Genomic DNA, 72,089 nt, shown 5'->3' with positions numbered 1-72,089 from the left:
TTTAGGGCATTGTAGTCTTCTACCTCCTGTATGTCCTTTTAAAAAAACTGAACTGTGTAATGGGAACAGGTGCCAGTAATAAAGCCTAGAAACTCTATTTGTCCTGGTAAGAAATTGTCATCTCACTACATAAGCACAGCCTGGTACTGTCGATAAATATAAACAGCATTTTGATAAAGATAAATCATAAAGCAGTTCTTTGGTCTTCTAAAGAGACCGGGTATTGTGGACAGCTGTTTGGCTGCTGGAGCTACATTTAATGAGATTTATGCACAAAACTGCTTGCACGTTTGAGTGATATATTTCACAATGGCACTGAAAACAATTGGGTGTTGTGGGATAAGTACCTTTTACAGTATATCAAGGTCAAACCTTTTACTTGATGTACTTAACTAACCATGTAAAATATTACATCAGCAAGCCTATGAGGCACTTAGAGATATATTCATATTTGCATAATGTCCTCTGTAAGTTAGTCTGCGGTCCTTAAGGGTGTTTAGAATAACTGCATGCAAGAATATACTTAATCCAATCTCATTTTAGCTTTTGCTCTTTTAAGATTTCAAAATTAATAAATCCTCCTGATACTCCAAATTACCATGAGCTTTTATAAGCATAACTTTGTAACTTTAACCCATTTATGAACATACCCTACAGGCATATGTACTAATGAATAAGAAATAACATTAGAAGTTTAAAGATGGTCTCTTTATGAAGTAATGTAAGAAAATCCTGTTAGCTGGATCAAGTACAAAAGTGTGATTTCTTAAAAATAGAAAATCCTTCACAAAATTACTTGTAATTACAATAACCAAAGGATAAAAAGTAAGAATAGTTTAAGTATTGTGCATTATTTAACTTGGTACATGAAATATGTTTTATGTATATGTATGAAGCATGCAAATAGAAATCTGATCTAAAGTGTGCTTCCATGGCTACGGGATTTAAAATTATTTATTTATTTTTCTATTGTGTTTGATTGCCGTCAAGAATACTGACAGATAAAGGATTTCAAATTACCTTAAACACTTGGTGGCTCTTCAAATGAAATAAGCTCTTCTTTCTTTTGCCTGGAAGACAGTTGGGAGAGATGGGGAAATCTTCCTGGTCAGAGGTTCTCCCAACACCCTGCCAGTTCTCCAGGATCCACAACCTAAACAGCTTCTTTAAGGAGAATTAAGGAGATGATAAAAGCTCATCACAATAAATGGGTTCATAACCAAAATTTCTCTGTCTGCTTGCCATGGTGTTAAAACAGAAACTGCTGTCTAGCCACTATCAGGAGTCTTTAGAAGCAATTGAGTGCAATAAATGTCCCAGTGGCCAAACCCTGCAGAAGTAGGGGAAGAGAAGAAGACTGAGTCCTTGACATTGATGCTGGTGGCTCAGAGGGGAAGTTAAAAAAAAAAAAAAAAAATGTCCATGTGGAAAACACATGGAAGTTGGAAATAAAGATTAATTTGGCCCATTTAATACATGCAGAGAAAAAATATATAGAGCATCTCCTGCTTTATTTTCCTCTTCCTGCTTCAAATTAAAAATTAAATGTCCCCAAATTATAGGGACCTCCCCTTTTCCAGTTATTACTTATTATGATAATCCATTTTGTTCTGTCCCCAGATCAGCCTTAATCACTATTCTCCTTGCACAAAATAACTAAAAAAGGGGATTTTATCTGGTATGAGCAGTCGGTGTGTATCATCAGAGCTGCTTTAGATCAATGGAGCTATGATACTAAGAAAAGCTGAACAGCTGGCCCTGAGACCTTAGTGTTCCCAATAGATTAACTCTGTTGATTTCCTAAGAGTGGCATTTCAGCATATCGAGAATGTATTGCTTTCAGAAGGAGGACAGGTGCAAGTCCCAGACGTCAAAGGAGTCACCCTTTTATTGTAAGGAAGCTGAAGTGTATTGACAGGTCTTACAACGAAAGCCATTTCATTCATCACATGTTGACTTTGGCAAGTTTTTGCCCTGCTCAGTGGAGCAAGAATAAAATAAATTTAAAGCAATGACAACCGAGGTTTTGCCAGGTGGGTGTGCTATAGAGATGCTCTACAGCTCTTCCACTGGATGTCACTCTGACATTGAGCCGAATTCGAGACTTTCTGCAGACCAAAGTGGCTTTGTTCGGGGAATAATGCAAGAGCTGGTGGAGAGAAAAGCTAAGTGACTTCTTATTAAAGCAGCTTCAGATATCCAGTAACTCCTTAAGAAGTGGGATCGTCCTTTGTCACAGGGATTGAGGGGGCAAGACAGCACATAAAGAATAATTCTTCAGCCCCAGCAAAAACAAGGCTGGAAGGGGATAGATCTGCTCTCTGTAAATAAATCTGAATGCTTAATGCCTAGAGGGAGAAAGTACTGAAGCTAAAGGACAGCAGTGCACATGAGCATAAGAGAGTCGTGATCTTATTTAGACTGGAAATTGGAGGACAGCCTCAGCCTATACGATCAGAGGGGCACGGGGCTGGCTGGCTGAGTGGCCTAGCAGGACAGCTCTCCCCCTCCACCCAAGCAAACAAACCCCAGCTAGGACTAAAAAGGACCTTGTTCTGTTTATGAATGGCACTGTAGCATGTCACTGCATGGGCTGGGGGCTGACCTAGCTCAGTGACCCAGGAGGTCTCCTCTTTCTTAGGTATCAGCAGCACCTTAGCTACTGCTCACCTCGGTGGCGTACTAAGGCGAAGGATTTCAAATGAGCCCAGCCCACAGCACAGAATAGCCAGGGATATTTCTGCCTCCTGGCATCCTCCTGCCTCCCTGCGCTTGGCTCTGTCACACTCATGGGGAGGGACAGTCACACAGGACTGAAAAGCAAACCCAAACTGGATGGGTTTTAAAGCACTGTAGAAGAAATCAGCAGGAACTATATTCACATCAAGCCATTAATATTTAGTCTAGACACAGGACTGGAAGTGAAGCAATCCGTCATGTACTGCTACATCCGCTGGAAATCTTACTGCAGTATCCCAGGAAATCCTTTAGCAGAGACAAACTCATTTTTCTTTCAAAACCAGAAGCGGCGTCACACCACCCTGACCACCGGTAGGTTCCTGCTGACCCCTGTCAGCTGCAGGGGCGCAGGTAAATGGGGCCTGGGCAGAGGGTGTTGCCGTGGGATGCTCAGCACCTCGGGCACCTTTTACCTGAGTTTCCATCTGACCACCAGGAGCACACCAGGACCTGGGCAGCGACGCTCGCTGCCAGCTGGCACTGGTACCTGAGAGCCCTTCACCGCGTGGTGAAGCCGGCAGCAGGTGACACACGGAGGCCACCCAGGCAGAGGAAAGCCTCAGCCTGCTCTGACAGCATCTGTCACAACAAGCTGTGCAGTGCCCAGCCTTTGGGGCAGGTCACAGGCCTGCAAAAACACCCCCCTCGCTGCACAATAGAGCCGCACAGCCAGCAATGCAGCAAATAGCTCGGTAACACTCCGCCACCAAATCCTAAAGAGCTAGGGAAGAAAATGACTGCCTGCTACGTAAAGCATTTTGTGTGATAGGCACGGACAACTTACAGAGGTAATCTCAGATCACTTCCCTTGGGAAGCCTCAGAGGTTCTCACAGGTGATGTTTCGGGTGCTCTCCACACTTCTCATTTGCTTTTCTCCCCATATATCCAGCAGGTGGGATAAGGCAATATCACATGCAGCAGAAACATCTGGATTCCCAAATCTTCGGCCTCTGGGAGGTGCTGCACTGCTTGCCTACAGGTGGACCCAGCAGCTCTTACAGCTGCTGCCCTGCACCCTTTTTGCAGGAGGGGTCCCCAGCGAGTCTTTCTTACCCATTCACCTTCCCTATTGGAAATGCAGCCAATTAAATTGCTAACCTAGTAATGAAGAGAAACCCCTTCACAAAGGAATTCACACCTCATTTAATCAACAGTTAACAGTCTAGGCACCTAGATCATCCCTCTGCTGCTGTAGTCTACACCATCACCACCAAAAGCCTTCTCCTGCCCTTCAGACCCAGCCTCCACCAGAACATGACAACAGCTGAACAATGGCAAGAGTCTGGATAAGCCTAAGTATCTAACCAAAGGTAGTTTATATTCCCATGCCAACATTATTTGTGCAAGGGAATCATTTAAAGGATCGCTGGTAGACTCCTAACAACCAAGGAAACGAACCATCAAACAGACAAACTCCCCCTCCTGTCTGTGATCGTGGGTTCTCATCCAAGCATTAAGCAGGTCTTGCAAATGCCAGCCAAGATCAGGCATCTTCAGACTGCCACCACTAATATTAGAAAAAGACCAAACTGCAACACAGCAGGGCTTCTTGTTCTCATATGGATGGTTACTAAGCCAAAAGGAAAAACAAAAAAAAATAATAATAAAAAAATAATAAAAAATCTACATTTCAAAATACAACATTGATACAAATCCTGAGTTCAGACTGTACCTAATCAGAAAATCTAATAGAAAATAATAGAAAAGTATGGAAGGTGTAGGAACAACTAAATGTAGTGAGCATAGTGAAACCCGAATTACAGCAATAAATTGCAAATGCTGAGAGCGACTGAAGACAGGCCAGCTAAGCATCTCTGGGAAGGCCACAGCACAGGCATTCATCCTAGCAGACAACCAGAAGAAGAAATGAAATCGAGCACTTACAAAAATATTTCCAGCTATACTCATTTTTTACAAAGAACAACCAGCATGTCCTTGGCAGGGGGAAAGAGGGGAAGCTTTAACAGCAAGCAATGATTTCTGGTGTCTGCAAAGCCAGGAATAAAAATACTTTGTGATATAAAAGTCATTCTTTATTTCCAACTATATGAATTACTGTCCACAGAATACACTTATTTGTGTTTAATAATTTTATGTAAACATTCAAGTGTCGAATGTACAGAGAGAGAAAAGATGTCACTGAACCTTAGCCATGTGACAAGTCTGAAGTGACTACCACCGTATTACTGAAATAACCAAGGAAAGAAGAGTCTGACATTCCTAATTTCTTAAAGGATGAATAATTTAATTTAATTCCCACACTGAATAACAGATTTACTTGTAAATGCTCAGACTCATTCTGCACTCAGGGTAAGTACTGTGGCTTTGGGGAAGAAACACTGTATTTTCTTTTGTATACAACAGTAAGTTTGCGACAAGCCTTCAACTGCAAATCTCAATTCCCCTCATTTATTGGGCCATCATTGATGTGTCTGTAACAACAGAAGGCAGAGATTTGAGAGTCTTGTAAAGGGTTTAGATACACAAGGCCCATTAGACTCACAGGAACTGTTCCTGTAAATCTTTCAGGCAGCTCTAAAAAATCTCAGCCTGAATTCCTTCTCTATTTGCATGTTTTAAGGAAGCTAGACAAAGCCCAGGAAAAGAGAAGCATGCAGAGGGGAGACTACATTATCAGAGGTACTGCTGTTAGCAAGGTAAAATAAGAGAATTAGCTTTGCAAGGTAGCAAAACTTTAAAAAGTGCACTTAGAAGTGCCATCACGTTTGTCCTGCATATGTTCTTGTCACACGTGGTATCAAAATGTTTCAATGCCACGTGTGACATGGGACAGTTAGCTGCATGCAGTGGTTGGCCAGAGATGAACGTGCTTCTGAAAGACTGCAAGTAACCGAACACAACAAGAAAGATAAGTTTAAGTAGCTGAAGAAAGGAAAGAAATTCATCCCATTTCAATTAACTGGAAAGGCTGAATGGAAATATTTACTCCAAAATAGCACTATCAGCTTCAAGTCTGATTCTCCTTTAGGGGACAGAAAGTTTGATAAAAATGTAGCACCCTGGTGCTGATTATGATAAATGCTCATTGAGGACGTACTTTGGTGGTGATAAGGAGCTGCATGACCTTGTGGAGACCCAGCGCTCAAAGGCACATGCTTGCAGTGGCAACAGCTGCACCTTCGTGCAGGAGCATTTCTTCTGCAGAGAAAGCAAATAAAGAAATAAGCCCAGCTCTGACACAAAACATCTTTTAACTCAATTACTGTTTACAAACAGAGCCGTGCTCCTGTCTGGGGAAGCGGAGCCCAGATACTGTCAAAGTGGATAAAAGAAAAAGGGAGGGAAAAAAAAAAAAAGAGAGAGAGAGAAAAGAAAAGAAAATAATAATAAACTTTGCCCCAGTATCCCTCCTATTTCTCTCCCAGGTCACTCAGAGAACTGCCTTCAGTCCCACCAGGAGAAGCAGCGAGGATTGGCCTCCCTAGAGGAGCGGGCAACATGAAAGTCTGGAATGCACTCCGCTCTGCACCCATCACGGCGAGGCATTTGAATATTGGATTTAGTGTTGTGCTTCCACAGATATAAAATTAGGCCGACAGAAGTCTGGATTCAGGCCCTTGCTCCATACTGCTAACTTGTAGAGAGCTGGTAGCCAAAAGCATTTGGAACGGTTGTCTCTCTCCAGATGCTGCCATTCATTTCTGTGGGAACAAGACCACTTACATCTAATTACAGTTTCTGCTCAAATTAACAGGACAGAAATGACAGCAAAAAAAACTTCTCTGGACTAACTGGGAGACCTTTCGTCGGCATGGCTTGTGAAATGGTTGACTTTCAAACACACCGACTTTTAAATAATTTAAAGTTCATGTTTCAGCTGCAGAGTTTGTCTCATCAGCATATTAAAGCATCAGCAAAAGGGGGGCATAGGGAGGGGAAGGGACAGTTTTAATAAAGAGAGATCTCATTTGTGAAATATTTCTTGAACAACCATGCAGACAACTATAGAACTCAGATCATCATGGCATAAAACATGACTTTTTTCTATCAAAATAAATGCCAATTGTGCATTGCATTATGTAATGCAGACACAAGTTACACACACTTTTTCACCAAATATTGCATATGAACTGAAGCATACTCATGCAGACTTACACATGTACATGTAACTACATCTCACTTAGTTGTGGAAATCCACCACAGGGTAAGGAAGTTACATGGTCTGCAGTTTTCAGATGAGAATCAAGCCACCCATGTACACCTCCCTTCCTTGCATAACACGTACCACCTGGATCACATCCATAGCTGATCGTATACAGAATATTTCTGTCCTGAGTCCTTGGGAGTTTTGTTATTGCTTTCAGCTGGACTATGTTACCACCATAGGTGTTGACTGACATTGCTTAGAGTGGTCCAGTCATTAAAAGGATGGAAAAAAAGGAAGGTGTAAAGCTATGAAATACCTTCCCGCTGCCTCATCAGGCAGTAGCAATGGAGTGGCTATAGGCTCATAAGGGGTCTCCACGTCCTGCTGGTGAATCAACATCCTATTCAGGTCTCCTCCCAGCTGAACAGAAAATCTGCACATGAAAATCATTCTGTGGTACTACTCATTACTGATGTATTATTCTGGTCCAACCTTGGATAAAAAAGGGGGTTACATCAACATAGTTTATAGCTTAATAGATTGAATGGAAATTGCTGTCTTTTTTATATATATATATTTTTAACACAAATTCATTGGCAAATAGGTACTTTTGCAGCTCCACATATTTGGATATTACATGGATATACAGGCACAGCCCTGGTCTAAATAAGAAAGAGGGAGAGAGCACAAGTGCTGTACAGTGCAGAGACACACAGTCCTACTTAGTGTTTAATCATTTCTAGGCTGTGAGTGAATCTATACCTGATACATGCAGATATATACAAGCAAACACTTACCAGCTCAGAATGAGCAAACTACAACCCTGAAAAGAAAATGAATAGACAAATAACCATGCACAGAAGTTGCTGCTAGATACGGGCCTTCTGTCTGATGTCGCAGGTAAGCAAGGGCCAAACACAAGCGATGACTTGACACTTCACAGCATACTGAAAACCCATCTCAAGACTTATACTACAACCAAAAACATTAAAATGAGCTCGTAGCTGGCTTCCCACACACCAGCTCCTAGATTCTGAAATCAATTTCTCCTCCAGATTTCACAGCTGGGCAGTGTTAAAGAACCTGGATCTAGGTCCAGCTTCTGACTTGTCACAAGGGGCAAAGTGAAATTGCAGCAACTCTCAGGCATCTGTTTTGTGTGTGCCAGTTGTAAAGGCAGCAATAATTTACAGACTGCAAGGCACAAAATTTGACTCTTCCTTCTGTTTTAGCAGCAGAGCCCTCAAGACACAGCAATCCAAGTAAAAATCCTTCATGAGAAATACTGGACTTTCCCTCGCACTGGGCAGACTTGAGAAACAATTTCAAATCTGAAACGAAATGAAGAGGAGAAAATATATACAATATGAATCTAGACCAAATTCATAGGAAAAGCATGAATTCATTTTAACTCTTACTTGTCCCACCTTTCTTTAGGATAATTTAAGGCTCTCCATTTGTTTTTACTTAATTATTCCAAACAGAGGTGACATGGCATGGTTTCAGCACATTACACCTGTTTAAAAGTGATTTTCAAACAAACACTGTAAAATCTATGAGACACACATAGAATTCCTTGCTCAGAGTCCAGTGCAGTTTCCATTGAGGTACTTGGAGCTGAATGGCAGTTGCACTGGACCTTTAAGCTGAGATTCTCAGAAGCTTCCCAGTGACTCACAGCACGTCTACACAGCTAGTTAGGCTTGTGTCTGCGCCCATCTTTAACTCACTAGTCATCCCCACAGTTAACCCTAGATGCTCCTCTAGACTGATGCTTGAAGACCTTCAAGAAGAGTAGGGTAAAGAGAAGAATTGGTGCTTTTTTTGAACTACGAGGGAAGATGCAAGCTGCAGCACATGAGAGCATGAATATTCCAACGAGAACTAATAGGTCATTCATACACTTAAAACTAAGACATGTTCATCTGTTCTGCTGAATCTAATCTCTAAAATCTTCCATATTTACTACTTTTCACAGAATACATATCCCAGTTGATTTTCCAGGTAAATTCAACGGAATAGGGAAACACAGAAGTATATTATTATTATTATTATTATTTCAGGCACATTAACATATTTGTAGTTTCCTGAAATTAAGCTTGCACTGGTAGCTGTAAGAAGAAACCAGTATCTATGAACCAGGTAAAAGAGAAATAAAGCCGCTAAAAAAAAGTTCTTTGTAAGAGACTAGATAAAAGTTGACTTTTTTTTTTTTTTTTTTTTTTTTTCCTAGCAGAAAGTCATAGGACATTGGAATTTGTATAACACAGAAATGGACAGCTATAAATTTGTTATCACCTTGCACTATTTTAATCTTTCCCAGAAGAGATCTTCTTTCTAGCCAAATATTAGGGATATTGTCACTTGGTTCCAAGGATAAATTCCTGGAACAACAGCCACGAAGTTGACAGGTTTAAAGCTTTATCTAGAGGGAACATGGTAGGGAACGTGCTGCAAAACAGATTTTTCATTTGAGAATCATTCCAAGAGCTGCAAAACTACAGCAGTTTCCAAAATATAGGACAGACCTCCTCAGGTTATTGCCTTACTAACAACATGTCTGCACAGCCAACAATGAAAAATTCACAAGAACAGCTTGTCACATGGCTCAGTGTTCAACTTGCTTTCCAGCCTCTGAATCTAATCTTACCTTGAGCGTTCCTTATCGCAGGAGGAAGGTAGTCTCGCAGTTAAGACGGGGCTAGGCTGCAAAGCCACAAGAGTTCACGTCCCAGTCCTGATTCTGAGTTTTGAAGAGCTTGCTTAATACTTCCAACATGCAGTTTTCCATCTGTAAAATGGGGATAACAGCACTTATGGTTTTCTTTTCAGTCCTTCTAGACCTTGGAATTATTAGGAAACAGTCTTGTAGCACGTATTTACTTTCTGTTTTGTGGAACAGGACATGAAATGCCATTTGAACCCATAAGCAATTTAGCAATATTAATGAAAGCTAATGAAGCAATGAAATAAATTGCCAAGAGATCTTGTGGTCTATCCAGCTATTAAGGCCAGGTTAGACCAAAAACTTCCCACAATTATTTAAACAAAATTGATACCATCTTGGAATAAGCAGTCCAGCTACACTATTACTTCTCAATATTGTTCACCACTTAAGAATCCTTTCTTGCCTGGCTCTGGTATGACAGTTCTGGGTCTGAAGAGATTTCATCTCTAACTTAATTGCTTATTAGCAACACCAAGGAAGGAAAGTCTGAAGGAAAATATTTTGTGACTCCTACCCCCACAAAAGCTAAACTGTAATTCAACCTGAAGATGCTGGGCCTGATGGAGTAACTTCAGGATGAAATTATCTGGGTAATGTAGGCCAGACGCCGGGACAGATGATCACAGTAGATCCTGCAAGTCTTGCAAAAAAATGGCTAATCCACTGTGACCAACTGTTAGCCAGGGCTCATGGGCAATTAGTGATTTCTTATCCTAACAACACACAAGTCATGCAAAGGGCAGATATAGGGAAGCCTTCACAAATTTTGGAGGAGCAAATATTGTCCTGGATATTACAGATCATTTGGTGATTTTCCGCACATCAGATGAAGGCACACATTTTGAAGAATACAGTCTGCAAATTGTTCACCCCATTCCACTAAGCCTACTAAATCATCTGGAGGTGTCCCAGTTAAGCAGAACAACAATCCCTATTAAGTGGCACTCATTGCCACTAAGCACCATTGGACTTACATGATTTCCCTTGTAGATGTCTGGATTAAGTGGTTTTGCCAACTAAGCACCTCCTTTTTCTGATTCAGCGGAGCATACTGAATCATACGTATTTTACTGCTTTATGTATTTCAAACAGCATGAAAAACTGGCTGGTTTTGTGGAAATTAAAATACAGTTTATCTGTTGCACAAGTTTTCAATACACGTGAGCTCCCAATGCATGTGGAATACATTTCATCCCATCTATATATACAGTCCCGCATTATGTATATAGAGGTTTTCAGAGAGCAGCGAACAGCCTTCCCGTGCACTTACCCTGGTCTGATAACATTCTTAGGAAACAGAAATCATATGCTGAATGTTGGAATAATGTCAGCGCATAAAGGAAAGGGAAATAAATAAATAAAGCAAGCCCAAATCCCAGCACCTTGAAGCAAAGCTCTGAGAAACTGCCTGCCTCAATGGAAAATCCTAAGGCTGGTGAATTTGGCCGCTTTCAGAGCGCGGTTCAGCGAGTAATGCCTCTTTCATTGGGCACTCAAAGCTCTAGAGTCACATCTGTTTGTGCTGGCGCAAGATTGGCACGCTGCTCCCGCTGATGAAAGCCGAAGCGATGGTGCCAATCTACAGGGAAAAGCATGGCTTTCAGGATTTTCCTTTCTTTCCTTTTGCTGCAAGTAGTCTAACACAGTGCCAAGGCAGCAGAAGAGGTGAGCGCGCACAAGTTTCCTTTGGAGGACAAGGAAGGAGGGGGTGAGGAGGAGGGGGGGGGAAAGGTTCGGCTTTCAGACAAGATGCCTTGTTATAGATTTCTTTCTTTTTTGGTGATAACAGAGCAGGTCAACAATGATCTGGAGCTACTGAAGGCAACAGAAGGGTTGCCATTAACTTCCACAGAAGCAGCTTTATTCCCTACGCCTCTGCACGGCAAGCACACATGTCCCCTAGCTTTGAATGTGAATGTGCCTGATTTTCAGAAGACATGCTTCAAAAACTCCTTCCTTTTCAGAAGAGGTGGAACAAGCCCTCATAGGTTTGCAGACTCTCACATTTGCCCCAGAGAAGCACTTAGGCACTGACGAGCTATGGGCTGCAAAGCCTAGTGTTCAGGCAGCTGGTCCCAAGAGCCCAAACAGCTTTGTGGTGCATGCCTAGGTTCCTTCCCCAAGGGATGGGGAGAGCTAGAGGCCTCTGAATCTGGCTGCCAAGCATCTTTTGTAGCTCATGCTTACAACAGTAACCCTGTCAACTTTATTCAGCATGGTTCAAATAACTCGCACTTCCTTTTTTCGCCATCCTTTCCTCAGGGCAGTCAGGGAACAATATCCAGAACTATAGCTGGAGAGATGCAGACTAGGTCCAAGCTGCTACCTCCACCCAAGACATCGAGGAAGGGCTAAGGACATGCACTTCATTTCTAGGCTCAAATGAACAGGAAAAAATGCTACATCCCACAGACAATCTCAAAACAGGGCTCAGCCAGGAAGAAATTTGAGACCCAAGGCTCTACTCGTCTGACAGAGCAAAGACTGCAAATTGTTTGATACCCAGGTTTCTGATATGGTTCCCTAAGCATCACATGGAAAACAGGGCCAGGAAATTAATGCACACTATACCTCTTAAAACACTGTCACCAGGAGGAAAATAATACAGATACATGAGGCAAGAACTCGAAGGTTTTCAGCGCCTTAGAGATAGAGACAGAATCTGGGGTTAGAGCAGGACTGGTATTTCAACTAGCCTCTTTCTCGTGCCTTGTAAAACATCTGAGAATAATTAAATGTGTTCCTTTTCTTTAATTAGCCTTGTTTCTCATTAGACTAGTTCACTGCCATGTCTTTATATGATTATATCTCATCCACACCTTTGCTTCCCTTGTTCAACTAATCTTAACATCTCTCTTTTCCTTCCCTTAAAGCTCTTTATTTTAGTGCTTTGATGTTGTACTGACTTCCCCCACAACCTCTTCATTTAAAAGAAAAACAAAGAAAGAAAATCTATACACAAAACAGAAGAGTCAACTGCATCTTGACAAATCAAGCTTTTAAAAAGTCAGAAAAAGCAGATTTAAAGATGAAAGCTCATCCTTAACCCAGCTTCCTTTTTCAGAGACCTTAATATGATCTCTTTATGTAACTGTTTGCCAATTAATTCAAAATACAATGCAAGCTGCAATTTCTCAGAGACATGCATTCATTAGGTTTCTGGAGAGTATATAGTTTTTAGGTATTGATTGATTTTTAAATGTTATTGAGAAGTACAGAGAATGACTTTTTTTAAAGACATCAATTATCCAAACAATCACTGTTTAAATCTACAAATTCACAAGGAGCAGATATTTTTTTAAGTGAGTGGAAAACAGAGTTTCCCTAGAAGGCCAAATAACAACATTTAAGCTTAGAGCAGTGACAAGCCATGACCTACATTTGAAGAAAACAACAGTTCATCATCACAGAGTATGCCTTTCTCAATGCATTACCAAATCTTATAAGCAAAGGCTAATTATCAGGCTATGTGAAATCAGATTCTTGAGCATGCAATATTATATAATTTACAAAAGTCATTCCAAGCACTTCCTGAATTTTGTTGTCACTTCCATCCTCTTGAAGATGCCCTTGCATTGTACCCGTGGTACTAGGATACATGGTTTTACAGGGTGGCACATGTCTAAAACCAGTCCCAATAAAAATAAGTATATGAAAGTTCTTTCCCACCAATTTTGTTTGAGAAATACAGTTTAAATTGAACAGACATAATTTCAGGGACAGATTTCACAGATGCTTTTTGAAAGGCCTTTCATATTTCATATCCACATAGTGCTACCACCCCAGAGTTGTTCAGCTGATCCTTCGTACCATAGCTCACTGGCATATTCTGACATACAAAGAAAGATAAGTAAGCCATAGGAATATGACCTTAGAGTTTACTGGTATGTGTTTCAGGTACCCAGAGTATTCATTAAAAAGGAACAGGGTTAATTGAGCTCAACAAATTTAATTTTCAAGGTGGAAATCAGTGGAATCAGAGGTCCAAACCCTGTTGCTTTTCAGATCTTTCCACCTCTGACTTACTAGAAGTGCTCTGAGAAGCCCCTGCCCTGCTTTGCCTCCAGCTGCAGTATTGCTATTAGACAATGATACAGCAACAATATGCTGCAGAGGCAGGCTGCTGGAGATCCCATCTAAAATGGGGTGACTGCCTGAAACATGACAGATATCTAAATCCCGATGTGAACCAAAGTATTCCCTGCATTTTTCACATGTAAATGGCCTGAGGCACCAGCCATGATCCTACGGTGTCACACTTAACATGACCAAGTAGGATGATGGCCAGAATCTCCCAGAGATGTATTGCAGTAGACACTGATTAGCTTCTAGGTGAGCTCTCCTCGGCAAGCTGTGTGTTCATTGCCCTGATCTGTTTTGTTTTTTTTTGTTTGTTTTTTTAAAAATTCCTGCCCAGATATTTTTTGTTACATCAATTAAATGTTTTAGTGCCACTTAGCTGCCATGCACGTATGAAATAACAAAGCTGAAATAAACTGCTAGCTGAGCGTTAACACTCATAGGATGTGGTTGGAAACCATACCAGCTGTGCACGAAAGAAGGCAATCTTCATCCCCTAGTACGTTCTTCAAATACAACATAACACAGGCCTTATGCTAGAAAGGGTACAAAAATATGTATGCAGAGAGAGCACTTTGAGTATGGTAGGACTCAAAGTTCTTCTGCTGCTAGTTCTTAGGTGAAATAGGCCAGGTAGAAGATGAAAAATTAGCTGGGATTGACAGTGAGAGAGAGGGGCACAATACAAACAAAAAGCAGAAGAAGTAAAGCATTTTGCTATTGGGGGAAGTGGTCAACTTCTGGACAACCAAATGAAGACAGAAGCAGAAGAGAGAAAGTCCATTACCAGATGCATGGAAGCCAGGCACAAGACAGAAGCCCCAGTCTGTGGTGCAGGCACCCTTGAGCCTGGAGAGGTCCAGAGGTCCACAATACATCCTATTTGTGCTACCTTACATATATATAAATATATATATAAATATATATAAATATATATAAATATATATAAATATATTTATATACTTATATATATATATACATATATATATATACATATATATATAAACTATAGCTGAGTATGATCTGCCCAAGTCTCCTTGCTCCTTTGGCCACCCTGTTCTTACCCCAGAGCCTCAGTGGGAATGGCAAGCAGCTATCCCACCAGCACCCACAACTTGGATCTGATTTCCTAGTGAGACCACTCAGTATTTTTCTCTCCCGACATGTAACATCTCACCAGCTGCCTCAGAAGACCAGGAAAGGCCGAGTGCTCAGCTGCAACCCCACAATATGAGTGCAAGATGCTGTGGGGGCACAGGATCGAGCTGCAGCACAGCACCATGCCTTTTCTCATGCTCCAAGACCCTTCCCTCAGAACAGCTGTAGCTGGCAGTCAGGGTGGGAGAGCAGGATGGGGTGGCTGCACTGCTCTGAAAGTGCACAAGATTTTCAATTTATGAGAGCAGGAGCCTCATATTCAATGCACGAGGCCAGAAATTTTGAAAGGAGGTGCTCTTAGCAGAACAAACAGAGGCCAGAACACTGCCTTAAGCCTGGTTCAGAGAGAGACTAATGCTGTTCCAAAATCTGATGCCATTAGAAGTTAGGGAAAAAAGATGTAACAAGATGACAACATAGTCGGGTTCCTCAAGAGTCCCAGATAATCAGGATCCTGGTCCTGTCTTCTTTGCTTAGACAAAACTACAGAAGAAAGGAATTTCCTCTCTGACAGAGCATGCTGGAAGCATGCCCAGGCCCACCACGGCTCCATCCCAGTAGTTCAGCGTGGAGCCCCCAGTGCTTTTCACGACCAGGAGTGAATTCTATAGCCCCCTGCCTTCTCCTGCCCTGCTGGCAGCCAAATTCCAGCGCTGGCATTATGCAAATCGAGCTCAGTCCCCCCAGTCCCCACTCCTTAGCCCCGTGCAATATTTGATTGAGCTATTGTTTCTGTAAGACACTACAGAAAACATCACATTGTCCCCCTCCACTGACAGTCTCAAGCCACAAAGGACAATATTCCTGCCTTTAGAGATGAGTTTTGCAAGCATGCAGCGCGTGCTTACACCCCATTCATGGTAGCACACCCTCCCATGCACTGAACTGCAATCGAGTGCAGCCTGTTTTCTCAGCTCCTGCCACCCTAGCCACCGTCCCAGCAGTGGGCTCCCCCCTCAGCCAGCTGACAATCAGCTTCTGCAGCATCCGAGGTGCACAACTATGCACCCAACATCATCCACTAATTGGCCTATTGCAGTTTACAGGCAGCTGTATTCCCTGTACAGGAATAGGAAGCAGACCAGGTTGTGTAGCCGGGGTTTGCAGGCGTATATCCTACATCACTCTGCTGAGCTCCTCCACTGACCCAAGAAGCCAGCGGGCACATCCAGAGGCACGCCTCGTTGAGGCGGTTCACCGGTGTAGTAACGTTTTATTTCTCCCACCTGACAAAATAAAAAGCAGGAGAGAATTATTTGTCAGCTCAATCCCTGTGTTAATCTAGTTGCAAGTGTAATGTGATTTCCCTCCTGCCCCAGTAGTAGGTATTGCAACACCTTACATATGGATCATTTTAATCTAATATAATCTGGCTAGAAAGAAGGTTCCCCTCCACCACAGCTGCTTGTGATTAATGCTAAATATACATGCCAAGCTTTAATCAGCAAGAGTGTGCATCTTAGCTGGGCTGTATTTGGGAAATCAACAGTAAAAGCTATAAAATGCAGAAGATATTGCAAAGCTTTACATGCTTAAGTCACACCAGCTTTTTTTGAAGGCATCTTCTATTTGCCATTTCAAATGTATCATCATCTTTTGCTTTTTTTTTCTTTAAGCAAAATGGATTTAAAAGCTGCTGATCACAGAAGATAAGTGTCACCTCACCTTCACAAATAAGAAACCACGGGCAAATGCTCTTTAACTATTTTGTCCTCTTCGTTTTACATTCACTTACTGAAAACTTCAGCAAGGAGAAAGACATTTTTGTTGAAACTAAGGTCGAGCACATATGTTGTAATGTAAAAATAAAAAATAAAAAAATCAGAAAAACCAAACAACCACAAAGCCAATAAATGACAGCTTTTTTCATCGTTATTAAATACAAACATGTATTCTTATTTTACTATAATTATCAAACTAGGATTAATATAATCTTGTATATTGCTTCCCTTCACGGTGAATTAAATTATGTAAAAAGTCTCCCACTAGTATTCTTACCCAGCAAGAAACATTTTAATTGTAAATTCGCCTTTTGGAGTCTTTAAATTACACACACGGGCACATTAAAAAAAGGAGAGTACTATGGATACTGTGTATCCACTAATCTGTAAATAGACTCCCAGTCCAGGACTCATCTCTGAAATGTGGCATCAATTGCACAGGCTCCCATTTAGTTTTAGTTGAATAAAGCCATACTAGATACGCAAATAACATCAAACTTGCCGGATTAGAAAGGGGCACCTCATACTCTAAATCATGATTGTCAATCATCACCCAGGATTAAGGGATATAGTTTAAAAACCTAAAAGCAAGCACTTCCTTTTAACTTCTGCCTACTGTGCATTTTGGATTATCGCCCAGAAATAGCATTACTTGAAGCAAGACTGCCTCCCTTCCACCATCTCAGGGAAGTGCATCCTTACCATCTGCTAACCTCTGTCTAGGGGGAAAAAAAAAGTCTCAGCAAAGCATACAATTTAGATTTGAGATCTACTGCTGACTGTGATTATATTTATAACTCGCTTTTCACAGAAAAATGGGGGGTTATTTTTGGCTTAATAAGTGCTTTCTGAACACAGTCACCATTCTTATCACAAAGATGTAAGGCAGTTAAAAACCAAAGCAGCTACCCTATTCTTATACAAAACTGGCAGCCTTCCTGAATCGCTGCCTCTCACTCGAAGGGTTTTGAGAGAATTACTCAGAACGTATTTCATTGTACTCCTAAAAACTGAGCAGCATCCCATGGATAACTCCACCTGCTCTTCTGCACACATGACAGCAAACTCTCAGCCTTTCTATTTTGTCCCCTGCCCATTTTTGTATGTTCTCTGGTCAAACTACAAGATAATTCTGCAGAGCTACTTTCAAAGTCTCTCCTCCACTGTCAAGAAAGGCCACGGAAGGGGGAGATCAGTGAGACAAATGCTAGTGCTGGACGTGTATGACAGCTCAGTGAACTGAGCTCACGGTTGGATCATAAACAGGGAGCCGTGGCTGGCTGCTTTGTTTGGTCCTTAAATCACCACCTAATACCACATTTTCCAGGCAATCAGGTACGTGGTTATCCACATTTCATGTAAATTTAGGTCTTCCTTGAGCATTTGGTTAATTGCACTTAACAACTGTCATGACAAATTATGTACCTGCACACTCAAGTTATATGGAGTGATGGACACAGATAAATATTACTGAGACTCATATGTGGCTAAATCCATGCAGAAAAGAAGGCACAGAAGGAAGTGGGCAGAGAAGGTAGCTGTCTACACAACTGAGGACCTGTCTACTTTGGAGGTGTTTCCACCTGTGGCTCTGTGCGGCACCAGTCGGCAACATACATCCCACCACCCGCATCATCCTCATGGACCCAGCTAATGCTTGCAGGGCACTACGGTATGCCGCATTAAGGCACAAACTCATTAAAGTTCTTCAGGCATGTGAAGCCCCTTAAAACAATGGGATTTGAACATCCAGACACTTTGGAGGATATAAGTTTCTGAAATGGAGGCTGCAGTGTTGAGCCTACTTGTTCTGGTTACTCCAGTGTCCTAGGAAATGATCCTTCATAAGCAAAGGATCCTGCATCTGTTCATGACTGTTTCTTCCTCTCTCTGTGTATATGTATATTTATACGCACACACATCTGTAACATTCCTAAACACCTGGGATGTGAAGTAGTCAAGTTATAAGGAAGAAAAGGACGAACTAAAATAAAATCAAGTATGACCACTGCTATGTTATTCTATAAAAAAGTAGGATTAAATCAACTTCCACAGCTAATCAAAATCTAAGTTTTTGGTATATCTTTAAGAAGCTCACCAGAAACTGTGGACAAGGGTCATATTCTCAGTTGGTGTAAACTGACTTCATCTGCACTTGCACAATCTAAATGAGGCAGTGATCTCGCCCCTAAGGTACAGTTTATGACTGCATACTGATTAAAGAAAATACACTCTGGTTCTTTAAGCAAGAAAGGGGAAAAAACTCAGCTAAGGCTAATCTTATCAACATATAACCTTTTAATCAGATTATTGAAACAACATGTTAATTTATGAAAAGTTCAGCATTCTATTAAATTGCAAACAACATAGTGAATTGCAACCCAACAGGCTGCTTCATTGAATTCATGCAGCCACTCCTGGCAAAGGCATTCCAAATTTGAACTTAATTAATATTCCTACTCCTGGTTTCCATAGTTTCTTTTTAAACATGAGTACCAGCAGAAACTGGCAGTAACTTTACCCATATTCTCAATAATAACCCCCCTCTGGCTGTCAATATGTATGAAAGGAAAAATTTTTTGCATACCCCAAACAGCCTGTCATTTTCCTGTCTTTTGTCAAAAATATGTTGGCAACTTTTCCCTCTTTTTTTTTTTTTTTTTTTGCTTACACAGCTTAAGATACTTAACTATTTCTCTGCTTGGGTTACAAGTAAGGCACCTTCCCTATTTCACATACTGTAAAGTGAGATTAGTAACCATGCTCCTACAGCCTCAGATGAAGGCCACAGTATGAAATTTGCTATAGGACCAAATAAGAATAAAGATCTGAAGGAAAAAAAAAAAAAAAAAAAAGCTTCCTGTTAAGAATCAGGAACTTACAAGGATAAAATACTTGAGGAAGTGTTTCATAATTTCCTCCTAGTCTAAGAACTTCAAAAATGGCTAGTTTCCTTCTTGAACCAAGGATCTATTTCTCTAAATATGCCTTAAACCAGTGTTTCAATTAATATATAAAAATGGACTGCCTTTCACAAAAAACATACCCGAGATATCCTGAATATCAGTAACACAGACCAGTAAAGTCTCTCTCACTCACCACCTGGACAGAAAGCTGGAGCAGCAATGGATTGCACTTGGGCAGACAGAAGGAAAAGAGGTATTGCACTTTATTGCCTGAATTCAATACTGACCCTGCTTTTAAAGTAGGACCAGATGACTCTCTGAGTTCCCTATCAATCTGAATCATTCCACATCTACAATATACCTAGGAATATAAACTGTAAGACCTACACCTGCCATGCAGCTAAGTACAGCCATAGCCAAAGTGGCCATTTTAAGGTTTAGACTACAGAAAAACCAAACCAAACCAAACCAAAACAAGCTAATAAAGATTAATCTCACTTGTAATAAACTGGCACAGTAAGCCTATGGCATACTCTCATGGGTCCAGAAAAGAGATAGGTATTCAATGAACCAACTATCAAACATTAAAACATGAAGCACAAGGGTTGGGCTGGACAGGAGCTGTATTTCATTTCATCAGTGCTGATATCAACCACAATTTCCAAGATTTTGCAGAATAAGAGGCCTGCCTTCGGGGTACCACAGCACAAAGAGGTGCTCTTTCATCTTGTCATTCCAAATTCTTTGGTTTTGTTGAGTTGAATCAACTAGGCTGTGTTAGCAGTTGCCTCTTGTGTTGCCAGACGGGGAAGCTCAAAGCCACCTGTGCATCGGGAGGGGACAAGATGACAAGCAACTGCTTGACTGATGAAGATCCTGTTCTTGGACTAGTTCCTGTCTATTCTGCCAAATATGTCTTGGCTCAAGAGTACGTGGTGGCTTGGGAGGAGGAATGAAGAGAGGGAAGGGAGCGCTGAGGATCAACACTGTCTCCAGGTAAAGTAGGCCCAAGGCAGAGTTGAAAGAGAATGGCAAGTCAGATGGAAGCACCCTAGGAGAGACTGGACATCTGAGAGGATGTCCAGCCAAACCCAGGGTTTTCCTCAGAGGGAGATAAATAATTTCTCCTTGATGTGGGTGGTATCCTTCATTTTTATGAACTCTCAAAGCCTTTCAAAAAAAAAAAAAAAAAAAAAAGTTTTGTAATTCATAGTTCATACCATAGAAAAGAGCAAGTATGATGGTTAGAAATCCCCTTTTCTGCATTGAGACATTGGGAATCACAGCATCATTTTTACTCCTATTACAACCTGACAAACATTTGCCAAAATACAGCTCCAGGAAAGCAAGAGGGTAATAGTAGTGAGGACATACAAGGGCAGCTCATAAACAGAGCCCTGCAGGAAGCAGACAGACATGAGGTGCACCCCAACAGACTGCCAGAATAGCTCTAAAATACGCAAAAGCCTGAGAAGTCAGACAGGACCAGCACTGCAGAACTCCACCTGTGAAGGAAAGTTAACTGTGTTCAGTGTGGAAGAAGAGATCCAGAAAACAAACTTCCAAGGACAATGGAAGAAAGTCAGCTTCCAAGAGGAGATGGTGATGGAACAGACGGATGGCATCTGTAGATTGTCTAACTTGCATCGTCCCTCATTGCACAGCCTTAGACAAATGCACAATCACCAGTCGACCAAATGGTCAGACAGCAGCTGTCACTCTTGCAGGCAGAGATGGGATCCAAGGGGGAGCGAAACCAGAGGGCCTGTTCCTCTCTGCCAAGGACCAGCAGGTGTGGGAGCGGAGAGATGCCAAGCAGAAGGGAACCAAGCTAGAAGAAAACTCATTCTGTTTGAAGTTAGCCAGTGTCAGATTAAACAAATCAAAGACTTGTTTAGAGTAAAGCAAAGAGGAATAAAGGAAGCGTCTCTCAGATTTCAGTCCAAGCCTTTTGTCCAGTTTAACCTCTTTTCTCTTGTTCCTCCATTTGCTCGTTTTCTTCATCAGTCTCAACAGAACAGCCACTCCAGAAAAAACTCATCCTTTGGCTTTCAGATCACCAAAGAGACCAAGATCAAAGCAACCTGGGAAGCACAGTTTTCATGCCTGCATCACCATGTACACTAATGTGTATTTTCACACAGCATTGTCACTGGGAGATAAATCCATAAGAAACGTCATGCCATAGCAGCCAGAGCTACTGTTCAGCCTTCGTAAAGACAACTATTCAGCACTGAAAGGCGATGTTTGCCTGCTATTATTTTCTCTGTTTTCTATCAGCAGACTGAGGCAAAAGGAAACCACCTCTAGATTCTTCCATTTTCAAGAGAAAAAGGAAACCCAATGGGTCAGGCAATCTGAAAGGGCTGAATTCATGACAGACAGTCTTCAGGGGTAAAGACAACAAGTATCAGTAGGCTTTCTTGGCCTCTCCAAGTAGTTGAAGCAACCTTACCCCTTCGGCATATAACTTAAGCTGCTCTAAATAAGTTTATTGCTATCTGTATAACTGATGAAGCAGCTGAGACTCCTAGGAAGCAAATTAGCTGTCCTACTGGAGTTAAATGCCAGGATGAAGCAGACTTTGAAATAGCTCTCTTCTCTTAGTCCATTTTGTATCAAGCCTATACAACTAACATATTACTTATTTAACTTCACAGAGAGGGAATTCAATGATACCCATTCCTGATGGTGTTTCTGTGCCATAAGAACTGCTCCACTTTTGCCTCCTTTGGCTCTATTCTAGTAGTGCTCTCTCCATAATCTTGTTTTATTGCAGTATTGGCTTCATTCCATTTTCCCCTTGGAATCCACATAGTTTTGCATCCCAAAACAACTTTTATTATTATTATTTTAAATTTAGTGCAATGTTATGCCACTGTCTCCTTGTTTCCTCAGGATATCTAGACCTTTCTACATCTATTTTATAAAAAGTGAGCTCTTTCTCATCTTTCTGGCATGAAGCAATTTGTTGGCACTAAAAAATTAACAGGAAGTGCACTCCAATTCAAAGTTCTAGAGAAGTGTAAGAGTGCATCTGACACAGCACAACATATCACTCGCACAGTTTTATAAACCAAGTTGTCAGACTCTCACAAGTTTCTCAAAGTAAAGGGCAGGCATTTCCTGAGCCTGATTAGGACCTTATTCAGTCCTGGAAATAGAGAATCAAGATGAACTCTCTCCCCTGGCTGATAGTGCTGTTGATTTCTACCCTCGCAACACGACTGAACAGTTGAGCACCAAGGACTCCCGTTGAACCATTTTCTGCCTTCCTTTTTTTAAGCTAGGTCCTTAACGTTTCTAAATGTGCCGTTTTTACATGAAACAAAACACAGAGCTGCTCACCTTCCTGTTCATTACCTCATACAGTGGGTCTGAATTGAAAACACCAACATGGATAGAATTACAAGTTGCACAAAGAGGGTTTTCTCTACCCGCACGGTGTCTTAAATGGGAAACAAACTACATTTAGGATCATAGCACTACTGTACAAGGCATTCTCCCTCTGGTGGTCTGATCCAAGGGTACATTCGGAAACAATGTCCTAGAGGGAAACTGACAGCTCTTTCCCATCCTTCTCGCCATGCACACAACTCTTGCAATACTACTCTTACAGGACTGTTATATATCAAAACCTTATAATTTCTTTTAAAGCAGAACACCTCTGTGGAGCAAAGACTTGAAAAGGATCTTTGCCCATCTCTGTAGAGACTACCACCTGCTGAACCTGGGATTTGACTTTTCGTCCCCCAGAAGGCAATTTCACCTACTTTTCCTTTTTCAGAAAAAAAAAAAAAAAAAAAAAAAAGGCTTTTGTTGTTGTGAACAAAAGCAGCACCTCAGCACCTAACCCACCAACAAATTAAGTGCTATCAGCTAAACATGCTCCACTGTCTTCTCCGAGTTACACACCAGTCATGGTAGGTTTTAATTCGATTAGTCATTGGGCTAAAAGCAGCTAAATAAAAATTATAATGCCCAAGAGCCACTTAGACTTGTTCAGACACTTTAAATACCAAATCCCTTCAGCAATATAACATTATCTTTACAGACAAAACTGAGTTTAAAAGTACAAATCTAATTGATCTCAAGTGCATTGGAATTACTATATTTAGGCATTGGATTATGTACTACAGAAAGCCTTGTGCTATGTAAGCAACAAAACTAATTGTGAAGAGACAAAGGTATGTGTCTAACATGCTTATGGACTTGTAAAAATTCATATTTTCGTTGAAGCTGGCAAAGTTACAGCTGCTCACACCAGCAGAGAATTTGGCACGGCGCCCTATATTTTGAACATAAGCCGGCTATTTCTGGTCTCCTTCAGAAGGCCTGGACTTCAAGCCCTGCCTCAAAATTACTACTTAAGGCTTCACCATTACAGGGGGAAAAATAAAAATAAAAATTGTGTATTAAAAAAAAAAAAAAAAGAGAGAGAGAGAGCAAGTTATTGCAGGCAATAACAGCTCTTTCTTTGGTCTCAACTGGGGGTTCAGTTCATGCAGGTATTTATGGCAGATGCTTAGACACCACAGAAGGATCCCCTGTCCCTTTTAAAGAAGAACAAACAAGTTACCTAGACAATGGGATGGAGCAATCCACCCCCAAAGCCACTTCTGAAATAAATGTATATATCAGCACGTACTTAACAAAAAAACACAACACAAAAATAGAGATTAACTGGTCTTGTTGAAAATCAACTTGTGTTAGGCTGGACAGGGAACACATTTTAGTGTCTTGAGATGGATGCGTGGATTGTGGCTGCTTTGAACCCTGCTGTTGCATTCACCTCCCAGCTGCCTGCCTGCAGACAGACATCCCTGGGAGGGAAAAGTAACTAAGTCCATTTTTTCTTGAACGGGACACCTGCCCCAGGCCTGCACGCCACCAGAGCATGTCTCAGATCAAAGCAACTGTCAAGAAACACTTGCAGACATCATGACTCAAGACATCCCTTTATAACTTAGTGGCTCAACCCACATCATGCTTTCTGCTTAACACGCGGTTTGCCAGTGCTAACAAGGGCCGGAGAGACCTCTCCTCTCGCTCCTCCTTCATAAAAAGAGACACGTTCACTGGCTAAACAAGCTATCTTTGCCTTCAGAGGCTTCCAGAAAAAAATACGTTAGGAGCTAAAAACAACAGTTTACAATGGTAGAAGACAAAAACAGGTCCTAAAAAATAAGAAAAAGATAATTCAGGAAAATCTCCACTGGGAACCCACCTATCAAGCACCAAAAATGTTATGTCAGTATTAATACTGGCATAAAATTTAAAATAAAATTAATTGAGGCTTCGAAGTCTTATTTCAAGATGTTTCCTACCAGGCTGGGGAGAGCAGAGTGAAAGTAATTTGGATCAAAAATTCTACACAGGAGCAAAAATCTTTCTAGCTTTAAGTATTTTTTTTAATTATTTTTTTTTCTTTAATGAGAAATTAAAAACACACACACAGGGAAACAAAGTTAAGTTAAATCTAGCCCAGCTTTGCACATTTTAACAATTCACTCTGCTGTCTGTAGAACACAGCAATATAAATATTGCTATCTCTGTTAAAATGAATTATTGACAATTTTAATACATGTTGCACAGTACATATTAATATAGAAAAATACATGTTATCAGCAGTGTAATGTTGACCGTGTACTAATCCATTCCACCTGCTCAAATATTAGTGCAAATAATTATATATTTGTAATGCATCATTGCTGTCTAGCTCGAATCTCTGCCTCCAGAATAAATGTCTCTTCTCTGAAGTTGTTTGTTATTATGAGTAAAATGTTATATATTCATACTCAAATTGACTTTGGGTGGATAAGTGAAATGAGCAACCTTCAAAAATCCACTTGCCTACGACTTAGCAAGTTATTTTAATGAATTGTTTACAGTGAAATGAACATTACAAAAATGCTTCAAGCACAAGTTCACCCCGGCTGGCCTCTCTGCAACACCCAAACACCACAAAATGACTCGGTTCATGCTGCCAGGTGAACTGTAACCACGTCTTTCACCAGGAGTTAGTGACCTTGCTTTGGCTCTGCTACCTGCATTTATCCAGCGAGGAATCAAGCTGGGGGTCACCTCTCCCCACCTTCACCTCTCCTTTCAAACAGGGAGGTGGCCTCGAGGAGGCCAGGCACTTGGTGGCGGAGCAGCTCCCATCCCCAGCAGGCCAATGGTGGGAAAAGCAGATGTGCAACAGAGAGAGGAAAGAACAGACTGTGAGCAGAAAGAGCCTGGATTTAGAGTCCCATTTCACACCCTAAAAGCCCTGTGCCTTTTAGTCCATCCTCTCCTCCAGCCCTGCTTAAATCCAGGTTAGGGAAAAACAAACCTGCACACTGAAGCTTTCAGCAGCAGTCAGTGCTGCCATGATTCCTGTTGGCCTTCAAGCACCAGGATCCCAAAATAACATTTGTTTTTCTTCACACTCTGGCTCCAGCAGCCTTGTGAGAGCATTTTGGTTTTCAGTGAAAGAAAACAACGGTTTTCAAAGAATGTCATGTACTGTAAGATGAACTGAACAACACCACTACGAGCTTAGCGTCTCATGAGACAGCTACACCAACTATTCTCTTAAATTACAATACTGAGAGAACAATTCTGGCCCTGCAAGGATGACAGAACGTGGTTTGGAGCTACTGGACCCTTTGGACAGCCTAGAAAGGACAAACCAAAGTCTCTCCTTCAACACAAAGGTGACACAAAGGCCTCATGTCGCTCTGTACCAAGGCTACACAACACGGGGAGGACGAGGGCAGGCAGGGAGTGCATGTGCTGACCCTTCCCGCAGGGGTGAGTTGTCGGCAGGACAGGGACAGGCTTGAGCATGGTGAGGGCAGGAACTGCCTCGGCTTGCCACTGGGACGTTTTTGCAGCCTCCGTTCCAAGGTCTTCTCCAATCTTAGAGGGGAAATCACATGTACAGATAAACAGGATTTAGGACCGCTCAAAGGAAGTCCCAAATAGATTTTTATCTCAAATCACTATGAAGAATTTATTAAAAACAAGACATTTGGACCCTCAAGCATTATTTTTTTTTAAATTAAGCCGTTCTTAAAGACACTATTCAGACAGGGCTCAGCTTGAAATCTCACATTATTTTTCCAGACATTACCTAGCACTGGAGATGCAAGACACCTTTCCTCATGGCTGGTCCCTTACATGAAATACCTCATATAATGCACTGCACAGCCAGGTAGTAGGGGAGAGCATACTGAAAACACCGACTCGCAGTGGTGATGGGATATGGGGAAGGTAGCAAGATGAAAGGGAAGGGAGACAAACTCCTCCAAACTGACCGGGCTACAAGTAGCTGAAGAACCACTGCAGTGTGTGTGTAGGGGGTCTTTAGAAGCCATGCTGCAAAGTTAAAGGGTTTGCTGTCTGGTAATGTTGTGACACTGGGGAAGGGACTGCAGTCCTGAGAGATCTGGACAGGAAAATAGGACACAGAGAAGTAAAGCTACTAAAATAAAAGTAGAAAGCAGGGCTTCCACTTAGACTAAAGGCTGTATTGACACAGGATAAGCAGTGCCCCATACAAGTGAAAAGAAGACAGGCAAACACAGCTGCTTCTCCACTCAAAGATAAGCAGAAGACATAGTAAAGAAATCTCCTGCCACCAAAAGAAATTAGGAGAGAGCAGGAAAAAAGGAAAGACAAGCTAAGTAGCGAACATGACTGGGCAGGCAATCTCCCTCCCTCCGCTCCTTTGAACAGGTGTAGAAACAACTGAGAAAGAAAAGCCAAACAATGTGCCAGCCTGTCCACTCGATGTCCAGAGAGAAAATACTCCAAGACAGATAGCAAGACACAAATCTGCCTCTGCTTACAAGTGGGGGTTGGGGAAATGTTGCCTTGAAGCCAGTATCTAGCAGAACAAGAGGGCAGGGGAGATGCTCCTACCTTTGAGATGTCCTCTAGGAGAGCAGCTTTTGGCGTGGAAGGCTGGTTTATCCTCCCTGCTGCTCTGGAGCCAGGAAGTATAAAGCAGACCCGCTAAACTCCATCTGAAATTAGATGAGCAACTACCGTGATCTGCTTCCTTCATTGAGAAGGAACAAGCAGCTCAGCCTGAACTGGTTGTTCTGTCTGTGACCAGTTTAAATCCAGTGCCAATCCAAAATGGGATAGTTACCGCAACAACAACAAAATAACCCAAAGAGCACCGCTCCTTTTTGTGACATCTGAGTACGCTAGATTTACTGCCATGCATGCACTGCCTTAAGAAATATGGAACTAAGGGTTTCTGAAGAGCAGGCCAATGCACACCTGGACCCACAAAGGAACCCAAAAGCCTCTCCCTTTTCAGGGCACCTCATTTCCTACAGAAATGGAGCAATTGTTTCAGACAACACTCAGTCACAGTGCTCCAGCACTAGCTAGCTAATGGAAGATTCCTCCTTGGGCTGTGTGTTATCTGTGGCGGTCACACACTGAAGAAACCACTCATTTAAAGTGTCTTAGTGAAAGCTGAGAGGAAAAAAAAAGAAAAAAAAAAAAAGAAAAAGAAAACAAAATCCAAAACAAGTTCTCTTATTGATTGTGAGATTAAAGAGACCTGCCCCCATCAATACTGTGCAGCTCTCAAGTCAGTCACTTACCGTTATCCAGATCGCTGCAGTCTTGAAAGAAATAAAAATAAAAAAAGCAGCTCAACTCTGGCAATTTTTCCTCCCATTCAATCAGACTGCACATTGCTGAAGCATTCCTACTCATGGCAGGAATACGCAGAGCTCACGTTTACAGCATTATTACCTGTCCTTCAGCAGATTGATAAAGTATGGAAAGCCTTTTGCTGTTGAATCCAATGGTTTCAAGATGAACAAGCAGCTCCAAGGCAAAGTATTTTAGCCAGTCCCCCTCCTCTGGAGGCTCACTTCATTTCAGGATGGGGATGCAGCTGAAAAACAGACTTTAATTCCAATCCTGCTTATTCTCACAGGTTGATGTGTACGCCAGGTTTCTATTAATCACACTTTAACCTCATTCTTCCACGCGTCATGCTACTTCATTTAAAAATGCTTGTTCTCCATATCCTTTTAGTTAATGTCTCCACTTCTTACTCTAAATATCTAGATATTCTCCTTTTCCAAGCACTTCCATTTCCCGATTTCATTTTCATTTGCACTGAGAAATACTCTTACAGAGCACCAACTCCTCCTTGCGCTCTGTGTGCACGCGAACATTATACAACACCAAATAATGTTACGAAATTATAGGACTTCTAAAAACACAGCTTATTTTCCAGCCTACAACAGTTTACTGCAAAGCCCTTTTCACCCATTGTAGACAACATAATTACACACACATTCACGCACCTCCTCTCAGGCATCCATTTGGCTGCCAGCCTGTTAAATGCCAATGTTCTAGGAGCGAGCATTAGGAAGGCAATACTTTACTTCATTACATCAACGTTAAAATGCATATTTGTATTTTGGATAGTACTTTATTGTATTCAGAAACCAGCGGAAATATTTTCCCAAATTACATGCTATAATAGCTCTAAACTTAAAAATGTGTGAAAATTATAGTTCCCTGCCCCACCCCCATCCCAGTTGTATTGCAAAGTGAACTTACTGACAACAGTCTTCTCTCGAAATAGAAACTCTCTCAGTGTGTGCCTGGGAAGGTTTTTCAAGAAAAGGGGAAAGGGAAAGCTCACACCAGTGATAAATTTGGTCAGTAAACTTACTTTTATTCTTTTTTTATTTTATTTTTAAATAGAAGGGTTTTTTACAATTGAGTATAAAGATATTTGTAGAACATGGAAATGAAATGAAAAAAGTATCTGGAGGAAATTCTCTTTATTGAGGAAGAGTTTACATATCTACGTTTTTAAGTATTCACCTACTTTATGCCGCCTCCTGTTAACAGGCATAATGAAAATATTGCACTGAGCATATGCATGGGAAACACAGCTAATAAAGCAAGAAATATGGTAAATACATTTCATACAACCTTAAAATAACTCAAAACAATCATACAACAGATTCTGAAGCACTTCTGTGATCTGCAATCTTACAATGATGTTCGTTGTTCTTAAGTCTTTATTACAAATTGACACTTTGTAGAAAGATTTTGTATTGGTTAATAAAACCACAGCCTTAAAATTGTTGGCTTTCAGTTACAGAGGTAAGAGAGGTATCATCTGAATTCACATCAGAGCTTTTGAAAAAAAAATGGCAGCAGTGCAAGCATGTGCCTCCTCCAGTGTCCAAACCTCTTTGTGGCTCTGCCATGGCCAAAGAACAGAGCTATGCAGCTCAACAAAGCAGCCAGTCTCACAGAATACTTTGAGAAAGTCTGGCACCCATTCTCTTGCTTACCGATATAATGCTCTGCTAAATATAAAATGTAGCAGAAGGAACTCAGCTAACCAAGAGAAGTTCCGCACAAGTCTGTCAATATTGACTACACCTTGGAAGTCATTAACAAAAGAGGAAAATAATTTTATTTGACTGACCAATAAAGTAAATTTATAGAAATGCTGCTCTAACAATGGGAGAGAAATAAGTTTTCATAATATATGCTGAGCCCACTGTAGAAATAAAATGAACTGTTACATCTGTTCAAGGATGGTGCATGTCAGGCTGAAGACACAAACCACAGCGGTTCCAGCCTGTTTTCCACATGAGCTTATTCTGAACAAAGGTCTATTCACAACAACTTTCAGCTGTTTGTGGAAAAGCTACCCCAAATATTTCAAACATCGCCATTGTTTCTATTTACTATATGCGCACTACGGGTCCATCTCAGAAGCATCTTCAACAAGTGCTGGAGCATAACTGGCGTAAAAGTAGTCTATCTCCAACACTGAAATTAAGAGCAGTAGAAGAGAAGCTTTTGCACACTTCACCATTTCATATTGCTCAGGCACTGAGGATCAATTATCTTCAGCACAAGAAATTTAGTTTTTTTTGCTAGAGCTGCTGTCCGTTCCTCCTACATACAAATGAACAATTGGGCTACATTTTATCCTTTCACTTGTTATAATCTGAATTTATTTACATACAAAACAAGAGACAGGAAAAAGTTGTATTAACCCAACCATGTGCACCTTCGCCTTGTAGCAAGAACGACTTTGACAAGGCAGCTGTGTTTACTTTAGAAGCATATATAAAATTCAGTGTGCCAATATCAGACAAACAGAAACAAGAATGTCATACAACCCCAATATATTCCAGCGGGCCCTTGACTATTAGACAAAAAAAAAATAATAATAATCTTTTCACCACTTTAGTTCTGTTTAGGATGCTACACAATGAATAAATTACATCTTTCTGGGATACCATTCCTTTCACTTCTACATCTCAAAGAAATTCCAAACTAATTAATTAGAGCTAGAAATTACATTGAGCAGGATAACATTTTAAATGAAAGAAATGACTTAGAAACACCAATCAAAGATAATTTGATTACGATTAGCTGTGCTGAAGTCTAAGTCATTAAAATTGATGAAGAATGTTTTTACAGTGGTCTATTCTATGGAATCCATTACCTACGCTATGCTCTGTAGTTCAAGTCTAACAAATGGTATCTGGTAATTCAATATTGAAGACTAAAATACTTTCAGTGTACCACTTGCTTTCCCACAACATTTCCAATGAGAAAAAAACAGTAGCAAGTAGTTTTGCAAAAAAAAAATCATCAGTGGGAGAACTTTAGGTTACATGAGATATCGTTCTGATTTTTACCTGCTCGCATTCTACATAGTCATGTCTAAATATGGCTGCTGATTTATTCTGAACAGTCATTATCCCACAAAAGTTACAACCATGGTTTGGTAAGAAATCATTCCCTGTGCTTTCTAACTGAGGACTGCCCAAAGGTATAATGTTTCATTCCATGCTCTCAGCTGAAGTGACGAGCAAGACGAGCAGACCTATAATCAACACGCAGCTGGACAAAGGAGTGAAGGATGTTCTTGTCCAGATTAGCAAGCTGTTCTCCTGAGCAAACTTGCTTTAAGTTATCCGGGGCTACAACCAGAAGGTTGCAAAGTGCATGCAAAGTATCAAAGAGCTGTAACACCAGCGCAATCTGTGGTTAAGAGAGAGAAAAAAAAAAAGAAGAAAGAGATGGGTATTAAGAATAAAAGCTACTTTAAGTCTTACAACACAACATCCATCTAGATTCCCAAAACACTTCTTCCCTACAGAAGATGCAATTCAGTCATTCTTTCTTCATGTGTGCGTAAGTATATACATAGGCACAAGTTTTTCTGAGTTTGTGGCTTTTTGTTTTCTTTAGGACATGATAAAGAACTACCATTACAGGAACAGAATGTATAACATCAGCATGTGAAATGCTGATGTTCAAACAGAAACAGACTATTTTATGAAGACTTCCTATGAAAACTTCTGGTGAAAAATAGTATCTAACTCAGAAACACGGCTGTACGTCACACATAGCTTACCTTGAAGTCTTTGGCACACTTCCTATACTCAGCCACATCACAAATAGCCAACATGCCTCCCATGCAACTGTAGGAATATTGCTGTAGGTGTTCATAGATGAGTCGATGAAAACGAACTCCAAGCTCCATCAAAACTGTGTCCACGTTCTTACCATCCATAGAATTCCTAATCTTTTCCACCTGCTTTCTGACATAGCTGCAGACTTTAACGCATGCCTTTAAAAAAATAAATAAATTCTAGAAACAGGTCTCATAAAGTGGCTACTAGATCATAAGTTAAGCATCAGTTACTAAGTTCTTTAAAATTCCTGAAGCACAACATCATTAGTTATTTTCTAATTAGCAATTCAAACAGTTTTTCATTTGCCACAGAGGCAAAAACACAAGTAGAAAGACAGATGCAAGACAATATTCCACTAAGTTATACTTCATATCAGTTCAGAAGAAAGCACTTCTCTTTGTGCTTTTAATTTAAGCAATGCTTGACCAAGGGGGGAAACAAGGTGATTACAAGCCTCAGCAGCAGTAATTATAAGCCCAAATTAACGTCTATCTTCACTCTTCCCACAAAGTACCAATCTTACTGCTCCACTTTTCCCATTTCCATCTGGCTTCAGGTATTCGGGCAGTCCTCCTACTTCTTTCCATTAATAATAATTTGTTCTCTACACCTCTCTGCATTTCCCTAACAACAGACTAATGTAACCCAGCCCTACAGCTCTATTTCTGCAGCCTGGAGTCTGGGATTTCAACAGATACGGTGGTAAAGAACATTTTACAGGAAAAATTGGTCTTGCCATACCCATCATGTTTTCTTATGCTTCTGACATCCTAAGGGTAAAAAGCACCCAGCAACTAGAGCATCTGATAATTAGCTTTAAGCTATGAGTTTGAGAAACTAGTTATCAGCTAAAAACCCTGTTTCAAATCTGGGTCTCTTGGGAAGGGAAAGAATGTGACACCTTGTCCAGCACCTACTGATCCATGTCTGACATTAGATACAAAACTCCTAATGTTCCTCTTCAGCTTGGGGAAGAGAGTCCAGAACAGCTCACAATTACTTACTACAAAATGGAATTGCTAAGTAATCAAATACAAATGTTGTCAAATGCATATTTGTTAAACATCAACCTGTACCTGATATCACTCAAGTGCATTTGAAGCTATATGGATGAGTTGGAACTTAGTTTACTTACATTAGTATATTGAATCAAAACATTGTTTTCATCTTCTGGTTTAAAATCTGTCTTCTTTTGCTCTGCAGCCAAGATGTGCTTCATCTGTCCAATCATACAATTCAGCGTCCTTTAAAGTTACAAATAAATTTGGGGTTTTAAAGAGAACACTTTCATTTCCTTGATTTTTATATGTACATATATTGAAATGATTCTATGCAAAGGCATGCAGCATAAAACGATGACGAAAAAACCTCACTACCCAACACTTCTGTAATCTATAGATACATACTCAAAGCAAATGTATTATAAGAAGCAAGGGATTGAAGTTGCAATGCAATTCTCTAGAGAAGACAAAGTTGATTTTAAATAAGCAGTTAAGAAAAGGAGAACGAGGGGGAAAAAAACTAACACCTCTTTGCTCTAAGTTAGGTGTCCTCAAGACCAACACACAGCATCCTGACCAGCTGGTTTTACAGGGGACACATGAAGAGGGAAGTAAGCCATTCAAATCCAGCTCTTCGGAGAAACTGGATAGCTTTCCTCATTGCTGAGGGAACTGGAAAACTGAAGGAAGCGTTCCAAACACTTAACTTAGTAGAATCAGTCCACATTGCATCAGAAAACACTTGCAAAAATAAAAGGAGGCTGAGGGCAACACCTCTTAATGTGCTACAGCATGGTATTTCTCTTGTTCTCAAAATTCTAGTAGAGTTTTATAGTGTCATTTATTCCTCCCCTTCCAAAAAGATCTTTTCAGAACATTATCTAAGGCCAACGCACTGGTTTGCTTTTAAGCACAACCCAAAAGTCAAACATCAAAGCAGCTGAGAGAGGCTGCACACCTGTCCCAGCACCTACCATTGTCACGAATCTCCTCCTGTCTCTCCTCATGCTTTTTCCCCACCTCACCCTCCACCCAAACTTCCCTCCTTTCCCCTGCTCCCCTCCAAAAAACACAATCAAGGCTGTTATGAGACTTGAAGGATTCAAGTTCTATGGGTGAAGAGGAGAACACCACATATGTCCAAAGAGGGACTAAACTGATCCTTAAAAACTCATTCTTTTTTCTATGCATAGAGTAAATCACTTTTATAGAGGTAGACAATAGTTGGAAATGCTATTCCAGAATGTGCTGTAGGACTTGTACAGATTGAAATTTACCTTTTCTTTTTTTTTTTTTTAAAAAAAAAAAAAAAATAGATAATTTCTTTAAGCGAGATAATCAGTTCTTAACAGCATCAGTGGTACTACAAAGCAGAATGTAAGCAGGCACATAAAACACATTTTACACGTAACATTCATCTGAAAACTAATCTTGTTTTTATGTGCCAAAGCTTAAATGTTTTTGAAGACTCCATCCACAAACCTTTGAATGCACTTTTTCAACAGGGACTTGTTCTCCAAAGCCTTACTGCCACTTCTAAGAGATTAGTTATTTTACACAAACAGCTACAAACTATTCTAATGCTGATGACTGACCCATGCCTGCTGGACCCAATCGTACAGCCTCAATTATACTTCAAGTATTTCAAGCTTTGAATTTAAGCCTCTAGGTAAAGTTCTAGCAGGAGCAGCTCAAACCTCGATTGTTACTTGTACATGTTGCACCTCCACACTTCTTCTTGCAAATGCAGAAAATAACTCTTTGAGCTCTCTGCAAATATATCAACTCTCTTCCTTATCTCTGCAGAAAGTATAGACACAAATGCAATGCCTGCTTTTCCTAGGCAATGCTGTTCTCATCCCTCTCCAGTATGGGGTGATTCTTACAAAAAATTCAATGATAATTTCCAGAGTAGCCCTCACTTCCCACAAGAAGCCGTATTTCCATCACTGCAGAGAGAAAACAGCGATGTAAATTTAGGTAACTTGTTCTAGGCCGAATACCATCCTTGAAATATTGGAACACTACATGCTTCCTGGAGCAAAGTAGGGCAGTCAGTCACACAAGTTTGGTTTCCTAACATTAAGCTTGTTACTTTCCCCTGCTGCAGAACAGCTATGATTTTCATTTACAATTTTTATGGCTATCCCCTCATTTTTGTATGAATAAATGGGAAAAGATTTAAATGAGTCACAACCTCAAAGCAAGTCAATGTCAGAAACCAAATTATTCCAGGTCTGCAGACTTCTATGACTAGGTCTAATCCATAGCACTGCACGGATTCAAACAAGTCATCTAACCTATTTTTGTCAAACTTTGCTCCTTATGGAAATTCTGCAATCCTTTAACCTATTTCAATCATCACTCCTTCTGCCTTTAAAGGGGAGAAAAAAAAACTAGTGTGAGACAATAAGATAAAACTGAATGTTAGAAAATAAAAAGCACTCTCTCAGCATAACCAAATACGTCAGTAATATCTTTCCAGAGGTCAGAAAGCTGCCATGGAAAATATACCCTCTAAACAAACGAAATCTGAACTGCCTATGCAGAATAAAGGTAGAAGAATCAATGTTGTGTTCAGAAATAATTCACCCTTAAAAAAAAGGAAAACTAGTAATACATCACAAAGGAGTTTTACAGGAATCAGCGATTAACAGAAAGCTTAAATGTCTACTTGCCTATCAATGCCCATATCCAGCTTCACTTCCATTTGTTCTATGATGTCCTTTTTCTTCTGAAGGCATTCAGACAATTTAGGAGAAGAACTGCAACAGCATAAAGGGTTGCGTATGTGAGGTTAAAATACTAAAACGAATTTGTTTGCTGGGGCTGTTAATTACAACAGAAACGTGTGAAGATTTACCATCCCATCAAAAAAAAGACCAGTTTAGATGGAGTTAGCTGTCTTTAGAACAGCAAATCAACAGCCTTAAAAGCCATCTGACCCTACACACAGGACTTGTGGAGTGCTGACGGGCAGTACTGCAGGATACCTCAGGCAGCATTGTGCCTACTGAGCATGGTGCTCCTCTGCTGCTGCCAGCTCCAGCCACACTTAGCATGCAAAGCCAGCTTTTCACAGAACATCTGTAAGCTCTACCTTGAGCATATCCAACCATGGGGCCTAACAACATACAGCTTTCATGTAGCTCATGGCGTGGTGAGCTTCTTCCTCTGCAGAAACTGATATCTCCAACAATCTCCGCAGCCCTGACATTGCCAGCTCAGCCCAGAATGCAAATAAAAACCCCTTTAGTCCTGGTCTGCAATATGGCAGTGAGGTCTCTGCAGAGCAACTTGTCTCTTTTTCACGTCAATACTCTTGGAGCTCCCTCTCTCCCCCCGGTTATCCGAGATACAGATCAGTTTAACTTCCCTTCCTCCCCCTCTCATTACAGTATTTTATCTTCCCGCAACATCAAGCGGAACCACTCCAAGAATAAACTCCTCTTAACCAAGATGAAGAATAAAAAAATTGCTTTGTTCACCACAAATGACCATTTACAAAAAGAAAAGGACAATCAAAATGAAGGTACCTGATTAATGGCATTAGATGATCATTGAACTGCTTATCAAATAAATGGAAAATAGTATTGGCCTGGTGGACAACATCCAAGAAATAAAGATTTGCGTTCTTTGAATCAGAAGAGGGAATGCCTAAAGCAAAGAAGGTTTCGTTAGGATTGTAATGATATGCAGTTCTTTAATTAGCATGATGATATTTTAAGTATGCAGAATTTTTCCATTGAGTTATTAAATCACAGGCTTAGAGTTTGAAAAATTTACCATGGTGCCATATATAGAATACTTCTCATAGCTATATCAGGTAAGCATAGAAATATCTTGCTTTTAAAGTTTCTAAAAGCAAAATGAAACAATTTAAATATTTCTTCAGAACAGTTTTTATGCTTTCACTCAGGAAAGACTGGTTCTCATTGTCAAGATTTTAACTTCTTAATACAAGCAGTTTTCTTATCTAGTGTCACTTTTTAAAATGCACAACTATAAAAACATGTTTGGAGCTCATAAAATGTGAAACACTAAGGCTTTCATATAAAAATGTTATTCTGCTAGGGCACAGAGAACAATTAATAGAGGTAGCGTTCATGTTCAGATTTCTGATACAAATGTTTTTGAAGACAGTAGCACGTTTCCATCTGTGCATGAATTCTTCAGGTAGAAGTAACACTGCAGAAGACATTAAACGCTGACTCCCAGACACGCAAACCAAATTTCATTTAGCCAATATATTTTGAACAAAGCCAATCAATAAGGCAAGGCAACGATCTGTAAAGTTGGTCTGCACGAAAAGGTCAATGAGATGAAGCGTTCAAAAGATATTATACTCACCAGCAAGGCCTGTTTCTAATGCATAATCGATGTGCTCAGTACATAAGAATTCTACAAGCATAGAAAAAATTCTGAAAGCATTCTTCGGTAAGTCAGACGGATCAGAGAGCTTTAAAGAAAAAGAAAAAAATTATCTTAAAGGTCAGTTCTACATACATTTGAAAGTTTATCTGATATTGATAAGCTTAAAATATAATAAATACTTCAAAATAACTGAAATTTTATTCTAAATTAAAAGTATCCATACAGAGAACTACTCAGGAGCAGCGTTTAGTATCAACAAATTCTTTAGCATTAACAGTTAAAACAAAGATAATATGCCACAGGATGCTATAGAAAGCAAAAATAAACAGATTCTAATAGTAATAATAATAAATTCCCTGCTTTTTTTCTCTTTCACTAAGCTTCTGCTATTAACCACTGCTAGAGGACAGGACGCTGGGTTAGATGGACCTTCAGTGTCAGCCAGCGCAGCTGTTCTTCCATCACTGTCACCATACCTCAAAAAATAATCCAGACCGAACCTCAGCTCCATTTATCACAGTTCAGCTGGAGTCAGAGCATGAAAATTTTTATTAAGTAGAGTAATGCTCACATATATACCTTCATGAACTGTAAGCAACACAGGATTTTGGACAGCAACCTGTCAGTAAATCCAGTTTCTAAAGAAAAATGTGACAGGGCTTTAGCATGTAAGAAACAGGGCTTTGGTTTCTATGGAATTAAGTGAAGATTTATGAAGCTAGGAATAAAATTACTATTGCAATTCAAGTTAATTTACATAACAGCACTCCCAAAGATTTCCTCTGTATGCCTAAAAGCCAACTACGCAAAACCCCACCTTGTTACAGAAATTTCCAAGCACAGGAATATGTCAGTATACGGTTACGTTCAGAACTGTTGAGTTACTTTTCCTAAAGCAGTCAGGACACACAGTGTACCTGTATGCATCTGTCTCAGAATATAAATATTGCAATAAGCTAGCCAGGGACTTTTTTAACTTTTTCTTTGCATAGTGACTTGCCCCCATAACAATCTTAGCAGCATGTATGATGACAAAGAAGTTTTTATGTACCCGTAGTTCTAAAAATTCTCCTCATTTGCCAAGATCCATTTTGCACTGCTTCCCTGCCCCCTGCCCCCCCCAAAAAAAAATACAATTGGTTTTAGAACAAGTATGAAAAAAATCTGATCCTAATAGGAAGGGAAAAAAAAGACTGAACAATTACAAAAAGCTGGTATCATGAATTTAACAAGTTTGTAGCAACTACCATACTGTGAAAAAAGATGTTCTACCTGTGTGTTTTGCAGTCACTGACTTCCACCACCTAGGAATGTGTCATGCCTGTGCCATACTTGTACTTTATTACATCTTTACCCCCTCTTAGAATCTAAAATATTAAAGCTTCTGAGTATCTAAAATTATAAAAGCTTTTAACCACTGAACTAATTTAGAATGTTAGAAGCATAAAATATTGTTAGAATTAAGTGTGTTTAGCTAATAGAAATCCCAATTATTGATTTAAGTCTGCAATTAAATTACAGGCGGTTTCATTTAAACTAAATACCAAATAGTAAGTGACAGGCAGTAAAACAAGTGATTTAATTTAAAGTTGTTTTCTTTTTAATCTTAAGTATTTTTAAAGAACAGTAGAAAGCTACCAAGGCAAGCAATATCAAAGATTATTTCTACTCATATAATAAATAATTTTACTGGTCATACGGATGATTGGACTCTTAAGCTAGAACAAATGGCATTTGACACAAAAGAACAACTGCTGAACTAGTCTCTGTATTCTTAAAAAAGGAAAAAAAATACCCAAAATGCTTCCCAGTTCTTAGGTCTAGTTTATTTAAAGAAAGGGAAAAAAAAGGCAATTTAGACAAATAGGTTTAGCCCTCCCCACTTCTTCCAAACATAGACAGTATTAAAGAACACATGTAAAAGGAAACCTATAGCCCCATCATGACTCTGAATCAGTGAAAATTATAAAAAGAGAACTTGTTTAATACACTTCCCTTCCTATCAAACCGAAAACTGAACTTGAAGATTTAATTTCATACACACAATTATATCACTAATGGAGATTACAGGAAGCAAACTTACCCTGTGACATCTTTCAAAGGCTTGTTTAGTTTCTTGCAAAAGGTTAACCACCACTTCTTGTGAGAGAAAAGTTTCTCCATGGGTATCAATACTCGGCCCCAACGGCAAGTTTGTACGTTGCCTTATTCTCTCTTTGAGGTCTTGAATACTAGGACAAAGAAATACCAAAAGATTTCACTGGATGGAAATTTTGACGTTCACATTCAACAGTGATTTAGGATGTTTTAGTTGTTAACTCACAAAAACAGAACCCAAGACACAGTTTAGGATTTGCAAGCATTAAGACAGTCTTGCAAGCTTAAAAGAATTGCTAGTAAATGCAAAACAACCACCTCTGATCCCAGAGTTAACTGTATTCTACCATGGCACATTTGCACCATGGGAGCACCTATTCCCCCGCTGGGGAATAAAAATACTTTCAGTTAAATCCTCTGGGCTGTATGCTCTGTGGACAAAGTTTAGCTTCCATACATTGACACATTTTACTTTCAAAACACAAATGAGAGCTTTCTATCTCATCCACACCCATGAGTCCTCTCATCCTCATTCCTATCTAGAGAGTCCTGACTTAGTCGAGCATGCTCCAACACATTTCCATGCATAAAGCAACCCATAAAGTCTGTCATTATAATCAATTTAATTTTCCCCACGAAAATTAAATTTTCATCTTCGCTTTTTAATTCATTCAATTATTTTGTTATTGTTGTCGTTCTCTCCAAATCACTTTTCATGCCTGACACACTGACCCCGACAACTCTTTGAAAGGTGCAGTAGTCTCATCACTTCTTTCTTATAAATTTTAATTCTTCCTTTCCCACGTCTCACTACTCCTTTATTAGTTTCTCTACCTTGAGGATAATGAAGTCTTGTTTTTACCTTTCTCTAAGTCCATTGCATCTTCTGGGCTCATTAAGAGCTTTCTCACTGACATTGCTATGGTCTTTTCCCCTTCCTAGGTCTTGGGAGGGGACCACAAGACCTGGGCAGGTGAAAAAAAATGTATGCTTTTAGATACACACATACACATGCGTTAGGTACCTTAATTTTGCTTCAGTCCTTTTGTGGATCTGGATCCTAAGTTGAAACATAGGTTTAACTGGTATTTTTCATTTTCCATGAGTATATAAATACCATGCATCACCTTTCACATGTATCAATACGCTTTTTAAGGGAAGTTAACATAAAATGATAGCAAATAATAAAAAGCTGTAGGTCACTTTAGAAGCTTGCCCTTTTGCAGTTGATCACTGCACATCTGGCATGATAAATACTATGTTTCTCCCCTCACCACCTCCCTTCCACTTTAGAAGTAGGGAACTTCACAGAACAAACTTACCCTCCAGTGCCAATAGACCTCTTCTGGTGGTTTTTGGAATCATAATAGCGTTGCAGAATCATAGCGCTCCTGCTTTTCAGATAGCCAATTTCCACCTCGATGTAATTCTCCAAGTAGGAAATGAAAATGGATTTGATAAGCTTAGACAAGAAAGTCTGCTTATCAGTACCCAAGTTAAATTCCATCAATTTGCTCGAAAGATTAGTAGTTCTTTATGCAAAAGAAACAAAGAAGGGGAGAGGGGGAGAAAGCTGAATTTGTATGAATTACAGCATTAAATGTTTGTAAAGTACATAGTACAACAGAATCCTGATCGTGATTAGGACTTCTAGCAGCTTTATATTTAAGTAAAGAACTTTGCATAATTCATGTTTGATTACATACAGCACAATTGCAATCACAGTGAGATATAGAGGGCTGGCTTTTGCCCAGATTTAAAATACCACTCGAAGACCACTATACTATATATTTCTCATTAGAAATAACAATGGCTATTCAAAGTTTTCTTTAGGAATGTGATCACTGGAAAGGTTAACAGCTTTTTTTTTTTCTTCTGAGAAGTTTTTTTGTCCTCTCTTCCTACATCTTGATGACACATTCAGTTTATTACAAGAGGATATCAACAACAGTAATTTCACCATCAATATGTAAATACCTTGTATACAGATCGTAGAGATTCTTAAGATACTGCTCTGCATCTGATTTCCTGTGTTCTTCTAGCTGGTCCTTTACATAAATCTGCAAAATTTAGATACATCTGTTAGAAGAACAGATACCAAACCTCATGTCATACTCATTACCTGTTAGGTTTACGTATGTTTCCTTCAAAGCACACATTTTCAGTAATTCATGTATTCTTTGGTTTTAAGTCTCTGATTTACAGACCTTGCATCTCCTGCAGATAGTTGAATGGATCTTTTTAAAGAAAGTGATTTAATAATATAAAGTAGTAGCATATGAAGCATACTTGACCAAACACTAGATTTCTTCTCTTTAAGAATCAAAACCACTAGAGGTCTAAATGCATTTCTGCATTTGATAATAAGCAAAAGACATATATTTGTATTTGCAGGATGGATAACAATGTTTTCAACTACTCCAAACTTTCATATAAATAGTGTGTTAGCTGCAGGAAAATATTCCTGGCATAAGTTATTTTTCCTTATTCAAAGCTAGCCTCATACGTGAAACTTAATTCCAAATATGAACAGAATAAAGATATTATTAAACATGAAACTTCCTTTCCTGCTATGTTCTGGGGATAGCATACAGAAAAGAATCAAATGTGTATGCCATCTTATGAACTAGCTAATGAATGCATTGATTCCCTTAATTTTATACACTGAATTTGAGCATTTTCATTTGCACTGCATTTGCAGTACAAGTAGCTTTATTTGAAATAGGCCTGAATATCTGTATGAAATGCTATAAAGCAATCACCTGTGATTCCATATCTTTATATATGATTATGAATATTGTAAATTCCCAATAATTGTTATTACCAGATAAAACACTTATGGAGGAAAAGCTTGCTCAATAACTTCAACGTGTTAAATTGAAATACCTGAAGTTTAACTTCAAAGATATTTTGAATGAGTTTGGCTAGCACGGTCTCTGGATTGCTGAAGACTTCTCCAACTTGCTTATTCACTCGTTGGCAGAGAATGGCTGCATCTTCAAACACATCATTCCTCAGGAATGCACCCTAAGATTTCAGAAGCAAATTTAATAATATATTTACAGCTACTTATTAGGACTAAATAAATTAACACCCAAGGAGATGCATGTAAGACAAAAAATGCATTACCTCTTGACACTGTTTTATGTACACATCAACACAATGGGAATAGCCCTGTGGAAGGAGAAAAACAAATGTTAAGGCAGGTTCTACATGTTTTTAATACAGAATGAAATTAACGAAATACGACTCCTCTGAAAAAGTTATTGCAAAAAAAAATACGTTCATCTGAAGTGTAGACTGTTTCAAATCCATTTTTGTCACAAATCTAGCATAGCTTCAATTATCATCACTCTCCATGGTTATACACCACAGGTTTTAACACTCCTCAAGCATGAATGTCAGCTCACACACGTTCAAGAAAAGATTATCTCAAAATGGTCTCCATTGACACTGCCTCTGATTCCTCATCATCTGCCTCTCCTTTATTCCCCTGAATTTGATTTCAGATGGAACACCTCAGTATTTGTAAAGGTATATGTTATCTGATATGGTCATTTTGCCTGTCTAAATATGTTCACCTAAAGGAGGCATTTATTGTGTCCTGGTGTTTTTGTTGTTTGTTAAATGAAGATGCCTGCTGTTACCTTAAAATGAAGCAAGACTGCCGCTACTTCTCTCATTCTGGAGATTTCACCTCTCCGCTGCGCACTGGTAAACTCTTGAATTAGCTGGCACTCTAAATCATGGTACTTACCTGGAAAGGAATGGAGAAAACAAGGAAAATAAAAAAATGAAAACCATCAAGCCATGTAATAAAAGCACTGGCAAATAATGGTAACACTAACAGTATTGCGTATTTATCAGTTTTAACAATTCATATATAGAAATACAGATTGAACTGGATAGATAACTTACTTGCTATCTTTGATTTTACTTCAGAAAACCTGTTAATATCAAAAAAATACCATGATTAAATTCAAATCCACGTCACAGGAGAAATCAGACATCCTAGAGTGCCTGTTACCCATGATCTATTTTAAAATGAAAATATGTAACACAAAGATGACAGAAAAGTTACATGCTTCATAACCATAAAAACCTACAAGCATCTAATCCAAATCTAATTAAGTCAGCACACCAAAATTATCCCATTAAAAGTCTGTTAAGCAGTTTAGGATGTGTATGTAAAGATGATCCTACAACATGAGTATACGAACACAAATTCAAGAATAGACGGGAGAGAAATAAGCACATGATCCATCTCAAAAGCTACACGAATCACAAGTGACGTAAAGCCTCTCTCCCATCTTATCCCTCCCCGTGTCCCCCACAACCCCCCAAAAAAAACATCAGAAAATTGCAGTTGTGAAGTAGTTCTGACGGTTTGTTTTAAAGAGATGTTCAGATAGAATTTTACCTGTCAAAAGGCAGTTCCTGTGCAATCAAATGCAGTTTCTGAATAATATCAGCTGCCTCTTTAATCTGTTCGAAAGAAAAACATGAGAGTCGATTATTAAAGAAGGTCTGACTGTGGGCTATTCCTTTCTTCCATCTCCACTGTTCAGCTTTCATACATGTAGCTCCTACTTCTAAAATTAGTTGATATACCTGCAGAAGAGATCGCCTCCTTGAAGTATGCACTTTTATGATGCTTATGATAAATTGTAATATACAATTATATAGGTCGAAACATAAAAAATCTTCATGGGGCACATCTCTATAGGTGTTTAAGCTGTCTGGACACATAGCTCAGCACCACATCAGTCCAACAAGGCTTATAGACTTATAGACTTAGTTTCTGAGCTCATCAGCCCCAAATAACGTGGCGAGAGCAATCTCACATCAATACATACACAAATATAACACACACAGCCAGCTGAATTGCAACATGATACTTTACCATGAATTAGTATAAAAGTCAAACAGACTTGCACCCAACCAGGAGAGCTCTGTTGAGCTCAAAAGTGAATTGGCTAGCAAACCTTTCAGACACCCCAGGAAAAGCACCAGTGAATTCTTTAACTTGAAGAAAGTACAGGATAGTTGCATCCAGAAAAGCTATGACAATGCTTGGCACGAAGAGGGAAAGAAGGGGGGGGGGAAGGGATCAAGGAAGAGCATAGCTGGAGTACCTAACATTCTCCCATGAAAGAAGAAATGGAAGCTGTGTTAGAAATTTAAAACTGTGAGGTCTAAAACAAAAATTAAGATGAAATTTCATTTATCATGCATCGACAAAATATGAGTAGTCTCAAGGATACAAAAACTATCTAATGAAGGTAAAGTGGCATGCAGATTTCTGCTGTCCTGAACAGCAAGGCCTTTTACCATTTGTCTTTCAATCATCAATCGGCATTGGACGTGCATCTAAGTGGTGCTCAGTGACTGCTTCACCAGGCTAAGCGGAACTACAGAAAATGGCAACTGCTACTTTTGAAAGTGTCACAAAAAGAAAGAGCTGGTTGTAACTAAAAAAGGTAGGTTTAGATTAGATATAAGGAAGAAATTCTTCACTATGAAGCCCTGGCACAGGCTGCCCTGAGGAGCTGTGGCTGCCCCATCCCTGGCAGTGCCCCAGGCCAGGCTGGATGGGACTGGGGGCAGCCTGGGCTTGGGGCAGGGGTCCCTGTCCATGGCAGGGCCTGGAATTAAATGGGCTGTAAGGTCCCTGCCAACCCAAACCATCCTGTGAGTCTGTGATTAAGAGCAGTGAATTTAGCAGACAATGTCAACTGGTCCAAACCACAGCTCTGTGACAGCTGTAGTCTTTATTATTTGGTCTTGGTGACTGGAAGGCCCCTCAGACGGAACGATGACAAGTAACTACTACATCCAGGCAAAGCCCTCATATACACTGACGCAACGGAACGCATGGAGAACATGCACGTTGTCTCATTTTTCCTGTTAGTTATGTTCCAGGGAACTCGAGTGAGAGGAATGGAAGTAAAGAAATCCTATTCTCCCAACAGTTAAGAGCAGCTTGGGATTAAACCTTTCCAGGAATGGAACAAGACACACCGGTAAGAAAACAGAGTGCAGTCATCGCACGAGGTTGGTTGTTCAGCAAAAACAGAGGCTCTAACAAGGCGCAGTCGCTCTGCTTATTAAGAGCAGCTTATGTTTTGAACTGTCAGCTTACAATAGCCTCTTAAATCAAAAGCAGCCACGCTCCTCAAATAAATCCAATGAAACAGCAGTTATTTCTATTAGCTTAAAGCAACCTTAATACCTAACGAGCACTTCTGTTTGATACTGATGTCATTAGGATAGTCTATATATTAGCAGTTATTCATCAGCATTACCAAAAAAAAATCAAAAAGGGAAAAAAAGCACCCAGCAAATGGAACATTTTCTCTGTCTTCTTTTCACACAATAGCTGTTAACTAACTTCTTAGATTTTTATTCAATTCATGGCCTTTTCTTATGCACAACAGAAGCCATGACAAATCAATTCTCCATGGTTTCTGCTTAAATCTAGACATATCTCATTTTTAATTGAATCATGCTTCTGTAAACTATTACATCAAAATAAATATGGATTCTGTAGAATGAAAAGACTAAAACATCTGAAAAAAAAAAATAAACAGAAAAAAAGGTGGACAAGGAATTGCAAGAGAAAATGTTATCAGAAAATATTGTTATGAGCCAGTTAAAAGGCATAATGGAATGATGTTGAATGCAGAACATAAATGAGGAAGAGGCTGTAGGAATAATAGTAAACATTAAACATGACAATGCTACTGCATGACAAACCAGTGAGGTACTGTATCAATTTATAATTGAATTGTTTTAACTGGAGTGATTTGCTTGCTTTAAGACACTTCTGTGCAGAGGAGGTCCTGATTAGGAGGCAGCACAAGGCAAATCATAACAACTCTGAGGATGAAGACACAACACACAGCTTAGGACAAGACAGCAAAGGAAAACGATCACAGAGACAATATCTGGAAATTACTCAGTACAGCTAGGAGAAAGTAATGGGAGAAACAACAGTTTGAATGGACAGAAAAAAAAAGGGGGGAGGAGATAAGAATCCGACAGATTTTAAAAGCTGACATTACTGAGACAAACACGAACACCTGACAAAATAACTGCTTCACAACTCCTTTATTGCCTCTCCTTTCTCATTATCCCTTGCCCTCAGTGTCTTAGAGAAAAACTCACCCTTGTGAAGGACAGCACAGTATAAGAAATCCCAACATCCTCCAAAATACAATCTGAAACCACATCAGTTTGAAGATGAGAAGACACTGATAAAGTATTAGTGATTTACATTTTAGAATATCTGCCACTATGTCATGCTTTAGAAATATTTTTAGTTCAAAGATGTGTTAAGATGTCACACCACACATCTAGGCAGGTTCTTTTATAAACACTATTGCTCCTTGCTATTTAAATTTGGAGGCAAAAAGTTACAGAGCAATACTAACACACCTGGGCTGAAAATACTCTGTGTGAAATAACATACCCAGAAAATTTTGTGTGTTCTCGCATGCTTCCTTTGTAGACTGATATAAGGCTTCTGGCCTTATGTCAGTCTACAATTGTCTTCCTCCAGATTTGCTGAATGTCTTCAGGGTGTACAAATATTAATTTGCTTACCAATTTCCAGGCTTACCACATTTATCTACCACAGAATTTTCAGACCCTCCAACAGGAAATATTACAAAACTAAGTTCTGAGTAAAAGTTTAATTCTTTACGAGACTCTTCAGGAGACAATACAATTTTCTTTAAATTATGCTTTGTTATTTACCACACTGTTTTACAGTAACTTTAAAATGCATCTTTTATTTCTACTTAGGGGGAAAAAAAAAAAAGACAACCTTGAACAGACTATCTACATAAGAACATAAGAACTTCTGTTATGTTGGAACCTCTCTGTTTTCCTTGGAAATCAGAAAAGTTTTTTGCACTCCCTCATGGACCAGGGCAAGTTATCAACTGGCAATTACCATATATCCACAGACCATGATTCAAAAATCACTATGCAACTGAATTTTTGGAAATAACAGTATATGAAGCTACTAGTTTTCCAACTCCCTGAAAGACACTTTTGGCTCAGTAGTGAAGGGATGACATTAACCTATTCTTAGGTCCTTTATGAGAGGCATTTCAAGAAAAAACATTTTTTGCTGAATGTGCAAACCAGGTATTTGCTGTTCCCATGCACTGCAACTTTTCCTGACTACAGTCATACCGTTCGTTGCACGTAATTTAAGCAGAGCAGGATGATTGTTCAGGACACGCTCGGGGGGAACAAACAAAACCAAAACACACACAAAAACCTACTTATCTTACTACAATGTGAATGCGTCTTTTTGCTTACAGCTGGACACCATTCCGTCAATTTCTTTCTATTAGTCAGACCCCTCAGATTATATTTGCATCAGGAACATACTTTTGAAGCATAAGAAAAACAAAATGCTTTAACGTTTCTTTGAAGTTTTCCTGCCTGGTTCCTCTAAATTCAGAGGGTGGAGACATAACCACAGGACTATACAAAGCCCCAAGGCATGCTGTGACAAAAAGGTATCCAAGGCCGGTGGACTGACCCAACAGAGTAAAGTTTCACAAAGAAGTTGTATTCAGAAACGTTCTGCATTACAGGGTGGATCTGAGGCAAGGGGTTCAAAGAAAAGGCAGATATTGTACAGGCTCTAAAGTTGCCTCCCCTGCATTTCTCAAATCTCTGATAATTTCATAAAATGAAAAATGCCAACATTGCCACATTAAGCATCACTGAATACAAGTGCTTTATCAGCAATCTGCAGCCTAGTGTTGTTAATTTACATTTCAGAACAATGCAACTTTAACAAGTCAGTCACTCACTGGTTTGAAGTCTGACCATGGTAAGTCATGGTAGCAGCTTGTAATTAGGGCAGTACTGCTTATTGCTTTGAACTGCTTTCATCCCGCTGACAGCTCTTACCTTTTCAGAGTTTGTAAAAACATCAGACTTCAGCTCTCCATCCAGAAACTCATTAAAGTATTTCATCAGCTTCTGAGCCTCCACAGCCCGTTGCCGTGGCGTGTTTACCCCCTCCAGCTGGTCTCCAAGGTGACAGACCTTAGTTGCTACATAGCTGATGTGCTCGTCCAGCTCTTGGAAATGTTGGAAGGCAACCTGGGAGAACATGCACACGGACACAATTCTCGTCGTTTCCATTTACCATGCTTTAGGAAGCACGAGATTTACATCAGTAAGAAGCACGGGGAATCCAAGCATCAGCTTTCCAGGCTATCTCAAACGTCAGAACTACTTGGAACCACTAATTAAGTGCACACAACTGCTTAAAGTTTAGTGCCTTCCATTAAGCTATTGTGAAGACTCACTTCTGGACTAGCTAACGCTCATTAATGGAACATGCAGATAAGCACCCGCTGACAGGGGAAATCGTTTTCCATCAAACCCTCTATTTTTACCCCAAACAGCAGCACACTGTACCAAGAAATGTTAATGGAGCAGGTGATGCTTTTAAAAGTTGCAAAGCTTAGCACTGCCTATAAGCTTCAGATTTTACCTGATTGCTCTTCTGCAGCTCTTGTACTTTCTTGGCAAATTCCTTTGCTTCCTTCTGGCATTGCTGTTCGAGTTTCTCCACCTTTCTCTGAATCCTTTCATCCATTACCTGCAGTTCTTGGATGTGATTTACAAATTCTTCCAATAATCTGATTTAAAATACAATATGGTAAAGCAGACTTTAGTTTGAAAGGCATCGTCTTACACAGAGAGCTTTAAAAAAATAAAAGAAAAAAAACCTCACAAGGCTGACATAATCATGCCTAACCTTGGAATGCCGTTTTGTTTTAAACTGCACCATCCTAGTTGCATAGAACTCTATGTCTAGATAAAAGCTTTGTGATCATGTGAATGGTAGATAAGAGTGGAAGAAATAGTTAAACATGGATTGCTTAAGAACCTGGATCTTTCACTGGCTCGAGAATCCCTCTATCCCCATCTTCCTTAAATACATTTTATCAAGGCAAAGAAAGCTTAGGCCACCACATCCCTTCAATGTAGGGGTTTTAACAGTAAAGTACTTTCTACTTCACTCTAGATTTTATAATAAACTTGTAAATCATTGTCCATTTAATAGGCAATGAATGCAACTACATAGTCTAATAACGTTGTTTTGGTTATAGCCATATTGTTTCCTGATTTGCTTTTCTTCCTATAACATATAGTATTTAAAGCTTTTTCTTTGCCATTTCCCATCACTTTCATTTTACTTTCAGACTCACATTTTACTCTTTCCCAGCACAGTATATTTGAATGCGTTCTTCAATTTCCTCTATTCTTTTTCATTTAATTCTCAGTGTGTTCCTCTTTCATTCCTGTTTTTGACCATTCTGTCCCATTCATTTTTTCAGCTCATATTTTTCTAAACATCTCAGTCACTGAGGCTCAGGGAATGGACTATTCCCACATCCTCCATAGCCATAAAACTTACGCTAGTAACTGAAAATACATGAAAGATTGGAGAAGTCTGTTGTCCACATTTCATGTCAGAGCAGAAGATGGGAGGAAGCCAGAATCCTTTCCCGGGAGCTTCTTCTAGACTGCTGAGGAATCTGCATTTTCACGTATACTCTGTTCAGAAGGTATCCTGAGAACCTGATGCCCTTCCAATGTGCAGTACTGCTGAAAGGCAGAACGAGCATGCTGTTCCCCTCCTGGCTCCCCTCGCACTTGACAGAGACTCTCAGCAAGCAGAAGGGAAAGGGGGAATGCATTGTTCTACCCTCACATGACTCCTTCAGCACTTCATGACTACAGCACCTCTCTTGGCCAACACTGAGGGCTTTCTCTGAGCAACACCTCAATAATATAAAGTGATTCTCTCTAGTTGCATGGAGGGTCACTGAATTTTCAGATTTAATTTCTGCTGCTAAAATGAACTGGCTTTTATTCTGCTGCTTAGACCGTCTGAAGCACCTTTTTTTCCTCACTGTATTAACCTAAAAAACTAATTAGTAATACTTAAAAAAAATTAGTATTTCAAGTGGTATTTTTACAACAGTAAGTGACTAGGAGAAGTCTCAACTTATTAAAGAGAACCTTGATTGTGGCAGGTGCTTATGACTTCTTTCCACCATTTCCTGCTTGCTAGAAGCCCAAAAGGTAAGCATGTTGCATTAGATTCCAGAGAAAACTATGGGGAATAGACTTGAGTTTTGAAAAGTATTTTAAAAACAAAATGTTAATGATATTAAGTAACACAAAGCATACTTTCAAACAAAAGCATAGAGAAGTGCAGAAAGCTTCTGTTCATTTTAACAAGCAGATTTGGTTCAGTTTGGGGTTTGATTGTTTTTTTTTTTTTTTTTTAAAGTTGGTATTGTGCCAATTCAGCATTTAGTCAGCAATAGCATTCAACATACAGCGAGGGAGGAAAACAGTCAAATAGAAGAGGTAGCTGCTGGTCAGATTTCTCAGACCAGAAATAAGGAATTCAACATTCTTTCTGCAACAAAAGAAAGCATCACTTTCTAAAAACGGAAAGGAAAAAACATACCAAAAAGAAACAGAAACCTTCTGGTATTACTTTTACCTCCCTTTCTCCCCATACTAGAAGATCCCACAGGTAAACTATTCACTGGGCAGGAGCCTCCCACTTGTCCTGATATATATAAAAGTACATCACAGAAGTTAACACAAGCAAGCCAACACCAATTAAGAAGAGAAGTTAAATTGACTTGGTGTTAGTACCAATCACTAACTACACTGAAGTATATACCAGACACAACTGCAGAGAAAGAGCTAGAGGAAGCAACGCTACATATTTCCAGGCTTCTTCCTGCTTAACTTACATGTAAAGATCTCCATAGGATACTGGCCTTAAATTCAATGTTAACAGTTCATCATCTTGCTAGGAACTCCAGCAACATCCCCCCTTCTCCATAGAGCCAGACTGCTCAAGAATGAATGTCCTTTGGCTGTGCTAAAGAAGCTTTTCTTATCTGTTTCGAATAACAACAGATTGTCTATGACTCTAGTAATTCCTAACCTTCTTAAAACTTCTAGCTTAGGTTACTACAAACAATCTCAATCAGGAACAAGACTGTGTGAATGAGAAATCACTAAACCACTGCACTTTGAATTAATTCACCATCATAATGTAAATCAACATTCAGGTAGCTAAACGTTTTGTTGAGCCTCCTAGCTCAAAAGCATTCCAGAAGAATAACAGGAGGACGATCAAGCTCACCTCCTTAATTATAACCATTTGAAAAATGAAAACACTTAAATTAATTGCATCCCTAGAAAGAATACTAATACTGGTACAAAAGCCAAGATGCAGCGCTCCTTGAAATGGTCGCTCTTTTGAAAACAGAAGATCCAGAAGTGCAGAACACAGAAGCTTCTGTGTTGAAAACTGCTGTATAAAATCATGTATCTGAGTTCCCACCTGTTCCTGGCCCAAAAACCAGAAAGCTTTTTTCTTAACTTGGTGTGAGGTTTCTCAACAGAGCCAAGCCAGCCCACCACAAGAGGAGAAGGTCCTGCTCTGCCTCCTTCCCCAGTTCCCTGGCCTTGCTCCCTTCCTCACACACATTCCTCCTTGCCACCGGCTCAGACGCATGATCATCTTCCCTTCGCACCTGTTCCTAGGCTTCTCTGGTCCCCCCAGATTGCCAGCTCGGCTAGAAAAGAAGAGGACTTTTTGTCAGGTTAGTTTTCTGACATTTTAGTCAACTGGATTAGCTTATCCCAGGATCACATGCCGAGAGCTGGCTCAAGATGAGCCGTCACAGCATGCAGCTAAGTGCAAAGAAAAGGGGCACAAGTCCACCTCCATTCAGCAGAGGCAAGCTGTTCATTTGGTTCAGACTATAGCAGACACATTCAGTTCAAAACAATCTAAGCCAACATTGCCATGCTCCAGCCTTTCCTCCCATCCTACCTGTTTTTTTGTGCCTTTTATTTGCACCACTACTGTAAACTACTGGGTCCTACAAGTCAGTGTAGGGAGCTAAACTAGCAAGAAACTCATTAAATTGACTTAACTAGCATAGCAGCAAAGCCTAATATTATGCCTTCATCCAGAAACTTTTGTGCTTCAGAGCATTCATGTTGGACAAAGACAAACAACATCAATTTTCCTTTATTCAAAAGGTCTACATCAGAAAGTGACTTTCCCTACTCGTTACAAAATAATTGATAATTGGCTCATGGTCACAAATTCTAGCAATTCTCCCAGATGAGTATTTCACTGGATACACACCAGTGCCACATGCAGGCTTTTTGTTGTGCGTGTAATAGAACAGTACAATTCGAGATGCATTCATTTTGAACATTATGCAATTTTATTTTACCTTTTTGGATCAAAAGCTTCTCCACCTCTGGAACCTCCTCCAGGTGTCCTCCATGCCAGGCGTTCAATGTACTCATCTGCCACAAAAGGCTCCTAGCCACAGAATAAAAACTCTTTACAACGTGCGACAGCAGGGTTGTTCCTTAGGCAGCTGCTTACGCATCATTTTGAAAGCATTTAGAAGCTGTACTACAATCAAGAGCAAGAACAGCATTGATAATTACCCCATCACCTCTTATGTTTACATATTTAAGAGAGAACACTGTTTTTAGAATGGTGGGTTTGAACATCCAGTCTAGCAATTGTCAGACTACCAGAAAATGCTTTGCTAGCAGTCTGAAGAGCTGGCTCCACTCTACCTGTAGTCATTTCCTGGTGAGCTTATGGGTTGTCATTACAAAGCATCTGACACATGCAGCAGCCACACTCATCTGAGATACTGTATCACCAGACTCTGCTGCAGCCCAAGAGCTTTAGCTGCGCAGCAAACCAGATCAGAGAACTGATTTGTCTAAAAAATTATGGGGCAAAGTAAGTTTTCTTTGCAGATGCTCAGTTCTCTGATTCAGTTCGCAACATGTCATCACAAGCAAAACTGACCAAGGCACTGCCCCGTGGCAAGGACAGTGCCAGATTGCCACGGGACACTATGCAACATCCAACTGCAGCTGCAGAAACAAAGCAGATAAAAGGGAAAATAGCAAAGGATGCATAAAAACAGACATTGGATTCTACTTTCCTAAGAAGGAAAAGCGGGGCATGAATGATGCTAAAAACACAAGGTTACACAAGTTTATCCCATAACATTTGCCTGATCTTCCTCAAGAAATACTGCACAACAGTGAAGAGTTAAGATTATTTTCCCATATGACAATGTTTTCTGAAGGCACAGACCTCATAATAAAACCAAGAGCTCATATTCTAGTTGACCTCGTACTTAAATCAGCTCAAACATTTCTTCACACAGTTAATATTAAGTGCCCAAACCAAAGCATAATGACACCTATCCTTTAAAATAAAAACCACATTATTATTTATCTTTTCAGATTCATTGGTAACCCAGCCGTATCGCTTTGGTGCTAACATTAGCATATCTGAGCTTGGTAAATTAAGTATTCTTGCAGACCTCTGGACTTCATGGAAAGCTGTTAGAATACATGCAGCAATTGGTCTAAAACTGTGCAACACAACCCAACACAGAGCCAGGAGTGGCTCTGGTTGATAGTGGTACTTGCCACAACTCCATTCTGATAATGAAACACACAAACACAACATCACTGCTTTTGATGAAGCCTGGGACAGCCAGACTGAAGTAATAGGGGGGGGGAAGAAACAGGATTTTAATGACTAACAGAAAGGGTTGGAAAGCAAATGTTGCCAGTCATTGCTCACATTAACAAAGCCACTTTAGAGTTCTCCTAAAACACATTATGCCCTACCCAGTCAAGCTCAGCTATTAAACAGAAATATAAAAGCTTTTAAAATATATTTTGCAACTTGCAGAATCCTGCTAGACAGGGCAGAAACTTCAGCAAATCACCGGGTAACTCCTCTTTCAAAGACTGACCAGAGGAACTGTTTTGCTCAGCCAGCTAGGCTGACTTGTGCTTGGTACAAGTCCCTGAGCTCTTCCTCCCAGTTCTTCCTGATACACAACATTGTTTCCTTTACATGAGTCCTTTTCATCAAAAGTTTTAATGCAGTGTTTTCATACTAAGTATAAACTTTCTCCTTAAGTCATCTTTACATCTCAGTGTTTGGGAACGTTTTTGCAACTTTAATTATAGGCGAAATGAGCCATTCAATACAGTAACACTCCCTTCAGGGGAGTCCTCCAGCTTCATATTTACCTTATGGCTCTTCTCAGCACTTTTCCTTTATATGAAAATCACAACCACAACTTTTCCTCTGAAGATCCCGTAATCTAGCAGGAGTACCGCTCTACTTACAAGGACACCAATACCAAGCACAACTGTAGAAGACCCTTCTGTAGAGGGTGCACTGTTTAGTGATGCTGTGTGCATACGCCTATGGATGCATATATATACTCCATGTATCATAAATATATACAGTGATGTTTTTTTTTGGTCAAACAACATTTACAGAGCTTGTCTGCAAGCCAAAGTATCAAAGCTTGGTCTCCTAAGGAAGTTTGTTATACATACCTTAGAACCTTAAGAAATAATAACTGCTAACATCACCCTAGCCATTACACCTCTGTTCTCCTCTAAATCTCCCTTGAATATACGTGAATGCAGAGTGTCTGCAGCTCCCTCCCCTACATCCCAAATGCCAGCAACAAGGCCACAAGGCCAAACCGAAGCTGCAGCAGCTGCATCCCCTCCGCCGTCCTTTCATGTGCCCTGCTCTTCTGCAACGCTCCTCCTGCCTCCCTCTTTCTTCAGCATCTGCATCGCAAACCTGCATTGTGTTTTAACAATTTGAGACATCAATGAAGAGCGTTAATTAGTTTAGTCAAACCTAAATGATGGCAGAGTCACTACTATATGCAGCCATAGTATTTTAAAAAGGGCATTAACCTGGAACACGTCTGTTTAACAAGAACACTTACATGGACTAAAAAGAAGCTTAAAGTCAGGTCTCCTTTGTCATATAAACCCTGTTCTGTATTACTTAAATAGTAACCGTAGGGGATGTTATGGTGTGCAGCATGCTGACCAACAGAGTTAGAAATGAGCTCCTTCTTCTGAATTTTCACAAAGGGTAAACTAAAAATATTCTCTTTGATGTATAAAGAATAAATGAAGCTTGGGATGATCACTTTAAGACATGGTTTCACAATTTCAAATGTTCCCGCTGCAAATCCAAAGTTTTAGTTTTGTTTAAAATACCTCTAATACAGACTTTTTAATGTTATCTTGATAACATGGTCACCTATAGCTATCTGACAGCCTAATTCCTATTTTAATTTTCCTCTCCATTTCTGCAGAAACTGCTGAAAATCAGCTTTTACAAATGTCATTTGCAAGTTCTTTGCCTGTTATCTGATGAGCCTCAACAGTCAATTTCTTCACAGCTTTGAACTTCGCTCTAGCTCCAGATGAATTAACGTGATCCTATCCATTCAGCCAATACTACTGATTTAATAAGAGATAGGCCTGAAGCGGATGATAACCTGGTTTGATCTGGTCTGTATAAATGAAACTAAACTGGAGCTAGCCATGTTAAAATCCAGTTTAGCAATAATTATTTTTAAATTATATTTTGAATTACACATAGGTGTATTGGGCCTGGTATTCAGCTCAGGGTTACTCCCATAATAAGTACCTTCATGGCAGACACCTCAGACTAACGTACCAGGCAATATTAATTTAGTTAATGTCCATATAACCTCTCCTGCCTTTGTAGTGAAAGAGAAGCGAGAGCAAGAGAGAAAGAAATGTGGATTTCCATATTGGAAAACAAGATTTCAAGCCTTATCTCTAGCTAAAGCTCTCGCCTACGTTGCAATTCCATCTTTATTGCTATTGCAAAATGAAACACGTTGTTGCGTGATCCAGAACTACCAAAACATACAGTTTTCTTTCCACATACAGGTCATTTCCCATTCACCGTCCCACAAAGAACAGAACCACACAATCGTCATGTTGGGAAATCAACAGACTCCTAGAGAAGAGTGTTAAGGAGGTGTAGCGAAGGCATAAGGCCCAACATCTACCTGCTTAGAACATACTATGTTATTCTTATTTTTTTTTTTTAAACCAGGCAAGCAAAAAGACATGAGTCATAACACTCGTGTGTCAGAATAGTGATTCATAAATACAAGCGAGCACAATGCATTTATGTAAGCCGCACATAGAGGATCCTACAGCAAGACATGAGACCTCTCCTGAAGGCTGGGGAAAGCGAGTCCTGGTGTTAACACACCAAAGGAACACCAGGCTCTTGAGTGACTCAACAAGCAAACACGGGATTCCTGGTACTGATACCTCACCCCCAGCACTAACAATGGGGACAAACACTGCCTATTAACCCCAGGTCCCATCCTGAAAGGCCACGGTCCAGGCCAGAAGAGAAGCTGCCAGAGTCTTGTTAGATTTCCTGCTCGTGGCCTTGGGCGAGCAAATTGGCTTCTTGCGCCTCAGTTCCACAGCAGCTAAAGGCAGGGCAGAGGCATTTCCTTATTTCTCAAAGGCACAAGTTGCACTCGGCCACTACAGTGCCCGGGTCAACCAGATGTGTGTGTTCAGGAGGAGAGGGGTTACTTTACCAGCCAGGCAGGCCCTCACACACCCATGACCCCCAGGAGATGGGGGCCGTGCATCAGGGGCGCTGCAAGCCCTCACCTGGTGGGCCAGGAGGGGACAACACCCCCGCAGCCCACCACCCAACCCCCCTCACCCTCCCCATTCCCTCACATTTTCGATGCACACCCCCGCCCTCCATCAGGACAGGAGGCCCCATTTTTCCCTCCCCGGGCCCTCCCCGCCCGCAGCCAGCCGCGGCTCCCCCCGCACCCACCTCGAAGAGCTCGGCCGCAGCGGCCATGGCGCTCGGGGGGGGGGGGGAGTGTTCCTCAGCGGCCCTCCGCCGCCCCACCGCCGCCTCCCATTGTGTCCCGGAGCCCCGGCACCGCCGCCACCGGCAGCAGCCGCCTCGGCACCGCCTCCACCCGCCGGAAACGGGCCTGCGCCGGGCGGCCACCGCCGCACGCAGCTCCCGGCTCCTCCCCGGTCCCGGCCGCCATCTCCTGCCCGGCCCCGGCCGCCCCCATCGCCCGCAGCCGTCCCCCCCCCCTTTGCCCGGCGCCATGGCGCTGCGGGCGCTCTGGGTGCTGAGGCACGACCCCCGGGCCGGCGGCGCGGTGCTCTTCTCCAGGTAAAACCCCTCGGTGGGGTTGTGCTCGGTGCGGGGTTGGAAGGGGAAAGGGAAGCTGGCAGCGGTGGGATGCCGCTCTTGTAGCGGGGCTGAGGCTGCTCCGGGCACCCCCTGCAGCCCCCCGTCGCCTTGCGGAGCCCCAGCGCTCTGTTTTATCGCTGGGGGGTTGTCATTTTTAACGACTTCTGTATTTTTTCGCAGGGCTTTCTTGTCTCCCTTCCTCTTTCCGTGTTGCTTTCTCTTCTAAATCTTAACCTTTTATAAAGATTTTGCCAAGCTGCGCCCTGCCTAGATGTGAATATTGATGAAAAAGCCGAGGTAGCCATTAGGAAATACTGCCAGAGGAACAGGCAGAGCACAGAGCAGGCATTTTGTTTATAAACTCTTAGTCCTGTTCAGTAATTGTACTGGAAATACAGCATTTTCAGGCAGAAATTTAACTTTCAGTTTGATTTTAATCTTTGCATACAAACAGGTTTTTAAATTGGTGAACCAAAGCAGGACTTTTTTGTATTACTGTTCAGAACTCTTGCACAGTTTTAAGTAAGACTTTGGGCTAGGTGAGTTGGTTTTGTCAGTCTGGGAAATGTTGTGCCTGTTTCCTTGCACTTCATGATTTCAGAGAACTCAGTACCAAAGAACGAGAGGAAAAACAACTGGAGGCTAGGGAAAGAAGAAATGCTGCAACCTGGATAAAAGACATGGCTTACAGTCCTCATCTGAATTCAGAAAAGATGAAGAGAGAACCTGGAAGGATAAAGAAGAGCAAGTAGAGTAACTTCCATCTTTGGGTGCAGACAGCTCTCCACATTGGGCATTCCTCTGATTGTTTTAGGATTAGTATTATAGTCCTTGTATTACCTACGAGACTAGAGATGAGGCCTCCCCTCTACAAACACAGAGAAAGAGAAAGCCGTGTCCCAAAAGTCTGCGAGTGTAATCACCATGGAGGACGGGGGGGCGGGTGACAGGGATATGCGAAGTAACTTGTCACACAGTGAGCGGCAGAGACAAGGAATAGCGCTCCTTTGAAAAGGGCAAACTCGACTTGATACTTCAAGTGATTTCCAGACTTAGATCTTTCAAGTTCCCAGAGGAAATAATAGGGCTGTGGAAACCCCAAGTTTATCCTCCTAACTGACCTTAAATTGAACAAAGCGTGCAGACAATATAAAGAATGCTGGATCACATGGAAACTGTTGGTTTCGGGACTTAGGCACTCAGCTGGAGATACGTGAGCCCTGATCTTTAACCTTAGAGAAGACATCTGGGACATCAAAGCATTCCAGTTTTTTGAGCTGATCATAACTTAATTCAGGCAACAAGTATAGTCTCCCTCTTGAATCACCAGAGCTCATTCATCCATGGAAACTTTCATCTTTTAAAGTTTCCATCACTTTCTAGTAGGGAATACTGAAAAACCAAGATCAGAAGGGCTAAGTAATCATCTAATGACTCAGCTAAAGCTGAGAAGGTTCAGTAGGAGGAGGAGAAGGTTGCTGTGGTGTGGGGATGGCTTCAGCAAATGCAGCAGGCAGATTGGGACAGAAGGCAGACAAAACTAGAGTGAAATACCTCCTCTTCCTTTGCTTTGGAAACAGCAGCTGAAAATAAGAGATGCTTACCAATGTTATGTGCAGCTGCTTATCAACAACCTTGCTTGGGAAGCCCTCATAAATTTCCAAGCAGCAAAATCACACTGTTTTCTTGCTGTTCAAAATAGACATCAGACTGTAGGGAGGCATTTTACTGTCATCTGTATCCTGTTTACGGATCTTGTAGCTCAGGCTTCTCTCTGCTTACACTTCCCTTTTCCTTACTGAAAAAAAAAAAAAAAGCTCTAGATGCCTGATTAAGAAGCAAACAAAAAAGCACAGTCGGTGAAAATAAGCATGAGGAAGCATAGCTGCCTCCAGCAAAAGACTGCTACTCAGTTAAGAAAAGATGACGTAGGTGGGACTTGTAGGCAATAGGATAAGAACCATGCAAGTGTTCGGGAACAGAAGGGGGACATTAGTGTGGAGGTCACAGATAAAACAAAGTACTACATTGCTGGGATTAGAAGTTCCATGGCAATTTGAGAAACAGCCTGGCAACATGTCTTGAAAAAAAACGTTTTAAAAGGCGAAAAAGTGAAGGGTCATGTGTCTGTGGATTTGTTTCTCCCATGTTTGTTTATAAGTGTGGGCCTGAGCACAAACGAGCATGTGGCCTGAGAGCAGGTCAACTGCAAAGTGATTCGTGAAGTGTTTTTCTAGTTCCCTGCATGTAACCTGTGATAGGAATTTTGAGGGTCCGCAGATAACTACTATGGGAATTCACAAAGAAGAATATAGAAAAGCTAGCCTGTTATCAAACTTAAGAGAGAGTCAGAGGAGTCTGTATTTCCAAAAAATAATGAAAACCATGCAACTGTTGCTGGAGTTGTTGGACTTACGTACAGTGAAATCTCTTTGGGTTTACTGTATAGTAAAGATTTGTAGTTAATCTTGTTAATTAGTTAAAGCAACCATTGCAGATCTATTGTGCAAGCTCAGAACAGCAATGCAAAGCCTGTATGTTAGTAACTTCAGTGATACTGCCTTACAGTGTTTAGCAGAGTTGTAGCAGTAGCATACCATGGGTAGGGAAAAAGCTCTTGTAGTCGAATTTGGTTAAATGTGGCATCCGTTTTCTTAAGTGTCTGAAAAGTTGTCTTCTGTGTGATTTCACCTCTTAGAAATACTTTGTTATTGAAGTTTCATTGCTTCGGGTCGTGCTTGGGTTCACTAGTGTAGTTTAAACATCTTATATATCTTTGTGCAACAGGATGGTAGACAGATGCACGTTTCATTTTCTTTTTTTAAAAAAAAGCATTTGCTCAAAGTTTCCAGTGAAAATCCACCTCCTAGTACAAATCCTAATTACATGTGAAATAGTTCTGTTGGCTGTGGTTTAGATTGTGATCCTCTCACTCTGTCCATCAGGACACTGCCAGTGTCTGCTAGCACAAGGTTACTTCAAGAGCTTGGCCTTCAGGAGTTACGCTGATACTTGAAACCCATCCTTGACTATATCAATACTCCAAAGATTTTTGTGGTGTTTTTGTGTTCTCTGACAGCAGGAAAAGGGATGGTGTGCTTCTGGTTTTCAGAATCCTGTTGGTATGATATTTTGGGTGCGAAGAGATGAGATAAGACACTCTTATTTCCATGTTGCAGGCGTTACCCCACCGTTGAAACACGCGCGGAGGCCTTCAACGGATCGACGCATGTGGCTATCCCATCCGACAGCGATTTTCTTAAAGCCTTGCTCTTTGAACTTAGGCTCACAGATGACCAGAGTTTTGTGGAGCATCGGGACACGTGTACCCGAATCGATCATTCATCGGTACGTTCAGTTCGCGTCGAAGGAGGGGATCTCTGGCCTGTGGTGGCTTTCCAGAAGAGTGGTCTGATCTATGCGTGTCTTCCGCTGGTTGAGGAGACCTTGGAGCCCCGGCCACCCCTCCTTACCATCAGTGGGCTCTCACAAGGACTTGCTCTTTTGTTCGGCATTCTGGACTACATTTCTCCGAGTCGGAAAAATGAAGCTGAGATGAGTGCAAAAATAGGCCAGCTTCGAAACTTGCTTATACAGGCCTGTCCGCTTGGCACCCCCTTGAACACAAACATAAGTAGTTTAAACAGCACTTTTGACGACATTCAGGTTATTCCTACAGATGAGAAGCAACCAGTTTGGAGATCCAACACGTATAAAGGCAAGCCTCAGGTTAATGTCTGTATCACTGAAAAAGTCAAGTGCATGCAGTATGACAAGAGAGATGTTGTGGACATGTGGCAAGTTTACGGAGTGGTGAATTGCAAGGTGAGTGAGAGCATTTTTTTTGTGCTGGTCTCACCAAAGTGCTTTTCATGTGAGCATGCTGGGCAAGTGAATTTTCATTTCATTTTACCTGGATACATGATCAGTGAATTTCTAACATAGTAATATTTGAAAGCATTGCAAACTATTACATATTAGACTAGTGTGTTAGCAGTGTTTTTTATTTTGGTCTTTGCTGTTTGTTTTTTTTCTTCTGCATGCTTCCAACATTTTCGGTAACTATTTATGGGACTTAAATCTCCAGCAGTAGCTAAATTGCATGTATTTTCCCATTTCTTTTATTCTAAACGAAAGAGGGAGAAGTCATTTCATACAGCTTTTGCATGTAAAGACTAAAAAATAGTAGTGCTAACACCACGTTTGTTTCCAGCTATCTAATAAATAATTAGAAGACTCATTCAGAAATAGTTAGTCTGCAAGTGTTTTTACCTGAGCATTTTTACTTAATTTTCTTACCATACGAAAATTTAATCTTCTATTCAATTACAACAAAACTTTGAATCCACATAAGAACTATTGATACAGAATCCATGGAAAGAAACTAGTAGTACAGTTAATTTGAATGTTTTTATATATGGCAATGGCTTTTATTGTTTAATACTAAAATTTGGGGAATGTTGACTAAATAGATTAATAGTTATTACAGAATACATTAATATTTTTGTGTATATAACATTCTTTGTTCCAAATTATACTTCGTATATTATCACAGTACACTGTGTTTGTAACTGCCATTGTTTTAAGAGGAGAAAGATGTAATAAAAAGTGGATCATGCTAATTTAATTATCAGTTAGAGGTGAGATACTCATCTCCAAAGGAAGCTAGCCTAAGTAGTGCACTTCTGAAGACTAGGTTATTTCCCACCAGCCATGCTGGTAGGGATTATGTGGGTGAACAGCTTCCTGCTCTCAGAGGGACAAGTTTCTAGGTCATCTTGCAGAGTGGATGGTCTTACATAAATGAAAGCCTTGGTATAATTGTGCGCTGCTGAGCTGGCACACGAAGGGACGAGACAATGGATGCACTGCACATGGTTGCTGTGAGAAAGCTGACGTGGGACCACAGTGGCCATTAATAGCATGCTTCAATCCATTAAGCGGATGTTGTAAAAGTAACTGAATTAATTAGACTGTCACCAAGTCTGTTTATGTAACATTCAAAATGATTTAGTTATAGCAGTAAGTCCTTGGCTTGCTTATGCACTGTTTTGCTGCTAAAGAGCACTTGTCAATTAAGAGACATCTAGCTAAGGCTGCATCACTAGCCATACAGGAGAGGCTACAGAACTGAGAAAGGGACTTTGTTTTAAAAGTGTTTGTCAGTACGTTTGAATAACGTTTGAAGCCAGATGAAAAATTTTAGTGTGATGGTTTAATATTTGTATTTGATTTTCGAACATCTAATTCTGACTTGAGGGAAATATTGCAGAATAACCTTTTGTCTTCATCTTTTTCAAGTGTGATATAGAGGGAGCTGCGCCAAATGTAACCCTCACTTTGAACCTCCCAACTAATGGCTCTCCACTCCAAGATATCCTGGTCCATCACTGCGTGACTTCCGTTGACCCTGCCATGCTCTTGTCCAGCAGTGTTGATCCACTGGATGATTCTGTGTATAGTGGACCTTACAAATTTCCTTTCATTCCTCCTTCAGATTCATTCAACTTGTGTTACTACACTTCCCAGGTAATAACATCCCTGATCCTTGTTGTTTTCAAGCCCTCAAACAGAAGTAAAAATACCTGTGGTGTTGAATGCATCTAAATGACTTTCCAATACAGGCAGATAAAATGTTCTTTGTATAGTAAACTGCTTGGAAGGCACTTCGGGACTTGAGTCATTTGCATCACTTTCAGAAGGTGCCGGTACCTTTGACTGCTTTTAATTTGTGAGCAACTTAGATGCCTGAATTAGACAGAATGAATCCAGGCTGAGATGTCATGTACATGCGTGACAAATCTGTGTGTTGTAAGCAGCCCATAGAGTTTGACGGATACTGTTCAAAACCAGTCAGCAATTATAAGTTTATTTTTTGAAGTACTTTAGCAACTAAAACAGTATATAACTGATCTTACAATGGTATTGTTGACATATCTTGAAAATTAATATGGTTTTCTCCAGGTGCCTGTTCCACCAATTTTGGGATGTTACCAACTCATTGAAGAGGGATCACAGTTAAAATTAACAGTTAATTTGAAGCTTCATGAAAGCATAAAGAATTCTTTTGAATACTGTGAAGCTCGTATACCTTTTTTCAACAGGTAGGAATAAAGAAATCCTAAATACATTTCTTCCTTTCCTCTGAGATCTTCCTGAAATTAACCTGTCAGGAGTCAATGTAACAGATTGTGCCCCATCAAAGACACCAACTTTGCAAATGTTGGGAAACCACCTTGGAATTCTTGTGACTTCTGACCAGAATATTTGGTAATTCTCAATACTTCCACTTAGTATCCTGTTTTCCTGTGTTATTTTTTCATGTGAAATGCTGCCACAATCCTCCAGGTGGATTAAGTCCTGAGATCACTTCTAAACCAGGGTTACCTGTTCCTTAAGACTGCTAATCCTAGCTACAGATCATCTTATCAAAAATTTAGTTATTTAAAATTAAAGCGATAGTTTTCCTTTAAGCCTCTCTGACAACTGCAGTGACTACACTGTCACATAGTTATAATGAAAATTCACAGATGAAATGATACAGAGTTGCTGATGGTGATCATAGTGTTAGTAAAATGCTATCAGTGAACTGAAGACAGTAAAATATCAACAGCTCTCATGATTACCAGGTTGAAACCACAGTCATTTTCCTCCTGCTCTGTAATTTCTTTCCATAAATTAGCAGCGTGCTTAGGTATGTACAATTTGTCTGCATGCACATAATGTCTTTCAGCATTTGTTGCTTTCTTTAACAAAATTATTAACACATAACTGAATGATATTAATTCCAGTGGCTTGATTGCTCCTTTTTCATACTGTAGGGGCCCGATCGCTCATTTAGAGTACAAAGTTAGTTACGGCCAACTGGATTTGTCACGAGAGAAGAGCCTACTGGTTTGGGTCATTGGTAAGCAGAATGCCCCTGTGCACTCATCCTTCCTCCCCCATTTGGTTTTCTATAGTGTAAGCACAGCTGTGTAATTTCTTATAGATGCTGTTTCTGGCTTTAGGACAGAAGTTCCCTAAATCTTCAGAAGTTTCTCTTACTGGAACTGTGACTTTTGGTGCTGCAGGCGAAGAGCACCCAACTGATTATGTTTGCACTGGGAACACGGCTTATGTAAAAGTAAGTCATGGTCTCTATGAAATGCTGCCTTAATAGCCCTTTTTTAATTATCTTAAACATTGATTTTAATGAGGTGTACTCAGTATAGTCTTCTGTTTTCTTGCTGACAGGATTTGATGTCCTGTTATTTTGGGGTATGCTTCTACACCAAGAGCATCTAACACAGGTTGCCAGTATTTGCACATGGCACTGTGCATCTGACCCTGTATTTCCTCTTTCTGTAGATGTATTTTAGGATCCCAGACTTCACACTTACTGGATGTTATGTAGACCAGCATTCTGTCCAGATCTTTGCACCAGGAAAACCCAAAATTACTGCGTGTGAGTTACTAAAAATGTCAATTATAACTTCAGTATGCAGTTTCTGTTAAATAAATCGGGTATCAGTGACAAAAATTACATAGATAAAATTGGACAAATCTTTTTCCTTGTTTCCTTGGGACGTCCCGGAAATCTTGTTTTCTGCTTTTTCTTACAATGCTTAATAGTTTCTTGGAGTAGGGATTGGCGTCACCCTTTAGATGAAAGCTCTTACTGCTAAATGACCAAGTCAGTCCCTCTCAGGCTCTCTCGCATTCGCCCTGGTGTTTTACAATGTTCTGCATAATGGCAGGACTTTATAATAACGGGGGGACAGAGAACACCTTGCTGTAGTCTGACTTCTTGTTTAGGACACTTATTTGAAGATGTGTGGAGTGGAAATACAGTCTGCAGGCACAGACCTCAGCTCTTGCACACAAGCTGAGACTGTTTCTGTCTGTCACAGTCATCATACCAATACCTGTTGGTGGATATGGGTCGGCATTAAATTTGTGGAGCAAAAACCACTGCCTGTTCGGGAGCTAACGTGTCACTTCTTATGTCTGCATCAAAAATAGACTAAATGGGAACACAGTCTTTAAATCTGGCAGTCATTAAGTCTGAGCATTACCGTATAATAGCACCATTTTTATATGTTGCTTTCTATCTGCTGCAACTTCTGTTGGTTGTGTTAGTCTGTAAATGCCTTTTGAAAACTGTGATCTACACTGTTAAGTTTGTGACGGGTCACATTCAGTCCTAAGCTGTAACACAAAAAAGCATCATTTTCATACTGTGTTTTATATCAAGTATGCAATTTATATCCATCGGACAAAATCCGAGACATCCACCTGCTTTTGACTTAACCTCTGAATTTTAAGCTTATGACTGGTGCATTAGTAAAGGTAATTGAAGCTGTGACTTTAAATTTAATATTATCAGAAATAATTTTCAAATAATAGTAAGAGTCTTACAGTTTAGAGGCAGTTATACCTTTTCTGTAAACTAGTAAGGATGTATTAGCAGTAGGGTGAAGGTATGTCTGATTGTAAAGTGCCCTGTAACGTTTGTTTTTCTTGTCTTTTTTTTCCTGTTTGTTTTTAGCTCGGGAACTGATTTCATCTGATTATTACATCTGGAATTCTGAAGCATCGGCACCTATCATGTACAAAAGTTTATATTACTGATGTGATTGTGAAGTGAATGATTTTTATGTTTAAACAAAATAGTGAATTAAAGTAATACCATGATGCAGTGGAAATAAATTTGATCCAGCGTTCTTTTGTTTGTTTAAAAACGTCTGTTGTGATTAAAAACAAATGAATTCACTTCTCTTAAAAACATCTGTTTGTTTTAGATTGTTTAGTCCTGGATAACAACCTAGAGAAGACAATTTGAATTGTGTTTTTCCTAGCCATTTTTACTTTCCATTCTGACATTAACTGGTACAATATAAGTACCTAGTGATACAGATGATACAGACTGGTCTGTGTGGGCAGGTCTTCTGGGAAGACCTCTAGTTACTTCATTGGTTTTGTGAACCAAGACATGAAAGCTTTCAGTGTCTTACTCCCTTCCTGAAGTTACAAGTATCTGATTACCTTCCTGATTAGCAGGACAGTCTTTTAAAAGCAAGAGTTCTCTTCTTTTCACAAGATTATTTTGTGCACGTATGTACAGAATAGATGAGTCAATAATTTAAAAGGGTCTTAAGGGAGACAGTATGACATGAGCAGTGCTTCTAAAAGGGGAGACAGTACAGGAATCTTTATGGCCTCTGTCAGCAAAAGTGCTGAGTTCCCTTTCATACATGCATGCAAGCTCTAATTAGTAAGGATCCAGAGGTGTAGATGCATTTTTTCAAATCACAAGACACTCTGAGGAGGCAAAAGTAGCTAAGCTTGCTGGAGGTTCCAAAAAACATCACCAAGCCATTTACCTTAGAAAAATAAGCATAAAAGAAAAGGACTCAGTTTACAGAGGCAGACCTCTAATTTTGAGAAGAAAATTGGTATCTGCAGGAACACAGGAAATGGACTTTAAGAGAGTTATCGGGAAATGAGCAAATTCTGAAAGTCTGGTGAAAAACAGAGAGAACCTGGAGAGCAGCACAAAAGAAGAGAAGAATGCCGTCTAATAACCGAGCATGCTGGCTGCTCCTGCTATACCTCTTGTTTAACTGTACGCTGTGAGATAAATAAGATTAATGATTATGTACGGAGAAAAGTTTTAGGCTATAATTTAAAAAATGCTTAGAGTGAGGCAGTAATCTAATTGGTTGGTTAAATGTTCTAAAGGGTGGATTCATTCATGTGAACCATGACATTCAGCTGAAACATGCAAACTTACACGAGAGCACTGTGCTATGACTTGCTTCGCAAAAGTGATGCATCTGTTCTGATTAGCAGACAAAAGTTAATGAATTTGCCCAGAATCCAGCCCCCACTCATTACAGCCATCTGCATGCCTCAACACCACAGTGTCAGTGGTGAAAGAGGTCTTTCTGTTGAAAGGGTGTGGATCGTGTTCTGCATCGTTCAGTGCAGAATTTCAGTATGTGGAGTTTGCTTTCAGCCTACCTGTAAGAAAGATGGGAGCTGTCTTCTGCACTGCAGCACTGTGGAGGAATAGCTTTTCTTCTTCACAGGTGTTCAAAGAGAACTCCCTAAGAAATGCTCTGAAATAATAAAGGGACTGTAAAAATTCTGTGCATTAGACTAAGAGGATCACCTTGCAATTAATAGAAGGAGGGGGAAGGAGGCTTCACAAATTGTGTTCCGTTTCTTTTTCCTCTTGTCCATGTTGCTAATTGTCACACACCATAATCAAATGGTCTTGTGTGACAACCATGAGACACCCATGCTGGTGGAGAGAGGGTCAGCTGAGGCCATTCCCCTGGCCTAGTGGCTGAGCTTGTCGCTGGGGAAGGGCCCATTCTCATGGATCTTCTGTCAAAGAGAAAAAATAAAAACTCACTTCTGGTACAGAGCACTGTTTCTTCTGTGAGAGTTCTTGAAGCACTTATAATTTCATCACTGGGGTAGACTGTGAGATCTACACACACAGCTGTGCACAAAGTTTTTCAAGAACTGGCCATGGAGTTCTCCAGACTTAGTATTGCATTTCAGAGGACTAGAAGAAAACTAACATGCAAATCTTTGAAAAGAATAAACAGATTAATGGAGATAAGTATTGTTTGTCAACCCAACATTATTCTCAAAATTATGGATATAAATAGGGAAAAAATCTAATACAGAACTGCATTAATAAGGTGTACTTGCCATCTCAAAAAAATTGGGGGTTATGTAACTAATGCAAATTAACATTAATTTAAAACAAAAATATAGTACCAAACAAAGTTTTTAGATGAGACTGCACATTTATTTCAGGAAGAGAATTGGTGTAACAGACCTCTGAGAAATTAAAATAATGCAAAATCCATATATAATCTAAAAACTGGCTGACATTTCCAAACACAGTGGCAGTGGGGAACCATCATCAAACATGTTTAGGATCCCAGCTGTGTTATTTAGCACTTAGTGGAAGGTGTGGAAGGAAGCAGAGAATTTGCGTTGATGAAGTTCACAGAGTGTGCGAAGACCAAGACGCAATATTTACTGAATGTGCTGAAACCCTTGTTCAGGATGGTTTGAATGTTTCTGGGGGGAGGAAAACAAACAAATAAATAAATAATAGATGTTCCAGCACAAGTGCAAAAGCATCAATCTGAGAACAAATGCCATTGATACATGGTGAGAGAGAGGAGACCAAGGAGTGTCAAAAAGACCTAGTATGAGGTTTAGATACACATTGCTGAGGCCAGAAGGGCCAATGCAATCACTGAATGTTTAAGGAGGAAAAACACTGGAGTATTTAGCACTGGTGTAGTTGTCACCATTTCTTCGAAAATGTCCAGACTGAAGCTACTGAGAATTGGTGAGCCCTCACCAAGGTCTCCTTTGTTCTCCATGCCCCCACCCATTGGCTCCCCCCAGTAAGACCTGCCTCTCCCTCAAAGTGTGATGTCCAAAGGGATGGGGAGTACCAAGGTGCTGAGGTGAGGAGAGGCACCCCCTTGGGTGTTTTGTGTGCACTCTTCCCCCCTCCAAATCTTGAGCTGTACCAGAAGCAAGACAGGACCAGTAAGTCCCTCTTCCCTTGTCTGGGAACTACGGCTGGACACCAGCTTCCCAGCCCCCTGGGGGCACCCTACCACCTCTGTCACCTCAACCATATCTCCTCACTTACTAGTCATGTCAGTCATGACAAGCCAAAAGCACCACCACTGCCCATGTGTGAGACACCAGTTGTCCCCCTCAAATCCACAGGTCTTGTTCCTCTCACTGCAGAAAGAAATTAGTCTACCTAACATGGCTCAATATTGTCAAATCCATGCTGCCTGTTACTTATCACTACTCGTCTTAGAGGTAATCTGTTGCTTTTCTGTTTCTCTTCCTCCTACCAAGCTACTTGGTGACACCTCCAAGATTGTCTCTGCCAATTCCTCAAGTACTTAGGGGTAAATCCTGTTACTTCAGATAATTTGTAAGCAGCTACTTTTTCTACATACTGCCCAATTTATCCCTTCCCTCCTCTCCATTTATATTCTCTCTTTCAACAGTGTTAATTACTTTGGCCAATTGGCAATGAGTAAACACTGAAAGAACAAAGCATCTACTTGTTCGCGCTAGCCTAGAAATCTGCCACACTTTGTCCTGTTTGTACAAGCCCTGCTGACTTTCAGGTCATAGCACAGCTTGTGAGCAAGCCCGTGTTTGTCCTTCATTACATTTGCCTTCTCCTTCACCACCACCTACCTTTCCCCTCATTCTCTCATCCTCTTTCTTTAGAAAAGACCCATTCCCCTGTCTCTGACTTACTGCCTAGAGGCTCCCACTGTCATTTGGCCCTGTTACTCCTTGTCCCCATGACTGGAGTTCTCCGAGCTTTATTTTACTGACACTATTTCCCACAAATAGTTTTGTGGATCCCAGTCAGGGAAGCGGCACGGGTAGCTGCTATAGCACTGTATGGCTGTCAGTGGGATTCCCACAGAGTCTCCTTGGGTTGTTCCTAAGCTCTGTTCCCATCGTGCCACCCCCAGTTTATTCAGGCGCAGGGCATAGAAAACAGTTTTAAGTCTCAGTCCAACTCCCACTGATATTGATGCTAAAAATTCCTTGGGCACGAAGAAGACACTGTATAGACCCAACGTGGGCTACTTGGCTAGGTGCATCTCCAGGATTATCTAGAATTTTTGCCCTAAGACGCTCCAACCCACTGATTTTTGCAGGAATGGAAAGATGATTCATGCAGGGGAGGAGGATCTGAGAGAAAAATAAATAAATAAATAAATAAAAAGCTTTGTTCTCCTAAAAAATGTGAATTCTCTCACTGAACAGATGGGAAGGAAAGCAACTGGCCCTCTGCCCCCACACCCAGGCCCAGAGGTTCACAGCCTACTGCTGCCCTTCCAGGAGACAGGACACAACAGCGTGTCCCCCAGAGGCTTTCAGGAGAAACCAACATCCTTGGAGCTTGAGTGCTGGTCCCTAAGGAGCTGCACCATGTGTGGGATGCCCGGAGGGATTTGCAGACAAGTCAGTGGGGTCATGGAGAAGCTGGAAAACAGAGGAGCTGTGCAGGTTGGCCTGCTGTCCCCCAAACCTTGCCTTGCCACCCCCAGAGGGGCTCCTGTAGCTCTCCCAAAGGTTTTCTGTCCAAGCTGCACCTGTCGGCATAGATGGCTCATCCTCTATGAATCAAGCCACATGATGATGGGGAAGGCTGAACCCATGCAGAGTTTTTTTCAGGGACTCAGATCCCACAAAGCAATTAAAACCCTGTATTTTAGTGCAAAGGCCTGCTCCTTTCCCTTTTCTGCCTTCATGGAGCATCTTAGAAACCTGGCTGAACTCTAGATAATTTTTTTTTAGTCTGATGCCCTCTGTAGAGACATGTAACAGCAGAGAACTAAACCCAGCCCATTTTTTCCCCTTTGAGATCAGCTGGTTGCACTGCGATGCTTTTGATTTTCTCTAGAAACCTATCTCTTCAGGATCTTTTTTTTTTTTTTTTGAAGTCAAAGTCTGTTTCCCGTTTGGTAGGTGACCTGTTTAATGTTTTCCCTGTGTCTGGGAACTCCTTAGTGTAATTAGCGACCTTTGAACTCCACAACTAATCCCGAGCTATTTTGTATTCCTTACTCATCTTTAAGGCTGGACCTTTCTTTTCTTTTGAGTCCGCTGCCACAATTAAAGAAGAAACAGCTGCATTTCAAAGGGATTCCAATTCCAGAAGCTTAATCGTGATTGACATGTTCTTATTCTAAGCTATAAGAAACTCTAAGAGTCCTTTCTTGGGTTAAAACTTCAATCATTTTCTAAAAAATTATCTCAATATGGATTTTATTCATTTTCTTTGATAACCATTCTTTGCAATTTTTTTAACTTGAAAGATGCTTTGAGTTTGCTGTGAATATGAACTGCGCCCACTGAAAGAATGAATGGTGTCAGCCACATTCTAGATGCAGAAGTGGCTAAATTCCATTTATTGTCAAAATCTGATTATGAAATCTGACGTCCACCATGTAGCTTGTCATCCTTCCATATGCCCAAAAGGTAGGAGAGGTGGAAAAGCTCACAAATGAACCCCAGGGAGGGCTGGAGAGAAAGCATCTTCCAGAAATCAACATTTTAAAGTTTTTTTCCAATTTTTTATAGTGCAGATTAAAAAGCCATTGCCTTACAGCCATGGAAGACCCCTTTGTCTCCCTCCCACTGCAAATGAATTATCCACAAAAAGCCCCAATAAAATGGAGGTAATTCATTTTGTTTATAAACATTGATGCAATTGTACAACAAAAAATGAACAAGGCTGTGGTGGTTGAATCTCTTCTGAGGACTGATCCCAGAAAATTATGGAAGCCTGTTTGGTTCAGTTATTTAATTATACCCACCTCCCTTACATTTGAATTCATTGTGACCTCAGAAAGGCGGGCTTGAAAAAAAAAGGCCTGAAAATCTGTTTGTGTGTGTGTGTTTGTGCAGATGGATAGACGCAGTGGGCACACAGATACGTGGGC

General features: G+C 40.4%; 2 protein-coding genes across 4 annotated transcripts; one reads left to right on the top strand and one right to left on the bottom strand.

Moving 5' to 3' along the window:
• Positions 1-29,236: 29,236 nt before the first annotated feature.
• On the bottom strand, positions 29,237-57,333 carry EXOC5 (exocyst complex component 5). Of its 2 annotated transcripts, XM_035327445.1 has the most exons (19): positions 57,202-57,333; positions 52,721-52,812; positions 48,925-49,072; positions 48,333-48,527; positions 43,819-43,883; positions 43,317-43,345; positions 43,046-43,155; positions 42,528-42,572; positions 42,285-42,425; positions 41,376-41,458; positions 40,721-40,930; positions 40,423-40,458; positions 39,385-39,532; positions 37,278-37,386; positions 36,464-36,584; positions 35,606-35,692; positions 33,062-33,170; positions 31,866-32,081; positions 29,237-31,489 (listed from the first exon to the last, which is right to left on the bottom strand). In XM_035327445.1, the coding sequence occupies exons 1-19, from the start codon at positions 57,226-57,228 to the stop codon at positions 31,301-31,303; spliced, it is 2,160 nt and encodes a 719-aa protein (XP_035183336.1). In that variant the 5' UTR covers positions 57,229-57,333; the 3' UTR covers positions 29,237-31,300. The 2 variants fall into 2 exon arrangements, with proteins under 2 accessions (XP_035183336.1, XP_035183337.1); XM_035327446.1 differs by lacking the exon at positions 40,423-40,458.
• Positions 57,203-66,273, top strand: AP5M1 (adaptor related protein complex 5 subunit mu 1). Of its 2 annotated transcripts, XM_035327447.1 has the most exons (8): positions 57,203-57,558; positions 60,759-61,404; positions 62,881-63,108; positions 63,544-63,683; positions 64,401-64,486; positions 64,590-64,705; positions 64,930-65,026; positions 66,110-66,273. In XM_035327447.1, exons 1-8 carry the CDS (start codon positions 57,227-57,229, stop codon positions 66,190-66,192), a joined length of 1,728 nt encoding a protein of 575 aa, XP_035183338.1. In that variant the 5' UTR covers positions 57,203-57,226; the 3' UTR covers positions 66,193-66,273. The 2 variants fall into 2 exon arrangements, 1 of the variants encoding a protein (XP_035183338.1); XR_004751233.1 differs by lacking the exon at positions 66,110-66,273 and having other exon boundaries at positions 64,571-64,705.
• Positions 66,274-72,089: the final 5,816 nt, after the last annotated feature.

This window comes from Oxyura jamaicensis, chromosome 5, assembly GCF_011077185.1.
Source record: "Oxyura jamaicensis isolate SHBP4307 breed ruddy duck chromosome 5, BPBGC_Ojam_1.0, whole genome shotgun sequence".
Taxonomy (NCBI): Eukaryota; Metazoa; Chordata; class Aves; order Anseriformes; family Anatidae; genus Oxyura; species Oxyura jamaicensis.
The sequence above is the reverse complement of the archived record's forward strand: the minus strand, read 5'-3'. Positions and strand labels throughout refer to the sequence as shown.

Excerpts from the sequence above, each read along its gene's own strand:
- AP5M1 (XM_035327447.1), top strand. The coding sequence starts at position 57,227 with ATGGCGCTCGGGGGGGGGGGGGAGTGTTCCTCAGCGGCCCTCCGCCGC. Across the intron at positions 61,405-62,880 it reads ACGGAGTGGTGAATTGCAAG|TGTGATATAGAGGGAGCTGC; the intron begins GTGAGTGAGAGC and ends ATCTTTTTCAAG. Across the intron at positions 65,027-66,109 it reads AAAACCCAAAATTACTGCGT|CTCGGGAACTGATTTCATCT; the intron begins GTGAGTTACTAA and ends GTTTGTTTTTAG.
- EXOC5 (XM_035327445.1), bottom strand. The coding sequence starts at position 57,228 with ATGGCCGCTGCGGCCGAGCTCTTCGAG. Across the intron at positions 48,528-48,924 it reads AGCTGCAGAAGAGCAATCAG|GTTGCCTTCCAACATTTCCA; the intron begins GTAAAATCTGAA and ends ATGTTCTCCCAG. Across the intron at positions 43,156-43,316 it reads AGTAAAATCAAAGATAGCAA|GTAAGTACCATGATTTAGAG; the intron begins GTAAGTTATCTA and ends ATTCCTTTCCAG.